A 59,871-nucleotide genomic window follows, 5' to 3' on the forward strand; every position below is an offset into this window, starting at 1 on the left:
TTTCAGTTTTATAGAGCAGTAATAACATCAAAAAAATCCATGTAAAAAAAAAGATTTTTTTTTTTTAATTAAATTCGAGATTTTTTGCGACTATGAACTGCGTGTCTATGAACTGCGTGACGTAAGACAACGACAAGACAACAAATTATGCTTCAAAAGACTTGAGTTTAAAACTGAAGTTTGCTAGTAGCACAGAGTCAATAAAACAAAAAAACTAAAGAAGAAGGAAGTTAGTAGAAATTAGTCATCAGCCATTGGCATAGACGTTTCAGTAAGCTCAAAACTTTACCGGTGCTTTCTCAAATCTTTCAAAACAGAGTAAGTTTGAAAATTGAGTAGGCTGTGAGTAAAGCAGAAAATGTGGCAACTTTTGTAAATAGTTTGCAATAATTTTGTGCAGATAACAATCAACTGCTAGCCTTTATGAAATATATTAATCGATATATTTTTCTAAAGGGAAAATCAATTATAATAGCGTGGTTTCAAATTGCGTGGTTTCAAAGTGTAATTATAATGAGAATTTGATTTACCACAAACCTTAGTATGGGTAACTTAGTTCGCAATAGACTAAACAGCAATAGCAGTCAGTTACCCGTAGCTAATTGATTTTCTCCAAAAGATATGAAAATATGTTTTTCTTTCACACGTTGGTTCTCAAATCTAACATTCATTATTTCAGACCTTTGATGAGAATTTTTAAAAATCAGATCTCAAAATTGGATCTGCAATAAAAAATTTCAGATTTGAAACCAGTAAAAGAAACAGTTAAAAAATAAACATTAAAAAATAACCATTAAAAAGTTCAGATTTGAAAAAAGATCTGAAATAACCCATTCTTCAAGTATCCACGCGTTATTTTAACTTTTCACAACCCATTTCAGATTTGAAATTAAGATCTGAGAAAGATTAGATGAGATATATGACTTAGATCATTTACTAGAAACTGGTATGCATTCTCTCTTGCGTTGTAGTGGAGAAGGGCAGATCTTTTTTACATTGATTGAATACGCTGTATGATCCTGATTTATGGACGTTTGAATCAGATTCATTAAATGATTGAATGAATCAGATCCATTAAACGATTGAAAGATTGAAACTTACTGACCTGTTTTGTTTCTTTACATATGTCTCCTGTGTCACTTCTAGTTTTCTAGATATATGTGTGGACAACAATACATAACTTTGGAATGTGTATGCTTTTTTGCCAGATGTTTCTTCGTAGCTTCGAAAATGAGTTGGATTTTTCCATTATTGTATTTTTTACTGCTGAAAACAGGTACCAAAAAAACTTCATAAAGTGGTACAGTGCTATATCAGAAGCAATATATCATGCTATATCATGATTTCGAAGACTTTTCTGTCAAGAGTTGAGCTTCAAAAACAATAAAAAACTTCCATTGTTGATGAAAAACAGCAAATTTTCAAATAAAACAAAATCTGAAAATTGATATATGCATACATATACGTAAATACATACATACATACATACATACATACATACAAACATACATACATACATTCAAACATGCATACATACATACATACATACATACATACATACATACATACATACATACATACGTACATACATACATACATACATACATACATACATATAAGCAAAATTTGTAGAGCTCCGGTTTTCATTTCCCCCAAGTTTTTTATTAAATTAAGAGAATGGTTGAAAGCAACAAAATTGAGTAAAATAGAAAGAAAAACTAAATCAAATGTGCAAATGATATTGTCTCTGTGGAAATTTGCATCTCAATAAAATGGAAACCCTGAATATTCCGATTGCATTTTAAGTTTTATAGAGCAGTAATAACATCAAAAAAATCCATGTAACAAAAAGAATTTTTTTTTTTAAATTAAATTCGAGATTTTTTGTAAAATTCGTCCCCCTATACGCCATATAAAGCACAAAATGATAGATTTTGCTCTTTATAATTAATCATTTAAATTAAATAAGCTTCTTTCAGCCAATTTTGAACTATTTCAACTAACTTGGAACGAAATATATCGCGCGTTAATTGTCCCAAATTGGCCAAAATGGCAATCCCCCATTAACCCCCATAAATTTACAAAAAAAAGAGGACAAGTGAAAATTGTTTTCAAATTTAAGCTCAAGACAACAAAATTTTTGAATGATAAAAAAATTAGTCTGAAGAAAAAAAACCACCCCGAGCACAAATATTCTGTTACTTTCGTTATGAAAGTCGGAACAATAAAAATTTATTATACTGGAGTTTTAGTGTTTCTATCTATAAAATTGAACAAAACTGCAAGTATCAGGGCGAATTACTCAATAATACGACTGCTTTTTGAGGTTTATGGAGCAGTAATAACCTTAAAAAAATTAAATGCAAAAAAAAACTTTTTTTCTAAAATTTGAAATTTTTTATGAAAATCATTACCCCACACGCCATATAAAGTAAAAAAAAACGACAAATTTCGCTCCTTGTAACAAATCACTTATGGCATATAAACTTCTTTCAACCAATTTGGAACGATTGGTATGACGGATTAAATCTCCGCTACACGTTAATAGCGCGAAATATATCGCGCGTTAATTGTCACAAAATTGGCCAAATTGGCAATCTTTAAACCCAAATAACTTTACGAAAAATAATCACAGGTGAAATATATTTTCAAATTTAAGCTCAGGACGGCAATACTTTTTGAATGACATGAAAAAGTTTTGCCAAAAGTGGCTAGTTAAAAAGTCGAAATCTGTCAGAAGAAAGTTAAAAAGCTAGTTAAAAAGTGAAAAACCCACCCCGAGCACAAATGTTTCGTTACTTTCGTATCGAAAGTCCAAACAAAAACAAGCGATTACAATTAATTTTGAATGGATTTTAATGTTTTAGTGAGTAGTAGCACTATAATCTATTTTTAATTGATCGTAATCAAATATTTTCACATCATAGACATTGGAAATAAAATTCAAAATTATTCAATTTTTATCTATGGAACGCCAGTGCCGGCGCAAACTCGAAAAAAGATGTTTTGAACAAAGGGTGGTATTTTTACTAACTGTTAATTTTACCAAATAGCCTGACACAATTTCATTGTGTAAAAATTAACCGCACTGATGAAAACGAATTTGGATCGCATTTAACCAAATCTAAATCAATTTTATATTAATCCAAGTTGATTTACTATGTACGAATAAGAAAACAAAATCGATTTTGAGTTGAGTCAAATTGTTCTGTCTTGAAAATGTGTTTTGATTGCTAGTAGTGAAGTCCTTCTGAATCTTATTGTTCCGACTTTCGATACGAAAGTAACGGAATATTTGTGCTCGGGGTGGGTTTGTTTTTTCTTCAGACAAATTTCGACTTTTTAACTAGCCATTTTTGACGGAATTTTTTTATATCATTCAAAAGGTATTGTTGTTTTGAGCTTAAATTTGAAAAGATATTTTACCTGTGATCATTTTTTGTAAAGTTATGAGGGTTTAAAGATTGCCATTTTGGCCATTTTGACCAATTTGGGACAATTAACTCGCGATATAATTCGCGCTAATAACACGTAAGCGGATATTTAATCTGTCTTAAAAATCGTTCCAAATTGGTTGAACGAAGCTTATTTGCCATAATTGATTTGTTACAAGGAACGAAATCTATCTTTTTGTACTTTATATGGCGTGTGGGGGGATGATTTTCATAAAAAAGTTTCAAATTTTAGAAAAAAATTTCTTATTATATTTTCTTTGATTTAGTTTTTGTAATATTTTTACTGCTGCTCCATAGACCTTAAAAGGCAGTCGGAACATTCAGGGCTTCACCCTAATACGAGCAGTCTTGTTAAAATTAATGATTTTTGAGGTTCCAAAAAGATGAACTTCGTTATTCTTAATTATTTCTTGATTATTGCTTATTCTCAAATATTTAAGGATAACTTAGTGGTCAAGAAATATCTCAGCCTAAATTTTACATTTTATTCATCTTAATTGAGAGTCCACCAAGTGAAATAGTATATGTACTAGTTCTGTGTACTATTTATTCAAATTATATTAAAATGGATAAAAAATCAATAGAAAATTTACTTTGAATAACATGGATTCAAGCGAACTTAAAATGACTTAAAGTGCTTCAAAAAAAGTCGCTTAAAATCAAAACTGCTCTATGTTGATCTGTTAGAATTATTTTAAATTGATTTTTTTCAGAGTACGATCAAATCAAATCAAATCAGTTCTTTTTCAGATTCATTTTAATTAATAGATTCATCATTTTTCAGATTCATAAAATTGACGAATCCATCTCTGTCAGTGCGTGTAAGATAATGTTTTTTCTCAGGCGCTTAAACCAATTCAAAATTTATGAAAAAATCCACAAAATGGAATCAGGGAAAAAAGTATCACTAAAAAAGATTGCAATTTTCCACTTTTACCTTTCTGAGAAGAAGCATTGGACCATAAAAACAAAAACAAGCTACAATTTCTGTCGAAAATCTTTTCGAAAATCTTTCGAGGAAAAAAGACCACTCCTACCATATGTATTTAAAACTCATCAAAAAATAGAACAATAATAAAAATTGAACTGCGCGACTATGAACTGCGTGTCTATGAACTGCGCGACGTAAGACAACGACAAGACAACAAATTTTTCTTCGAAAGACTTGAGTTTAAAACTGAAGTTTGTTAGTAGCACAGAGTCAATAAAACAAAAAAAATTAAAGAAGAAGGAAGTTAGTAGAAATTAGTCATCAGCCATTGGCATAGACGTTTCAGTAAGCTCAAAACTTTACCGGTGCTTTCTCAAATCTTTCAAAACAGAGTAAGTTAGAAAATTGAGTAGGCTGTGAGTAAAGCAGATAATGTGGCAACTTTTGTAAATAGTTTGCAATAATTTTGTTCAGATAACAATCAACTGCTAGCCTTTATGAAATATATTAATAGATATATTTTTCTATAAGAAAAATCAATAATAATAGCGTGGTTTCAAATTGCGTGGTTTCAAAGTGTAATTATAATGAGAATTTTTTTACCACAAACCTTAGTATGGGTAAGTTATTTCGCAATAGACTAAACAGCAATAGCAGTCAGTTACCCGTAGCTAGTTGATTTTCTCTAAAAGATATGAAAATATGTTTTTCTTTCACACGTTGGTTCTCAAATCTAACATTCATTATTTCAGACCTTTGATGAGAATTTTTAAAAATCAGATCTCAAAATTGGATCTGCAATAAAAAATTTCAGATTTGAATAACCATTAAAAAAATAATTAAAAATAACCATTAAAAAGTTCAGATTTGAAAAAAGATCTGAAATAACCCATTCTTCAAGTATCCACGCGTTATTTTAAATTTTCACAACCCATTTCAGATTTGAAATTAAGATCTGAGAAAAATTAGATGAGATATATACATGACTTAGATCATTTACTAGAAACTGGTATGCTTTCTCTCTTGCGTTGTAGTGGAGAAGGGCAGATCGTTTTTACATTGATTGAATACGCCGTAGAATCCTGATTTATGGACGTTTGAATCAGATCCATTAAATGATTGAATGAATCAGATCCATTAAACGATTGAAAGATTGAAACTTACTGACCTGTATTGTTTCTTTACATACAGGGGTGGATCTAGGATTTTCTCGAGGGGGGGGGGGGGGGCGGATTTTCAAAAATTTTCGAAAGTTTTGACCATTTTTTTTTTAGGTCGATCAGATTGATTTTCCGAGCTCTCCTAAAGCAGTAAAAAGACCCTGTTTTGGCCAAATTTTCCGTGCCGCAGGCAATTTTTTGAAAAAACAGGTCAAAAAAGCCGTTTTTTGGCACTTTTTGAAAAATTTTGACAAAAAACGCGTTTTTTTTGGCGCGCGCTCCCCCTCAAAATTAGTATATATTGGCGCCCAAGGCGCCTTTAGAAAAGTTTTAGGGTCGGTTGGTCAAAAATGGATTTCTTAAAAAGTACCAAAGGGGGGACCCTTTAGGTTGGCAGGGGTTCGAATCCCTGAAGAGGAGGGCGTCCGCCCCCCGCCCCCCTAAATCTGCCCCTGTTTACATATGCCTCCTGTGTCACTTCTAGTTTTCTATATATATGTGTGGACAACAATACAAAATTCTGGAATGTGTATGCTTTTTTGCCAGATGTTTCTTCGCAGCTTCGAAAATGAGTTGGATCTTTCCACTTTTGTATTTTTTACTGCTGAAAAACAGGTACCAAAAAAACTTCAGAAAGTGGAACAGTGCTATATCAGAAAGCAATATATCATGCTATATCATGATTTCGAAGACTTTTCTGTCAAGAGTTGAGCTTCAAAAACAATAAGAAACTTCCATTGTTGATGAAAATCAGTTAAAATGAATTTTTTTGCTTTTCGGAAGTAAAACCACCACAAAATTTAATGTGCTGGAAGATTTTATTTTAGTCCTTGTTTAAGCTAGCAAAATTAACTTAGCTCTTGTAATTGAAAGATTTTAATCAAAGGTTTCTTCCAATCTTGCTTCCTAAACCTCCATTTCATCAATAGCATCCGGCATTTTAGGTTTTCATCAGCTAATTGACAAGACACCAGATGTTCTTCTTTTGCTATTATCTTGTGATTTTTCCAGTTTTTTTGTTCCTACTACTGAAATTGGGGAGAACGTTTGTTTTCTCGTGAGGTTCAGCTTTGCTGTTTTTCCCCGCAAAATCAGGTGCCTTAAAAAATCAATGTAATAAGTCGATTAAAATATTGTATTAAGGCCCTTTCAGTCATAATTCAATAGAGATCAAAAAAATTTCAAAAAGAAATCTTCATGTCCAGAAAAATCATTTAGAACTTTGTATTTTTTCTGCCTAAAATCGAAAATTTGAAGCAAGGGAGCAGGCTTATATTCAAGCCGTGAAAACTTAGTTTAACTCCCAGAAGTGTTTTTTAATGCTTTTAGCGTCTTCTTGTGGGTAATAAAAAAAAATTCAAAGTTTCTGTAAGAATGTTGAAAGCTTTTGTTTTTAAAATATGCTGCTTGTGATTTTTAACTAGCAAATTTGGATCAGATTTTTACTGCAATCCAGCATTTTTTGACATCTTGAGCCTAAATGGAAAAAAAATATTGCAACTAACCATCTTTTTTTTTCAAATAATGGCAGTTATAAAAAAAAACAGTTACGCTTAATTGGAGGAACTGGCGCGCGATTGTCTCATCAAGTAAACGACTATTCAATCCGGTTCAGAAGTTGTTCCAATTTGATTTCAGGTAAGCTTCGGCGAAATTTTAACAAGTTGCAAGACGCTTACAAGAATGTTCGCAAAGCCTTAAATTTTCAATTTCCTTTTAACTGGTCTCAACTATTTTCTTGTAGTTGAAATATTGACAACCCGGGTTGATAACAAAAAATTTTTAGACAATTTTAAAAATTTGGAAAAGTCATCAGACGTACAAATTCTAAACGTACAAAACCTAAAAAAAACTTCTTTTTTATTGTATACGGTTTGAACGCTTCTCTTGCTCAAAAGCTCATGATTGAAAAACGTGACCTGTTTTTTTGGACAAGTTCGATTTGTTTTTGCCATACAGAACACAAACTTATAGAATTCTTGCTAACACAAAAGTACAGTCCCATTTGATTACCTTGTTTAAAAAACTTAGCATGAATCACATTTAAGTTAAAAACGCAAAATTTTGCACGCACAAACTGATGGAAAAAATTTTTTCAGAGCGTAGAAGCTTTTTTTCAAGACAAAAAAAATAAAAAATAATTTTTTTTCTTAGGAATTTCACCACGAACATTTTTTTGGAATGTTTACCAAAAAGTTATCTATAAGTTAAGAACAACAGGTTTGATTTTTTTGAGTTTTGTGTCCAACCTTAAGCAATTAAAACAAATAAGCAGGTTTGTAATTGGGCTATAAACGCCTAATCAAGCCATGAAAATTAAGATTTTCTCCACTAAATTTGTTTTCAAAGTTTTTCTCGCGTTTAAAAAATTTAAAAAAAAAACAAACATTTCAAAGTTTCAAAAGTTGCTCGTTATTTTTTGTCAAATAAACTTCCACTTTTAAACAAGTATTTTTTGAATTGTACTTTTTGGACCATTGGAAATTTGAAAATTATTGTCGACTTAAGATCAAGTTTAAAAAACCATTCCTGTTGTAGTACTTTTTGTAAAGTTATGGCGTTTTGAAATTTGCCATAGAGGCTTATTTGGAATCAACGGCGATCGACATGATTTTTTGTATTAAAGCGTAAGCGTTTACTTAAGCAGGCTCAGATTTTGCTCCAATTTGGTTGTTAGAAAACTTGTACGTGCTTTTTACACGTTGCTAGACGCTTACAAGATTGCTCATAAAATATGGGTTTTTCGAATGAGATTGCTCGCGAAGAATAAAGAATAATTAATAAATTACGCTTTTCAACAAAATACTACAAAATTTTTTAAAAGTTACAACTATTTACAAAAATGTGATTTTTCAGATTGCGCTTCAAAAATTCTGGAAAATGCATTTATCAAACATCTTCAAGAATTTTGTTCTTAGCGGCAGCAGCAGAAAAAAGGTTTTGCTGGATATATTTCGTACTTCTTTTTTACTTGGAATACCGATTCACCTGTTCTTTCATGACGCAATAAGGGCAAAAGCATGTCGCAGAGATAACTTGGCATTTGATAATTTTGCAAAATCCTGAGCACTAAAACTTTCAACCTTTTTTAAATTGGTCTGGAATAATTTTTGATAATTGAAATATTGACAACCCGCGGTGTTTAAGTGGTCTTTTAAGTGGTTTTTCTACATTTTTAAAAACAAAATATGGAAAAACGTTTAACAGACAATTTATACAATTTGAAACCTACAGAAATTACATGAAAACTCTATGGCCGTATGCTTCTTTTAATGAACATTGTACGATAAGAATTTTTCAATATATAAAACTTTTATGACTAGCGTTTTTCCTAAGATGAATTTCGAATTTCGTTTTTATTTTCCAAGTTTTTTTTTGTTGTCGGAGCTTTCTAAGCTACTTGCACAGCAACCGGCTATCGTTAATCTCACCCATAGCTGTCTCATCTATGCATCATTTCACATTAGTAAAAATGATCTATCATCAATATCATTTTCTTAATTGTTTCAAAATCTTATCAGCTAGAGAAGAAATAATTAAAATTATCAGCGGTTTGATTGATTGAAACAGTGCTCAATTAAGGGAAAGCTGAGAACAACAACTTCTAGACAAGCAGCAAATGCTGATTCTTTATCAAAACTGCACTGATTCGGAGTGGTCTGATAGGCCAAAAATATGAACAAAAAGTTGTACCAATTTGAATAACAATTAGTCGACTCTCGGCGGTTGATAAAGATGAAAAGTTAAGTGAATACTTTGCATTTCCTCAATTTTGCTTAGAAGAAATAGTCACCTCTATTGCTCAAACTTTCTGATAAACGTGAAAGGTTGTAACGCGAAAAGTTGTAAATCGTCTAATTATGTCTCGCGATTCTTTTTCGAGCGTAGCATATGGGAGTGGCGAGGAGCTTCTAGAATATCTTTTGGAATTGCAATCAAATCTTCAGGAAAATGATTTAACCGCTGACCAGAAACAAGTGATTGCTTCGATGCTTCTGACTACACAAGACGCATCAAAGGAAAACGAAATTATTGTGGTTATCGAGCTATTATTAGTAAGTAGATGGGTTGAGGTTTTGACCCCTTTATTTAAACAAGGTTTCCGGGTTGAGGTGTTCGAATTATATTTAGAACGAATTCTGTCGAACTCACGGATGTAGGTCGACGCAAAATCCGTGGTCGAAAACCCGTGAGCCATTTTGGTCGACCACAACAAACCTTATTTCCAGTTATAGTCGAACACAATAATCAACACATAATTGTCGAAAAATAGGGCAAACGCTATTTCGAGCCTTAGTCGAACACAAAATCAAATATAAAGTCGAACACAGAGAAAGCTCGAAGCATAGTCGAGCACAAAGTGTGGTCAAAACATGCTCAAATGCAAGATCAACAAAGTTTCTAAACTTAGACGAACTCAAGAAACGGACTAAAAACATGATCTCAGACAAAATTCCGAGAAGCGATCTTTCGCCATTAAAAGTAACTATATTATAAAAATAAAGTTTTGATGTACAAAAAATGAAATTCTGAAAATGTTATTCAACTTATTTTACTAGTTGTTGATGAAAAACATCAATGATGTTAAATTTTTGAGTTGCATAAATTATACAGATTCTGAAAAAAATATTTGGCCAAAACAAAACCAGCAGTTTGAGTCGAGTCGGTCGAAAAATAAAAAACATAAAACACTTGGGTCGAAAACGGTCGAAGACATTTTTTCTTTGGTCGAGTCGGTCGAGACCTAACTAGCTTGGTTAAAGCCGGTCAAAATATAACACGCTTCAATCGAAAACAGTCGAATACACTTTCTTTTGGTTGAAATATAGCCAGTTTGGTTCGAGTCGGTCGAAACATAGCGCGCTCGGGTTTCGAACGCAGTCTTTAAAAAATTTCATTCAGACTAGTCCGTCGAAAAATAGCCATTTTTATTCAAGTCGATTGAAACATAGCTATTTATTGTCAAGTCGGTCGAACACAACTGGAACACCTCAACTTGTCTAGAAGTATAGTCCAGTTACAAATTTCGGTAATAAAAAAGGCCGCAAAAATTACCTGTGTCAAAATGATAAAATTATAACAGATACACATTTAGGTAAACATAACTCTAGCAAATTCAAACTTATGTGGAATCATTTTTAAAATTTCTCAGCCCGCCCCCTATGACAGATAATGAAATGTAACTAACCCCAAATCGAAACAGAACTTAATCAACAAGTCTATGCTGATTTCCTTCTTACTCGCGTACTTTTGCAAAAATAAGATAACCATTATGTAAAATTAGGGGATTTCTTCTCTGGGTTCGTTCTCTCTTTTAACGACACCGCAAAGTTGTCCCTTGGGCAGTGAATTCAGCGGGGCGACTTTCTTCAATCCCTTTCTTCAATCACTACTTTCTGCAATCCCGAAAAGGGTTATTTTGGTGGCAACAATTCTGTATTGTATTATGTTGCTTGCCCCTATGTGTATTGCTCTTCGGCTGTATTGTCTCGTCTATTCGATACAATCACAAGGGTTTCCAATGATAAATTAATTTAGATTATTATATGTCCAATTACAGAAGGCTCTGAGTGGCCAAGATATAATCTAAATTCAAGTCAAAGGGAAGGGTCTATGATTTATTGGCCAAATAGACTAATTGCAATTAATTTCCAACTTACTCTGCTAACACTAACTATTCTTTCTCTCTCTAGAGAATCTCTGATGAGAACTAATTATTACTTCTATTCGAGAACCAACTATTCGATTCACTCGCAATAATTCTTCTCTCTAACTAACGGAGAACCAACTACTCTCAATAGTAGCTAACACTGTTCTGACTCTAAAAGGCTCTCCGGTACCCTCCAATTCCTTATCTTTCTTTACACTTAGTTTTAGTTAAATTACGCTATTCCCTATCAGTCCTGACATCCGCCTAAATCACCCGCCCGCACATGTTTTAAGATTATATCCCTCCTCCTGTCAACTCTGCCACGTGCCAACTTCGGTTTCTTTTATCAATCTTTTCACGCTTATGAGATACCCGGTATGCGGTAGCTGTCACAATTTGACCAGGCAACCAAATGTCAGAAGATTCTAATCAACCAATTCCTGAACTCTGTCAACTTCAGCTGTCGAGTTCAACTCAACCTCCAAACCATGCTATGTTTACTCAGTCTTTATTCCCAAGGTCTTTATTTTAATTATCGCGTTAACGTTCCGACCTCCCAAGGGTAGGGGGAGGCCCTTTTCATTGGTAGCTAACTAATTTCAGGCATCTAAATTTTCTATGTGTACTCTATTCCAATCCCGACCTTCTAGCTATCAGGGGAACGTAGTTCGTCTATTAGGGGTCAAATTAAACCAAAAAGTCACCTCCGGAGAGCCAAGTAGATTTCCCGTCCATTCATACTGTTTAGAAAACTTAACTCTCATGCTATGCCTCTATTACTACCAATTTCCTCTGGGACTACTTTTCTTTTACCCTCACTGATATTCTATTAATAGCACATTCGCCAAGCTAAATTGAACCCGATGTTTACCAAGTCCACTTTAAATTAAATCCTCTACTGCAAGGTTGCAATGTAAAAGCTATATCTCTATCAGCTTCTGCTCTAGTTCCCAATACATAAGTTTTCCCCCCAATTTTCAGCAAGGTGACCCATTCTCATTTCCAGCGGTTGGGCTGGAAAATACGCCACTTTCCGGTATTAACCTCGGGGTTTTCCATGCAATTTTGGGGTCAAAAAGCCCAAAGGTCAACTTAAGGTCACCCAGGGGTCATCCGGGGTCAAATTTCTATATTTGGGTTTAGAATCCCATGGGGGACTTAACTACCAAGTTTTATTCATATCCCATCAATACTTCACAACTTATCCCATTTCTAAGGTCCATTATCACTTTTTCCGGGAAAAGGCGATTAACACCGGGAGGATTCACCGGAGGGGTTTCACTCTCACTAGGGGTCTTTTTTCGGGGTCTGTATCTTATGTCCATTGCCGCAATAAAATCGGTATGCCCTTGCTCATTATTTTGCGTAAATTGTCTACTTCCGGTCTAAGGGGGTGTTTTCCAAGTGCTAATAGCTTCCGGTCCAACCGCCGGATTTGATTCAAATTATAATACAAGATGTATTTTGCCACTTTCTATCAACCCTCCAAGTTTCAGCTCCCTGCGACCATTGGAGGCCAAAAAACGACTTCCGGAAGTTAGGGGTGGGTTTATTTACTTAGGGCATAAAACCGGAAGTGGGGGTCTTAGGGGTCTGGGGTTCTAAATTTAAGCGTCCCTCAACTAGGCCTACAACATACTAGAATTTGAGCCCAATACCGCCGCTAGTTTCTGAGTTCTGATAGGGCCATTTACACTTCCGGGGACCGTTATCACTTGCCCCCCAAGGGTCTGAGGGGTCCCGTTTTTTGTATGCCCAGGTCAAATCATCTCTAGTATCGCTCCTCTGAATTTCATAACACAAGCTTTCTTAGTTCCGATTGGGGGGGGTTTCGCCGATTTTGTCAAGTTTTTTCCTGGAATAGGAATGACAATTTCTGCCAACTTGATCTATTTTAGGCGTGCCTAATTGTTTACCTATCTACTTATCTTATCGAATAATCACTCTAACTACACGTATTTGAATTTTGAGTTGCAATTTTGTGTGCAAACCGACATTACTTTAAGATGAAATAATCTGAATATTCCAAAATTGTAGCTTTTTTTGAGGCGGGATATAACGAGCGTAAAGCCATGCTCCGTGATTTGCCCCGAAAAGACCGTTATGCATTCCGCCGCATGGCCTTATCCTTTTCTCTTTCTAATCATACACTTTATCGTTTCGGGAAGGTAGCGTTACACGACGGAAACGCTGCCTCTACCCTACAAGATTTGCACGCAAATGAATTAGAGCACCAGGGTGGTTCGGTACGTCTCGAGTGAACCGCATCCTCGAGATTCTACTTAAAGTCAATAAGAGCCCACTGTCGAGCCGCCAGCGGTGCTTGCAACGGTTGCAAAGTTCTTCGTCCGATCATGATCGACGACGGACCGATGAGGCACCTTAGTTATAGCACCAGGGAAACGTTGTGCCGGAAGTTTAATCTCAGCATGGGCAAAAACCCGTTACCAACTGAGGACAGCCCCACCATAAACTTAACAACACACGAACCGATTGTGCCCTCCCGAATTCGAGTTGTTTTCTGGATTGTATTCACTATTTGCTGACAGGTAAACCTCATAAATCTACACGGTTGCAAGCCGAGTTAACCAAACAGCAACGGGAACAGTCATCTCGTTACAACTCATTTTATTTCCCCCCTTTCAATCCCGGGCAATCCCTTTTAAACCGGGGAATTGTTGAAACTGATTTACACGTACTTGCTCAGCTGCTTGGTGTTTATTTTTACGAATACCGCGCTGAACAAAACCCCCCAGATGGTTAAATATAGCAGGAAATCAACGCGGCCAGATTGGCTCCGAAGCCATTTATTTGTATTATTGTACTCAAACCGAGGGACCTCAGCAGGGTGAAGGACATTCGGCCTTTATCACAGGAATGAGGCCAAGAACTTCTTAGGTAAGCATAGAATTTCATATTCTACACATTACAACAAGACGAAAGTTGTCACTGTTGTTATGCAATTCTTGCGTAATTCTGATATAACTTACGTTATTCTGATGTAATTTCGGCTGCAAGATATGGTGGTTTGTAGATGCGGCAGTATGTTGAACATCCGCCCAATTTTTTCTCGTGTTTTTATCCTTTTGAATTTTTTTCAAGTAGAAATCAGGGGACGCTTTTCTTAGGATGTAGAGACAAAATCATGAAAAATTTTCAAACAATCACTTTCAACCAATCAACCAAAAAATTTATCTTCGCCGAAGAACGCTTTTTTTAAAAAAAAACGATAGCTAAACTGAGAAAATGCAATCATAATTCGATTTTCATTAAACCAGCCAAAGCATAAACCGGCAAGCTCGTAATACAAAATTTAAGCTCATTTTTTCAGAAAGTTTGCAACAGTGTGCAATGTTCGTGTTTTTTCTTTGAGAGCGGAAAAATTCCTTTTCTCATAAACTTATGAAAAAGGAACCAAAAGATTCCTTGGAAAGTTTGTCCTCAAAGAAAAGTTTGTGTGTGAAAACACAAGGGTGTGAAAACGTGTTTTACTTTAAGGCCTTTTCAAAGTTTCAAAGAATTTTTTGAACATTTTTATATCAACCTACGACATTCACAAGTTTAGACACTACATCCAAAACCACTTCGATCATTTTAAAATCTCGCTGCATACCTCCTGAGAAGGAAGCAAAGGATGAAAATTTCCAGATATTGGCTTATTTTTTGTACATCGTTACTCGTTACGCCCGAAACTCTTACAGCTGCTCTGGAATATTTAACATTAAGTAAGTACACCAAACCAATAGTATTCTCATGCTCCAGATCGGGGCTACGAGCTACAAAGTCGAGGGATTATGAACTCAGTTTTCTCTAACTTCGTTTGTTTTGTTTTAGGAAATAATTGGTGGGCAAGACAATTTTTGGTGGGACAATTAATTGCTGGGGCAAATTTTGCATAATAGTTTTTGCCATACCGCCAAATCCTCCTGCTTCTGAAAAACTTTAATCCATTCAGTAGTCAGCAACTTTGTTCCGACCACTGAACATGGGGAAGAACTTGATATTCGGGTGTTTTAGTTTTTTCTTTTCTTTTGCTTTTTCTTTTTATTTTCCACGCAAAAACAGGTATAATTACCCGACTGGGTTGAGCGATATATCATATTAAAGCCCTTTCAATCGTGATTCGAACGACTTTGAAAAAATTGAAAAAACTTTCTCCCAGTGTGGAGAAAAGCCGGTTTATATTTTTGATTTTTCGCCTTAACTCGAGCGAATAAATAAGCTTGCAATATCATATTTTAATTACTTAAATGCTTACAATAGCTGAATTTAAGCCATAACAACTTGGTTTTACTCGGTGGAAAATTTTATTTTTTTTTCAGTAGTATAGCGCTTTTTTGAAATCAAACACTTCAAAAATTCAAAAACTGCAAAAAAAAATTTCGGAACATTCAGTACTAATTGCACAGTAACTGGCTATCCTTGTTTTCATTGTACTCTTAATAATCAAATTTTTTGGCAATTTGGCTATCAAACACTCGTTAAATTTATCTAGAAATTATGTAAAAAATCAGCGATCTGTAAAAACTCTGTAATACGTTAAAGACTTAAACGTCTCTTTTTTAAACAGGTATTGCTGCACTAAGAAAGCATCTGAAACAAGGCGCATACATATTGATACGCCACCGATATTGCACGTAAAATATCAACGAGATACCCCCAACTGCAATTGATGCACTGAAAAATATCATTCAAATAACTGATTGCTTCGTTTTTAGGTTGTCCTCGCAGTGCTTGCCTTCTTTGCAAATCTGTATTTCACAGTTAGTTTCCTTCTCAGTTCCGAGCTTCGTGAGTTGCAATACTACCCAGTGATGATGATAACCCTTGTGGATACCCTGGTGACTGGACCAGGTATTCTCGGATACATCTTCAGTTACGAGGGATCAATTAAATTTTCAGGCGCTCTGAAACCTACTGAGGGCATATAAACCATTGAAAAACTTGTATCGGAAAAAGACCGAACGCTCTGTGACAAAACGAAAATGTCCAAAAAGAATGCTGCACGGTCCTAGGTCCGCGATTTATGTCGCGACCGAATTGATTCGCGAAATTGTTCATCGCGCGACCGAAAATCTTCACTTGCGCTTGAGATTTGAGTTGCGCAAAGTCACAACATAAGTCGCGAAAAACGCAACATATCATTTTTGAGTCGCGATGGTTGCAGCATATCTTCTTTGGGTCGTGAAAAGTTGGGGCATATCTTTTAAAGGTCGCGCAAAGTAGGAACAGTTTCACAAGGCTTTGTGACACAATTTTTGACATATTCATTACGAGGCCAATCTGTGCACTGGATAGGAGCACAATTTTGTGTCTGTATGTTCCTGGATTCCAGAGACAAATCTTAAAATATGTTATAAAGTGTAAGTGGATTCCACAAACAAAATTTCAGTGGATTCCGCATACAAATACCTGTAACTTAAATTTTGTCAGCACACTAGTTTTGTTGCGGATTCCGCAACAAGCAAATATAGCTAGTTGTTCTGGATTCCGCAACTGTAAGAAGATTTCGCAAAATGTAAACGGAATCCGCAAATGTAAGTGGATTCCGCAAATTGTGATTGGATTCCGATTTTTGTTCAATACTGAACTTGCATATGAACAATTAAAAGCTGAGCTGGAATTCCTATCTCTAGCAACGCGGAAATTAAAAGCAAAGAAATAACCACGGTCAGCGGAATCCTTGAACAAGTCTTAAAACATTGGTTACCTAAATCGGTGGATGTCATCTTTTAGTATTTTGGCCACACAACACCGAACAATTTCAATATTTGGAGTCATTGAGTTGGGAGTGTATGGAACACACAGCATATCGATAAATTAGGTCAGTATTTGGGATTGCGTCAATCCAAAATGCTGATTTTGGAAGCATATGCTGAATAAATGCAGTAATTGTAGTCATTGGGTTGAGAGTGTATGGAAACACAGTACACAGCAAATCGCCAAATTAGGTCAGTATTTGGGATTCCATCGATCCCAAATACTGGTCAGTATTTAGGATTGATGGAATCCCAAAAACTGGAGCAATGTGGAAAAAATATGGAATATATCCATTATTTAGAGTCATTAGGTTGAGAGTGATTAGAAACCCAACGCATAGCAAATCGTCAAATTAATTCAGTGTTTGGGGTTCCATCGATCCCAAATACTGGTCAGTATTTGGGATTGATGGAATCCCAAAAACTGGAATAATGTGGAATAAATATGGAATATATCCATTATTTGGAGTCATTAGGTTGAGAGTGATTAGAAACCCAACGCATAGCAAATCATCGAAATGGTTCAGTATTTGGGATTTCATCGATCCCAAACACTGGTCAGTAATTGGGATTCCATTACTCCCAACTGATCTATTCTATTAAATTTCTTTTCTTGTAAACTTCTATTCTAGTTAATTCAAATCATGTATTTAAAAGATATAACTTTAAAGGCTACTATACATATAAATAAATATAAAGGGAATCCGCAAACAAAATGCGGATTCCACTTACAATTTGCGGATTCAACTTACAAATTGCGGATTCCACTTACAGTTGCGGACAGCTCAATTTAACGATACAAATGTTTTAGCATTTGTTTGTGGATTCCACAAACTCTTCTGGATTCCGCAAATACAGTCGCAGATTCCGCAAATTTGCCTGTTTTTTGAGCGATTTTGAGCGGTACAATGATTTAGATATTTGTTTGTGGAATCCAAAACAGCATAGAAGATTAAATAAAAGTCGAAATGTTGCGGATTTTGCAGAATCTGATTTTGGCCTGCTGCAGATTCCGCATACAATGCAGAGAATGCACAATTTGGCCTCGTAATCTTGAGTTTTTAATAGTTTCTGGCGTTCTTGCTCGGAAAATCGTTTTGGTAGAACAAAAGTAATTATCTAAATTGTTCCTACCGTGTTTGAAATTTCGGAAAAATTTTATATAGACGTCGAGTTAAAATGTTTATTTAAAAATCCACACATAAACATGGGCGATTCATTGGGTTACAGAGGCAAATCTAGGGGGGGTGCGGAAGTAGACGCCCCCTCCCCTCTGGGATTCGACCCCCCCCCCCCTCACCAACCAAAGGGTCCCCTTTTATTATTACTTTATGACATCAATTTTGGACCAACCAACCCTGAATTTTTTTTATGGGCGCCTTAGGTGTCAATATAGTTTAATTTTGAAAGGGAGTTTGCGCCAAAAACGCGATTTTTTGTCAACATTTTCCAAAAGTGCTCAAAAACGGCGTTTTGACCTGCTTTTTTTAATTCGCCTGCGGCTCAAAAACTTTGGTCAAAATAGGGTTTTTATAAAGTTTTGGGAGCGCTCGGAAAATCAATTTGATCGACCTAAAAAAAAGGTCGAAAAAGTTTTCGAAATTTTTTTTGAAAAAACACCCTTTCTCGAGAAAATCCTAGATCCGCCCCTGTCTATACATAGATATTCAGTTTTTAAATTTTTTTTATTTGTATTTTCGCTTTGTGTTTTTTGGTTGATTAGTATAAGCTTTGTGTTTAATTGATCTAATGTTAGCTCCTTCGATTTCATCCTTCGAGTTTGAACACGTTCAAACCAAGTACTTTCACTCGCTTGAACAGTTGGAGACGATCGGCTCGCATATGGACGGAAAAGAACATTACTCACAATTACAAAATCCATTTTTTCTGGTGGAGATGCCTTCCTGATTTGTTAGTTCAAAGACTGAACGAATACGGAACTGGTATTTGCATTCTTGTTTTGGCCTACGAACGATACGTTAATGTCTGTCATCCTCATGAAGTATCGGAACTTCTGACAGACTCCAAGCGGATTAAAATCTATTTCGTGATGACCCTTACGATAATTTCATTCACGGTAGCTGATGCGTATAACAGATTTGTCACTGATGATTGGGTTTGCGACGAGGCGCCGACATTCGGATCCAAACGAGACTACCGCTTTCGCTTTATCATTTCACTCCTCTCTGGAACTATTTTCTCATACATACCAGCATTCATTTCCATCTTTCTCTACCTGAAAGTAGGAAAAATTCTAATTTCCTCAAAAACGCGAGTTCAACGCAATATGAACCTAGTCCTGGCATTTTCTGTGAATTGCTTTGTGTGGGTTGTAAGTCTATGTATTAAGATGTGTCAGGATGTTTCCGAACTCTATTTGGAGTTATATGTACCACTCTGGGACAGATATAAGTATCCTACCGACAATAACATCTTCGCCGCTACTCTTCTCAGTTTTGCGCCCTGTTTCACGTCAATTTTGAGTCCCTTTGTTTTGATCATCGTTCAGAAAAATTATCGCAAACCGATGATCAAAATTTTTAAAATACTGAAGCTTTGCAAATAAAAAACAGGAACAGGAAAGAACCATTGTCACACTTTCTGAGTGAGCAGAGGACCTCAGAAGATTAAATTTTACCCTTTCTTTTCCATCACTCTCCCTTATATTTGAGTTAGTTTGCAATGACTGTTGTTCTGCATATAAATAATTAAAATTTGAAACTAATTATTAATGATGTGCGATGTATAACAAAAAGCGATCAAGCTATTTAACTTGAACCTACCACCTATTGTAATATATCACCGAGCTTTTTATATGGATGTGTTTTAGTTTTTTTCCACGAAAAGTCAGGTAACACAAACAATCATTGGAATTGGTCGAGTGTAGTGATATAATATATTAAAATTGTTTCAGTCGTGATTCGAGATAGCGCTTATTTGGCAAAACTTTATTCTTAATAAAATTTAAAATTAGAATGCAAAAACATGGAAACTTTTTTCTGTTCTTGTTGAAGAATATGGTCGGAACCAGGGGCGGATCAAGATTTTTTTCCAGGGTGGAGGGGGGAGGGCGGATTTTCAAAAATATTTCAAAAAGTTTGTCGACCTTTTTTTAGGTCGACAAAAATGATTTTTCGAGCTCTCCCAAAACACTAAAAAGTCCCTATTTTGGCCAAAATTTCTGCGCCGCAAGCGAAATTTTGAAAAAATAGGCCAAAAAATCGCAATTTTCGGCGCGCGCTCCCCTCTCAAAATTAGTGCATATTCGCGCCAAAGTCGCCTCTAGAAAAATTTTAGCATCAGTCGGCCAAAAATGGATATCTCAAAATAGTACAAAGGGGGGACCCTTTGGGTCGGCAGGGGGTCCAATCCCTGAGAGGGGGGGGGGGGGTTTGGGGCGTCCGCTTTGTCCCCTCATCTAAATCCTCCTCTGGTCGGAACATTCTGTGCTACTTGAACAACAACTAGCTATCCTTGTTATAAATTGAGAAACCATTTGTAATAATTAACCCGCTCTAGAGTTTCGTGGGAAATTTTCGTTTTTAAAAGTTTTTTTGAGCAAAAAATGCAAGCAAAATAATCGTATTTTATGACCCCTTCAACCATGAGAATGGACTCTCCTGGAATTTTAATCGATTAATTTCAATATTCAAAAATCCGTTATAATCCATTATAAACAATAACAGTCCATTTTGATTTCTATGCAATTGATTTTTTTTCATAAAATCAATAAAAATTGACTATTTTGGGTGTAGAACCCGAACGAACATGTTTATCCCCGTGTACACACCCTCCCAACGATCGACATCTATCTTGTTGTTCTTTCACACCCCTTGAACACATACCCCCTTCCACCCACGTACTCCTTTACTCTTCACCCCCCTCACGCTTATCCCATCCCCCACCTTACTTCCCTCTCCCGCCCCATCGGTTTACTACCCCACATGGCGGTGGGAGGAGGCGTTGATGGCGTGGGCGAGGTGTAAGTAGGGGCGGTGGGTTGGTTTAAAGGAAGGCAAAGGAAAAGTGGAAAACAAAATAACAATTTTCTTAGCCAAAGTAAGTTTCACTTTTGCAATTTTGTAATAAGGCGTGCGTTCAGCGAAAAGGAACTGCCAAGTTTCTGAAACACTGCGCTGTATTTGAAAATTTCAGAAAATTTTTATCAAACTATTACAATTCATTATAATCGATATAATGGATTTTTTGTTAAGACAAAAAAAAGAATATAATCCATTTTTAACTAAGTAGTCCTCCGGGGTCAGGGTCCCAGACTCATGTCCAGAATTTGGCGACCAAATTTTGGTGTGTCCAGACTTTCGCGGCCCACAGCGCGACTCATGTCCAGACTTTCGAGGCCCACGGCGCGACTCATGTCCAGACTTTCCAAACTTTCGACTCAAACTCTCGGCGTCACTATGCAGTTTGGGTCTAAATCCGGAAGCAGCGCGACCCTCAAAGTCTGGACATGAGTCTGGGACCTCGACCCGGGCTCTAAGGCACTATAATCGATCGTAATGGCAACGTTTTTGGATCTACTTAACAATTACCCTCCCCCTTTCAAGAAAGGTTGGGAGCAATTGTTAAGCAGATTAAGTTGTCGAATTTTCGGCCAATCAAATTGCAGCAAAATTCGAAAATTAAATGCAATGCTCTAGTGCTAACTTACTGCTTTTATTTAAAGGGGTATCAATTCTTTAGTAGATACCAAAGGGAGGGCGATTGATAAGTAGATCCACGGTTTTGATTATGGAAAATATTTTAATCTGTTATTATGATGATCATTATATGTTGCATTATATTTGATTATAACTTTACTTTGAGACCACACAATCGAATATAATCTTTTATAGTCTATTATTTCAAAACAGTTCAAGTCAACTATAATCCATTTTTCAAAGATGATAGATAACTTATTCGCGAACTGTTTTTCATGGAAGCTTAAATTTATGATAATTTTTTTTAGATTCTTGAAGACCCTCACAGCATTAATGGATTTCGAAGAGATTATAATCGATCTTTACCGAAAGTTAAAATATTAGTTTTTGTATAACTCACACTTAAAAAAACTCAATAAGAGCAGCACACACTGAGGTTCATGTTCCATCGATGATCAATTAAAATTGTTTTTGCTACTCAAAAACATTGTCATTGCAAAATTTTGAATTTTCATATTTTGAATTGATTATAAAACATAAAAATCTATTATTTCTAATAATTCGAAAACAATTATGATCCGTTTGAAAGATGATAAAAAATTATTTTGGAACGGTTTGTCATAGAAAACAAAATGTATGATATCTTTTATCTTTGTTTCTGAGTATTTATCTCTATTTGATTATTTTAAAATTAACCTTAACTATTTATGTCTTATTAGGTTGAGTTTCAGCTTTCAGTTTATAGAAGACAATTTTGACGTTAGTCCAAATCTCTGCTTACATTTTACTTTAGGATCTTTTGCAGGCCTTCTCGTGGCGGTCTTCTATAGAATCATTAAGTATGCACATTAAAAATACATAACCACTGGCTTATTTATGCTATTTGCAACTGTTTTACAATTTTGCAAGCGAAAATCCTACAAAAATTTGAAATTAAATAGTTTGATATTCCAGGTAAGTGCCGGTTGTATGTCATTCAAAGCTTCGACAAAACTTTGATATATTTGTAGATTATGTCGCTGATAACTTTACGACCAAGTGTAGACGGATCTTTTGCTACCATGCCACTTAGAAGTGACACACGCAAGAAGTCCATTTTGTTTGCATTATTCCTAAATGATGAAAACAGCCAGCAAAACTTCGAGCTAAGTCATCTAAAATGCATAGCTTCAAACCGGTCCCTTTTTTGTTTGTTATTTTTCAGGAAAAAGTCTTTAATTGCTATAATGACTACAAAAGTCGAACAATAACTACCAAAAAGCAATGAATATGTATGAATGCGCTTTTCTTGTTATTAAGCTTTTTAAGGCTTTTTCCTGAAAAAAAAATCCCAAGCTCCGACTAATTTTTCGACCATGCAGTCAGTGACTTATTTTTCGATCATGCAGCGACTTATTTTTCGACCATGGCGACCGATATACGCTAGTTCCAGATTTTTTAAAGAAATTGACAATGTGAACACTAAATTTTTGAAAACGAGTTGTGAAATTGTAATAGTTATGTTTCTTGATAGTTTTTCCAACTTTTAAGTTTTTCCTAGAAAATATGATTTCAAATGAGGTGTCGATTTTCATCCCGGGGCAGCGAAACAAGAATGATTTTCTTGTGGGAATTCGACAGATGGAATTCAACTGACGGGTATTCGAAAGATGTATTGTTAAGTTCTAACCTCCCAAGGCTTTCAGAATTCGTTTGAGAAAATCAAATTGTGTAGGACAGTTTTAAAGCCATTGATTGGTTGAGACCTTTTGCGCATTTGGGCTATCGCGCATGAGAAAAACCTGCTCCTAACTACCCTATTTTGCCAAAGTTTTCTCCAGGATATTTTCGATAGGATGTTTCACCTGGTCCCAATATTTGCAATTGAAAATCTAGCATCATTTTCATCGTGCTGTTGCTCAAAATGGGTGCGGCAGAAGAAAAAAAACATGATCAGTCACTTAAGCATAGCTCATATGATCATTTTATTTTTGCTCAAAGATTGATTCAAAATGCAAGCTTCAAGTTTTGGTTCCGTAGATTGAGAGTTTGGCGGTTCGATACTCAAATTAAACATATAAATAATACTTGCGGCTGGTTGGTCAAAGAAGCAGGGGACTTGATACAGGCAATGCAGCGGTTCATTAATCTGAGTTTCTGATTTTTTATTTTAATTGAACGTGCAAAAGCTGCCAGCAATTGTTTATAAATAAATGAAGTTTTGTTTTGGTCGTTTGTTAGTTTTCTCATGCAAATCAAATTTGTTGAAAAATTGTGCACTTGGTCGGTCAAAAGGGGTGGTAAAATTTGATTCAATCAAAACTCAGGTAATTACGTTTTTTTATTATTCTGATTGAACATGCAAAAGCTTTTGAATATGCAAAAATTGCAGCAATTGGTTTTAAATATAGTAAAACATGGACAGTTTTTTAGGCGACTGCTCGACCAGCATAAGACTCGGCTAGCATCATAAAAAAATTGGAATCATCAAAATGTATCATATAAACTAGCATGAAATTGATGCCCTTATTCTCAGAAATAAATAATAAGGGTCTTTTCAGTTTTTTTACCCCAACCCTGCAAAGGATGAAAAAATGAAAATGAAAATTTTTATAACACAAAATTGGAACAATATTACTAGGAGTTGCAAGATTTTAGTGTGAGGCCGGCCAAAACAAAGAGTTTCAACTTAATTTAGCATCAAGCTGAGTCTTTTCTTTACCTATATTTTGCCGTTTCCCTCCATATAAATTTCATAAATTTGAGAACAATTGCGTTTTTACTTGTTTGATTCGCGTTTTTTGCATGATTATAAATTGATTCAATGCTCGCAGTATCCTTCCTGCTTTTCTAAGCAAAATGAATACATTTTTTTAAAAGATCATTTTCATTTGTCATCCTTGAGAAGAAAATCACTATCGAATAGTAGAATTTTTTATGCTTCTTTGAACTTTTATGCTAGCCGAGCTTTATGATAGTTGACACAGTGCCAGTCTTCTAGTAATCAGTGATTGACTCAATGAAAACTTTATAGTCTTCGAAGCTGACTTTGCCGTCCCCGTCGGTGTCTGCTATACGCACCATCTCAATTGCGTCTGCCTCACTTATATTCTCACCCAGAGACGCAAGCAGCTTCTGAAAAGAGTTGGATAAATGTTTTAAGAACTAATTCCAGATGAAAAACACTTTGGTTCCTTTTCTCCATGGGACTGAACCCACGCTTTGCTCCGCTGCTCTTTCTTTCAATATCAGTGGTATAGTGTAAAACTAATCAATGTTAAGATCTGACTTTCAAAAAAAGCTGAAATCTTTGTGCTTTGAAATTTTTGTTTTCAAATTAAAAATTTTTGACCAATATTTTCCTGGGTCGAGGTCGGAGACTTATGTTGCGACCATTGCGACGCAAAATGGGTATATTGCGACTTTGTACAACCAAAGTAATTTGCGCGACTTTGCGCGACCCAAATCAGATATGTTGGAGCTTTGCGCAACATAAAAAAGGTATGTTACCATTTTGCGCAACCAAAAAGTTTGCGCGATTTTACTCGACCAAAAAAAAAAACATTTTGACCACGTTTGACCAAAGAAATACACATTTCGATTCGATTGAGTTCGATTGCCGAGAACAATTTTAACCGAGAAAAAAGATTTCGACTGTGTTTGGAACAAGATGTTTCTCAACCGAGAAGCTGTTCGACCGGAAAAATCATTTCGAGTGTAGTCGCGCAGTGGGTCGCGATAGTCAAGACATACCGAAAATGGGTCTCGAAAGTCTGGAAATACCAAACGTGGTCTCAAAAGTCTGGACATAAAGTCGCGAAAGTCTGGAAATTGAGCGTCCAGACTTTCGCGACACATGTTCGGAGTTTCGCGACCAAAGTTTGGTATGTCCAGTTTTTCGTGACCAAATTTTGGTATCTTGACTATTGCGTCCCACTGCGCATCTCATGTCCATACTTGCTAGATTCAAACTCTCGGTGCGTCAAGGCAATTTCGGTTTGAAATAAGATGCGGCGCGACCGATAACGTAACTATGATATGAGCTTGTAAATTTTCTGATTTATGTTTGACTTGAATGGTTTCTAGGTGGTAAGTTTGAATAAGTTTTTGTGGTAATAACTTTGTTGTTGCGCCCAAAAATTTGCTTATGTTTTACTTTGGGATCATGTGTAGCCTTCTCGTGTAGCCTTCTCGTGGTCTTGTGTATCATCAGCAAACATATTGATCTAGATTACTGCATATTTAAAATGCACTTATACTGGACTATTTTGCAATTTGCATCCAACCCATGTTGCGACTTTGAGTGACCCATGTTGCGACTTTGCGCGACATATGTTGAGACTTTTCGCGACCTAGGGTGCAACTTTGCGCGACCCATGTTCCGACTTTGCCCGACCCATGTTGCGACTTTGCGCGACATATGTTGGGACTTTTTGCGACCCAGGGTGTAACTTTGCGCGACCCATGTTGCGACTTTGCGCGACCAATGTTGCAACTTTGCGCGACCTTGTTGCGACATTGCGCGACCCACGTTGTGACTTTGTGCGACTCAAGCCTCCTGCCGGAGTATGGAATGTCGGTAGCAGAAAAACCTTTTCAGCGACCCAATTTGGTCGCAACATGAATTGCAGACCTCGGCCCGGGTTGTACAGTCTGAAAGATATTGACGCTCGCCTTGTGATCAAAATCAAAATACACTGCTTGTATCAGGGTGAAGAATTAAATTGTTTTACAGCCCTTCAACATTTTAATTTATTGTTACTGCTTTTTTTATGGATAATAGTCGATTATATTGAGTTTTAATTGTCAGTATCCATAAAATTCAGAAAAAATCTATTGTCATTGATTTAAAACAGGTTATAAATTTGATTTTTGTCAAATCAAAAAGATTAATTTTGATAGATTATAATCAATTAAAATGGCTTATAATCTTTTCTTTGGAAATCTCAAACACAGTGCAGTATATTCAAAATTTATCAGTTTTTTTTGGCTCAATACTTCAGATAAAACAAAATTCCCATATATTTGGAAGTTTTTCATTTTTTTTGCTGAGCTTCATTTGCTCTGCAAATTCCATTTTATGTCTATTGTCGACCCTGCAGCAAATGAAACCCCCTACTATTACAACCCCTCACCTATACTCCCCCTTCCCTTTACCCAACCCTTCCATATTTACTGGTAAGGGGCGATGGTGGTGGGTTCTGAGGGAAGTGCAAACGCTGAGAAAGGGGGGCGTTGGGGTGAATGGGCACTGCAGGGGTGGGGGTGGTGAACACGTAGACGGATAGGGAGATGGGCCAAATGTAAATGTGCACTTGCGCATTTTATGGAAAAACTGATTAGGTTTAGAATCCGAGAAGGCCGTGAATATAGCAGAAGTTCATCACAGCTTTGCAAATATCTTTGGAAAAACTATAATCAGTTATAATGGATTTAAAATGAATTATAACCCATTTGTATGGACTATATTGGATTGTATGTGTACAGAAATCCTCGATTATAATGAGAATATAATCCATTTTATAGTCCAAAGTTGCAACAAATTTGGATTATAAGGAAAACATTTTAGACAATTCTTTTTAGTTATTATTTTGTTATCAATGAATTTACGGTGTGGAACATTAAGGGGGTTTATAGATTGATAATTTAGCTAATTTGCGCAAAATATTGCTTAGCTTTTCTTTCAATTTTTCAAAATGCTTAAGCACGAAGAAAAGATTTTGGCTCAGAAATTGATCAAAATGAAGTGAAGCTTGAATCAAGGCTTGATTCAAATATTGTTCGGATTTTCGAAAAAGTGAGGATTTTTTTGTATAATCGGGGTTTTTTTTTCATTCAGAACAATTTTCAAAAGACCATTTATTCTCGGGGTTTCGATGTCTGTATCTTCGCGGGGCCCCTGCGGGTGCGCATACCAATATACCAAGCTAACACGAGTCAACCAAAACTGCACGGATGCTGAAAATATAAAGCGAACATTTTACGCCTGGAAAATTACCCCACATTACAAAATCAGTTTCAAGCTACGTTGAGGTAATAAACTAATTGGTTTTAATCATTCCCTAAGCGGTTCAACCTAAAGTTCATAGTTTGTGAACATTTCATAGGTCAACAATTTTAGCGACCAATTAAAGAGCAGTTCAAGGGAAATTTCAGGACTTAGCCCTGATACAAGCAGTTTTGTTTCTTGTTGTCTTACTTGACAGAAAATTCATCTTTTTATACTGGAAATTTCGTTTTTTAGAAGTTTTAAAAATTTTTGAAAAAAAAAATACTTTAAAACACTATCTTTTGATTTATCCAAAAGCCATTCAATTTTTGTTAATATCAATCGGAGTTTTCGCTATAATCAGTGGATTATAATCCAAGTTTAACTGATTGTTTTGTTATAAAAGTGCTCGATTATAGGGACAAAATATTCAATTTCATGATTTAAGATTGCTACGTTTTTGGATTTTAACGTCAACGTTTTAGACAGCTTTTTTCTGTTATTATCGTTTTTATGAAACTCAAGTGCGGGAAATTAAGGAGGCTTGTAAATTGATAATTTGGCTAGCTTAAGTTAAATATGGCATAGATACGTCGAAAAAGTTTTGGCTCATAAATCGATCAAAAAAGATGTGACGCTTGAATCAAGGATTGGTTTAAATTTTGTTCCTATTTTTTTCATTGAGACCAATTTTCAAAAGACCATTTATTCCCGGGCATCGTTTAAATTTTAAAAACCTCGGATGGTCTTTTAATTTTCAGTTATAATTCAATTTTTTTAAGATTTTTTTTCCTATTCTCGCCAAATATGTGCTAGCTTGCCAAGTTGAAAACATTAAGCTAACAGTAAATTTTTGTGAGCTTTCGTATGTACGTGGGCTTCAAAACCTCAAGTGGTTTTTCCTCAATGCAACTTTCTGGTGCGAAGTTTTTCTTATAACTAAATTAATTTGATAAAAAAATGCGATATTTTATGTTGCCAAATGGCATTGAAATTGATATTTTAAGTTGCCATATATTGCATTGAAAATTCTACTTTTTTGGAAACCATACAAGAGTCGCGAACAAAACAAATCTCGGCTTGGCTGCGTGCTTTTGGGCGCAATAAGGCATCAGCCGCACGATCTTCGGTCTGGAAAAGCAAATTTATTGTTAAAAGGGTTGCAAATGACGTAAACTGTTTGCCAATGCATTTCAATTCAATATGTGTGCAAAAATTTTAGGCTAAAATATAGTTTACGGTTACGACGAGCTATCCACAAGGAAAAGGACCAATATATGAGCAGGTTCAGCTCATCGCGGAGAACCGCTGTTGTACACCTGTTTATTATATACATGCAGTTTTTTTGGTTATCTTTCTGGGCTGGGCACCCTTGAGCAACGAGCACGGATCATGATAGAACTCGAACATCTGACCTTTCGATTTAACGGCGGAGACGTAACAAATTCACCACCGTTCCCCTATGTAATTGTTGTGGCTAATGCTTATTTCCAAATCACAATTTCCATGTCTGTGCAAAGCCAAAGATTGTCCTGGTTAAGACATTTATGAGGACTACATTCAATTCTTTTAAACTTGCTATCACCATATTTTAGAGGGTCCTATAATTGACCAGTTAAAAGCAAGATAAAATACAGGGGTAAAATCCAAAAATAGTTTGTATTACCTTGACATCGTCTGCTTCTATGAATTCGCTCCGGTTTTTATCAAAGCTGTGAAAGGCAACCTGAAACAACAAAAATTTTTCCAAATGAAATCAAAGTGCACATACGCTTCCTTTGAAATAGAGTAATTTTCTTCATCAAACCGAGAAACATAGGCAAACCCTGATTAGAAAATTATCGACGTTTTTGAGCTTTTTTGGAAAGGTCAGATGGCTTCGCAAAATACCTAATAGCACATCAAATTCAACTACAAGTTACTGGTGGTCTCGAAAAATAAATTGACTATCTTTGATCCTATCTCTAATGAATTTAGACGGTCCTGACTTACCCTGAGTTCCTCCTCCTCGAAGTTTTGGTACTTGCGTTTCTTCATGATGTCCAGGAACTCCTCGAAACTGATGTCGCCTGATCCATCCGTGTCCACCTCATCTATAATTTCAGCCAATTCCCTCCGACTGATATTCTGCACAAAGATAAATTCACAATTCAAAAGAGCTCTTAATCAGCTTGTGAAACTACCTCTCAAAAAACACTTTTGATCCCATTGACCGTCTTGTAATCATCAGATCTACTATAGATTTTTTTACTAAATGCGTAAAATTTTGCTAAAGTCTGTACTAAAACTTTTATAGAGTTTTTGCTAAATGCTAGATAGTGTGAAGTGTTTTCCGACGAGTTATGATGTCTGCTTGGGAACCCGAGATTTTACTGTGTTTTATAAATGAATCAGTAATCGTCGGAACGAGATTAACAGCAAACAGCAGTTAAGTTTGAACTCACTGGATCTGCGATTCGGAGACACCTCTGCAGCTCATCTGCATCGACAGTCATACTTTCATCATCATCCGCAGACGTGAATATCTCGTAGAACTCGTTGATCTCCACCACCGAGAACTCATCGCAAACAAAGTTCAGAGGGTCAAACTTTTTGTTAGTTGTCATATTTATGATTTTTTATGATATGCTTTTGCAGATTTGCTCAATTTTTGTTACTTAAAGTCAATGGCTTTTAAGTCAACGTTGTAACGAAGTTTAAATAAACTTTCGAATGAGACACCAGCTGTGCTGACTTCACACTCGAATGTTTATTTTAGCTTCGCTAGAACGCTGACTTATAAGCCATTGTTCTTAAGTATCAAAAATGCATGAGTAAATAAGTGCTATGAGAACATTTTTAAGAATGGAAATGCAAATTGATAGAAGCTTTGACACCTACAACGTTAAAAGCATACGGAGCAGCACGGAGCACGGAGACGAAAAACCGAACAGAGCATTTTAATTGTCAGAAGATGGAAATACAGGATAAAAGAAAACAGCTCAAAATTTTAGTCAATTTGTAGGCAAAATAATTTTTCTAGCTTTAAAAATTGGGGCTGTAATTGTTTAAAGAGATGCGCTATGCTTTTTTGAACTGCTTGGATTGAAAGATACTTTTTACCTGCATATTCTTGCTTCAATATACGATAACTTCTCCTCTTTTTCCAAAATTAAAATTGCAAGACTGCTCTTATCAGGACAAAACCCTTCATGTTACGTCTTACCTTTAACCGGCTTCAAATATTTTTTGGTAAATGAAATATTGACAAAGTATGAATTTGAGGCTGATAAAATCAAAGTTCAAGTGTCCGGGAATCGATCCCCCAAATGAGAGAATATTCTTTTGGAAACTGGTCTGAATAAAAAGAGCTATGCGTTTATGTTCCTCATTTTCTTCAAAAATCGGAACAATAAATAAAAATTCCAAGTACAAATCATTAAGTTCCACGAAGTGAACTTTTTGCAAGAGAATTTAAACTTAACTCTCGGGCTTTCCTTGCAAAGGAAGGGAGCGGTGGGGAAGTAGTTACGTCTCCGGCTCTCTATCGAAAATTCGGATGCTCCATGCTCGTCGTTGCTTGAGGGTGATTGGCTAGAAAAACTTTCGGACACTCGCCCGGGTTGACAAATAAGGTTTATCATACATTTTCATACTACGAAAACAATCTGAATCATATAGTTTTATACTATTTCATAGGAGAAAAAACATAGTATGAAAAAAGTAGAAAAAAAGCATTTTTCTCATGCAATGAAGTTTTATAATAAGCATTTTTTTCTTCATTTTTTTGCCATACTTTTAAATGGAAATTCTATGAAAATAGCGTACTTAAACCTTTTATAGCAGGTAGTTGTATGATAAGCATTTTTTTATACTAAGAAGTTGTTTGCAAGCATTTTTCTATTTAAAAAACATTAAAAAAATGTAGTGACTTTTGTTCTGAAATTTTGTAGTTTATCCAAAACGCACAATCTAAGGGTTTTTATGAAGTTTCCTGAATGTAAGCGGCAGTTATCACGCAGATAAACTGCTTGTGGTGATTCATTTCACACATAGTTAAAACGTATCTATTTGTATATAGCTAGAAAGTTTCTACAGGAGCGAGTTTGCACTTAAAAAAACGAAAAATAAATTTTTCCTCAATTTTTTTTATTGAAAAATTGGATATATAATTTTTTTTGTATGAAAATTGTACGAAAAAAAAAATTTTGATCAAGAAAAAATTTTGTTGCCAAAAGTGCTGTCATGTAGCAAAAACTGCCACAATTATGCTTTATTTGAGTTTTAAAGCAATATACGAGAATTTTTGAAGAAAAAGATTTCCAATGAAAAAATGCTTTTCATACACTGATTATTTTCATAGACTCCATATATGAAATTGTATGAGAGGCATGTTTCTGGTATGGACGTCAACCTGGGTGGTCGTTCTGACACACAAGATTCCTTGCAAGAATTCCACATGAGATTCCACACGAGATTCCTCACGAGATTCCTCACGAGATTCCTCGCAATTATTTTGCTAAAACTGTGAAATTTAACAATGAATATCACAAGATTTGACTTACTACTGATGCCTAATTTTTTATACACCTAGGATTTTACAACAAAAAAGCATATTTGAACGATTTGCTTAGTAGGTTATTTTTTCCCCAAACCGTGTGTTTTGCACTGGTAATAAACTGGTTATTTTTCCAATAACCTTGCTAAATTTCATATTGAGCTTAAGCCAGAGGTAGCTTCCTCATAGAGTATTTTCAGATGAGGTACACCGTCTGTTTGTCACGCTAACTTATTGCAACTTCTTAGTCTAATACCAATCCTAATCTTACTCTTATATCTCCTAGTCTCAATAGATCTATTGTATACTGATATTTGCGGGTTAGGTTCAGGGAACTTGTCCAAAGGAGAACAACTGTCTTCTACGATTTATTCAAATTGTTCTGGTGCTGAAACTACAAGTAGTTTCAGCCTTACAAATAATTGTTGGTTAGTTAGTAATTTTTTATACGGATAGTTTTATCAATAATATAATTGGTTAGAAATACTAGTTTAGAACTGGTTCCAATAGGCCGAAAAGTTTAGTCAAACAAATTTCAGACCTTTTCAAATTTTTTTTTGAAAACCATTGAAGCTCATCAAAACCTGCTGGAAAAAAGCCAAAAACTACTTCTAATTAATGGAAAAAGGCGAAACTTACAATTTTAAAAATGGATATATTTGAACAAAATCGTTTGCTCAAATACATAAAAATCAGTAAGTCGTAATTTAACAAGTTAGAGTTTAAATGTACTAGTTTTTTTTGGCGCACGTGAACACTTTTTGGACCAACTCTTTTTGTCGACAAAGTCGTGAAATCTGTTTTACAATGCGTTAGCGAGACATTTAAAAACATTTTTAAAAATTTCAAAACCGTATTTTATATCTTTTTTTGTTCAAAAAACGGATTGAATAGATCTGAACTTATCCTGATACAAACAATAAAAACACAGGTTTCATTTGTTTTGCATTAAACGAGAGGTAGTGCATCTTTGACAAAAAGGTAACGCGTCGTAAGTAAATGTGTAATGGAGAAATACGAATCAGCCACAACAGAGAAGTGTAGAAAAATACTCTGTTTTGAAACATCAAAATATGTGATGCTTAACTACACTATTATTAAAAACAAACATTTTTTTTATTTTGGCTAATAATCAGTGATATTGCCTAGCCTTTGGTTTTTTTAGTTTAACTACAGCTAAGGTTTTTTTAGGGTGTTTGTTGCAAGCCTGCATCATGATGAAAGTCCTTGGTGGTTAGTAATGTATATGCCATAGTTGAGCTCGAAATGGCAGTAAGCTTTTCACAAAAATTCATTAAAAGACCACAGATAAAGAACTCAATTACCAGTTTTTCACCTCCTAGTCTTGGTTAGTTTTAAAAAAATACATGGGGAAAAATCGATTATCAAAATTGTGATTATCATAAAATTCGATTATTTGATAAATTTTTTGTATGATCAGCAACAATTTGTTAAAATCTTCTGCAAACAAAATTAAGAATTCTGTAACAAATTTAAATACCAGTTGACAAGTTTTCTGCAGCGCATAAACTGAAATAAAAAATTTAAACGAAGAATTCAAATCATAATAAAATGATTTTTATACAAAATGAGATAGAGATTGCATGAAGCAAACAAGTTCAAAAAGAACTCCAAGAGAACTCAACTCTCTTATATAACCTCTCAAAAGCACTTCAAAAGAAAAAAGAAACTTTTCAAAATGCTTTTTGAGTTAAGTTTGAGGTGTAACTCATAGAGTAATTTCGGATAGGGTACACCGTCTGCTCGTCACGCTATCTTATTTTCGGCTGGATAGATGCAACTTCTTAAACTAATACCGATCCTAATCTTACTCTTATATCTTCTAGTCTCAGGGTGTTTAACTAGTCTCTGCTAGGCTCACTAGATCTAGAGTATACTGGCTTATTGCGATTGCTAAAGTTCTCTTGGAGAGGTAACTAATTTCTAAGTTAAATTCAAATTTCTCTGGTGCTGAAATTACAAGTAATTTCAGCACTTACAAATAAGTCGGTTGTTAGTTAGATGGATCGTGATTGGTTAATATTAAATATTTTATAGAGATAAAATATCCGATTTATAATCAATATTAAATATAGTTCATATCTGGTTCCGCCCATCCGGGGTTTACAGAGTTTTTAATCTTAGATCTTCTATCTGTAATGAAGGATGGATGTTGGTCGTTGTTTATTTGGCGAGCATCAATTCGTGTTTTGTTCTTGGAGAAGAAAGCTCCAGGAAGTTGGAGTCGTCGATTTGAAGTTGTTAGTTTTCGTTTGGCAAAGACTATGACTGCCAACGAAATCAATCTGATTTCAAGATGGTTTGCTATGATCGTCTGTTCTTGATTGGTTGTGGAAAACTGTATTTCAATCTAGTTTGGGAATGGCGTGAAGATCGTGTTTGGAGGGGATGCTGGAAAATAAATTGACTATCTTTGATCCTATCTCTTATGAATTTAGACGGTCCTGACTTACCCTGAGTTCCTCCTCCTCGAAGTTTTGGTACTTGCGTTTTTTCATGATGTCCAGGAACTCCTCGAAACTGATGTCGCCTGATCCATCCGTGTCCACCTCATCTATAATTTCAGCCAATTCCCTCCGACTGATATTCTGCACAAAGATAAATTCACAATTTAAGAGAGCTCTTAATCAGCTTGTGAAACTACCTCTCAAAAAAACACTTTTGTTCCCATTGACCGTCTTGTAATCATCAGATCTACTATAGATTTTTTTACTAAATGCGCAAAATTTTGCTAAAGTCTGTACTAAAACTTTTATAGAGTTTTTGCTTAATGCTAGATAATGTGAAGTGCTTTCCGACGAGTTATGATGTCTGCTTGGGAGCCCGATATTTTACTAATGAATCAGTAATCGTCGGAACGAGATTAATAGCAAACAGCAGTTAAGTTTGAACTCACTGGATCTGCGATTCGGAGACACCTCTGCAGCTCATCTGCATCGACAGTCATACTTTCATCATCATCCGCAGACGTGAATATCTCGTAGAACTCGTTGATCTCCACCACCGAGAACTCATCGCAAACAAAGTTCAGAGGGTCAAACTTTTTGTTAGTTGTCATACTTATGATTTTTTATGATATGTTTTTGCAGATTTGCTCAATTTTTGTTACTCGAAGCCAATGGCTTTTAAGTCAGCGTTGTAACGAAGTTTGAATAAACTTTCGAATGAGACACCAGCTGTGCTGACTTCACACTCGAATGTTTATTTTAGCTTCGTTAGAACGCTGACTTATAAGCCATTGTTCTTAAGTATCAAAAATGCATGAGTAAATAAGTGCTATGAAAACATTTTTAAGAATGGAAATGCAAATTGATAGAAGCTTAATTGACACCTACAACGTTAAAAGCATACACGGAGCAGCACGGAGCACGGAGACGAAAAAGCGAACAGAACATTTTAATCGTCAGAAGATGGAAATACACGATAAAAGAAAAACAGCTCAAAATTTTAGTCAATTTGTAGGCAAAACAATTTTTCTAGCCTTAAAAATTGGGGCTGTAATTGTTTAAAGAGATGCGCTATGCTTTTTTGAACTGCTTGGATTGAAAGGTACTTTTTACCTGCATATTCTTGCTTCAATATACGATAACTTCTCCTCTTTTTCCAAAATTAAAATTGCAAGACTGCTCTTATCAGGACAAAACCCTTCATGTTATGTCTTACCTTTAACCGGCTTCAAATATTTTTTGGTAAATGAGATATTGACAAAATATGAACTTGAGGTGAATGAGAGAATATTCTTTTGGAAACTGGTCTGATTAAAAAGAGCCATGCGTTTATGTTCTTCCTCATTTTCTTCAAAAATCGGAACAATAAATAAAAATTCCAAGTACAAATCATTAAGTTCCACGAAGTGAACTTTTTGCAAGAGAATTTAAACCTAACTATCGGGCTTTCCTTGCAAAGGAAGGGAGCGGTGGGGAATTAGTTACGTCTCCGGCTCTCTATTGAAAATTCGGATGCTCCATGCTTGTCGTTGCTTGAGGGTGATTGGCTAGAAAAACTTTCGGACACTCGCCCGGGTTGACAAATAAGGTTTATCATACATTTTCATACTACGAAAACAATCTGAATCATATAGTTTTATACTATTTCATAGGAGAAAAAACATAGTATGAAAAAAGTAGAAAAAAAGCATTTTTCTCATGCAATGAAGTTTTATAATAAGCATTTTTTTTCTTCATTTTTTTGCCATACTTTTAAATGGAAGTTCTATGAAAATAGCGTACTTAAACATTTTATAGCAGGAAGTTGTATGATAAGCATTTTTTTATACTAAGAAGTTGCTTGCAAGCATTTTTCTATTTGAAAAACATTAAAAAAATGTAGTGACTTTTGTTCTGAAATTTTGTAGTTTATCCAAAACGCACAATCTAAGGGTTTTTATGAAGTTTCCTGAATGTAAGCGGCAGTTATCACGCAGATAACCTGCTTGTGGTGATTCATTTCACACATAGTTAAAACGTATCTATTTGTATATAGCTAGAAAGTTTCTACAGGAGCGAGTTTGCACTTAAAAAAACGAAAAATAAATTTTTCCTCAATTTTTTTTATTGAAAAATTGGATAAATAATTTTTTTTGTATGAAAATTGTACGAAAAAAAAAATTTTGATCAAGAAAAAATTTTGTTGCCAAAAGTGCTGTCATGTAGCAAAAACTGCCACAATTATGCTTTATTTGAGTTTTAAAGCAATATACGAGAATTTTTGAAGAAAAAGATTTCCAATGAAAAAATGCTTTTCATACACTGATTATTTTCATAGACTCCATATATGAAATTGTATGAGAGGCATGTTTCTGGTATGGACGTCAACCTGGGTGGTCGTTCTGACACACAAGATTCCTTGCAAGAATTCCACATGAGATTCCACACGAGATTCCTCACGAGATTCCTCACGAGATTCCTCGCAATTATTTTGCTAAAACTGTGAAATTTAACAATGAATATCACAAGATTTGACTTACTACTGATGCCTAATTTTTTATACATCTAGGATTTTACAACAAAAAAGCATATTTGAACGATTTGCTTAGTAGGTTATTTTTTCCCCAAACCGTGTGTTTTGCACTGGTAATAAACTGGTTATTTTTCCAATAACCTTGCTAAATTTCATATTGAGCTTAAGCCAGAGGTAGCTTCCTCATAGAGTATTTTCAGATGAGGTACACCGTCTGTTTGTCACGCTAACTTATTGCAACTTCTTAGTCTAATACCAATCCTAATCTTACTCTTATATCTCCTAGTCTCAATAGATCTATTGTATACTGATATTTGCGGTTTAGGTTCAGAGAACTTGACCAAAGGAGAACAACTGTCTTCTACGATTTATTCAAATTGTTCTGGTGCTGAAACTACAAGTAGTTTCAGCCTTACAAATAATTGTTGGTTAGTTAGTAATTTTTTATACGGATAGTTTTATCAATAATATAATTGGTTAGAAATACTAGTTTAGAACTGGTTCCAATAGGCCGAAAAGTTTAGTCAAACAAATTTCAGACCTTTTCAAATTTTTTTTTTGAAAACCATTGAAGCTCATCAAAACCTGCTGAAAAAAAAGCCAAAAATTACTTCTAATTAATGGAAAAAGGCGAAACTTACAATTTTAAAAATGGATATATTTGAACAAAATCGTTTGCTCAAATACATAAAAATCAGTAAGTCGTAATTTAACAAGTTAGAGTTTAAATGTACTAGTTTTTTTTGGCGCACGTGAACACTTTTTGGACCAACTCTTTTTGTCGACAAAGTCGTGAAATCTGTTTTACAATGCGTTAGCGAGACATTTAAAAACATTTTTAAAAATTTCAAAACCGTATTTTATATCTTTTTTTGTTCAAAAAACGGATTGAATAGATCTGAATTTATCCTGATACAAACAATAAAAACACAGGTTTCATTTGTTTTGCATTAAACGAGAGGTAGTGCATCTTTGACAAAAAGGTAACGCGTCGTAAGTAAATGTGTAATGGAGAAATACGAATCAGCCACAACAGAGAAGTGTAGAAAAATACTCTGTTTTGAAACATCAAAATATGTGATGCTTAACTACACTATTATTAAAAACAAACATTTTTTTTATTTTGGCTAATAATCAGTGATATTGCCTAGCCTTTGGTTTTTTTAGTTTAACTACAGCTAAGGTTTTTTTAGGGTGTTTGTTGCAAGCCTGCATCATGATGAAAGTCCTTGGTGGTTAGTAATGTATATGCCATAGTTGAGCTCGAAATGGCAGTAAGCTTTTCACAAAAATTCATTAAAAGACCACAGATAAAGAACTCAATAACCAGTTTTTCACCTCCTAGTCTTGGTTAGTTTTAAAAAAATACATGGGGAAAAATCGATTATCAAAATTGTGATTATCATAAAATTCGATTATTTGATAAATTTTTTGTATGATCAGCAACAATTTGTTAAAAACTTCTGCAAACAAAATTAAGAATTCTGTAACAAATTTAAATACCAGTTGACAAGTTTTCTGCAGCGCATAAACTGAAATAAAAAATTTAAACGAAGAATTCAAATCATAATAAAATGATTTTTATACAAAATGAGATAGAGATTGCATGAAGCAAACAAGTTCAAAAAGAACTCTAAGAGAACTCAACTCTCTTATATAACCTCTCAAAAGCACTTCAAAAGAAAAAAGAAACTTTTCAAAATGCTTTTTGAGTTAAGTTTGAGGTGTAACTCATAGAGTAATTTCGGATAGGGTACACCGTCTGCTCGTCACGCTATCTTATTTTCGGCTGGATAGATGCAACTTCTTAAACTAATACCAATCCTAATCTTACTCTTATATCTTCTAGTCTCAGGGTGTTTAACTAGTCTCTGCTAGGCTCACTAGATCTAGAGTATACTGGCTTATTGCGATTGCCAAAGTTCTCTTGGAGAGGTAACTAATTTTTAAGTTAAATTCAAATCTCTCTGGTGCCGAAATTACAAGTAATTGCAGCACTTACAAATAAGTCGGTTGTTAGTTAGATAGATCGGGATTGGTTAATATTAAATATTTTATAGAGATAAAATATCCGATTTATAATCAATATTACATATAGTTCATTTCTGGTTCCGCCCATCCGGGGTTTACAGAGTTTTTAATCTTAGATCTTCTATCTGTAATGAAGGATGGATGTTGGTCGTTGTTTATTTGGCGAGCATCAATTCGTGTTTTGTTCTTGGAGAAGAAAGCTCCAGGAAGTTGGAGTCGTCGATATGAAGTTGTTAGTTTTCGTTTGGCAAAGACTATGACTGCCAACGAAGTCAATCTGATTTCAAGATGGTTTGCTATGATCGTCTGTTCTTGATTGGTTGTGGAAAACTGTATTTCGATCTAGTTTGGGAATGGCGTGAAGATCGTGTTTGGAGGGGATGCCTTGTAACTCGGATCTGTACGTATACTTGAACATCGAGGTGGTCATTGGTATGATTCAATGAAGTCCTTTTTCTGCGAAGTCAAGTCGTACTTTAAATCCTTTATGAGTCGTGATTGTGAGCGGCATGTCAGTTGTGTTTAGCCATTCTGTAGGTTGAGTGTGATGGGTTCGTCTAGTCTTTGGATGCTCGTTTTTGTAGTTGTTCGTGATCTATGTACTGCATATTATAATTTATATTTTATAAAGTTTTGTTAATTCTGTTTTTAGTTATGATTTTGGTTAATTGTTTTCGCAAAAGCGTTTTAGTTTTAGTTCAGTTATTTTTGGGAGTTACTCACACTTGAGTACCTCTTGTCAAAAATCGTGATGTGGTCACAAAGCGTGGATGTAGCACGGTGGGTTAGGCTGGCTATAGAGCATGCTCAGGACGTCCTCTCTGGTGGGTTAGGCCAGGGGTGGGAGTATGATTTTGTGCTGGTTTTTTAAGGGGTCCTGTTTTGTGTTAACTTTTTTGTTATATTATGTTTTGTTTTCCTTTTGTTTCGTTGGTTGTGTTCTTTCTCAAAAATCAAATTGTTTTTGGTTTGGGTTTGTCTTGCGACTTTTTGGTGTTTTAATGTTTCTTTTCTAGACTTGGTAATATTCTTCAAAAGAATAAATTATCCAGTTTTAAGCTGGTTTAATCCGGTTTGGGTTTTCTTTTCTTAGTCATGCTGTTAGTTTATGGTTTTATGGTGTTTAGTAAGCTGCGTTGGTTAGTTTGGTTATTGTATAATTCTATTCCAACCGGATTAAAGGAAAATTGGAAACTTGTTATTGCTTGTTTGAGTTGTTGTTAGTGGAAACTTAAAACTTGAATTCATTATTTTAAACAACTCTTTGTGGGTGAGCTGTGCGATTGTGGATAGAATTTCTGTGCGTTTGAGCAGAAATCATAGAAAAGGTTAGCAGTGCATGTCATTTGTATGAATTTACTGCTGTTAGGACTAAATTTTACTGCTTTTGGGATTGAAACGTATAAATAGATTTTCATCGTATTTAAATTTACTACATTTGGGGAAATAATTTAGAAATGAATTTACTACTTTGAATTAACTTTTACTGCATCATTTAGTGCTGTTGGTTTAATAGAGTTTAATATGGAAGACATAGTTTATATTTTTATTTGACTTTTCTTGTTTTGAAGGTGATCGTGGTGTGAAGACTAAAGAAAATGCAAATTACTGAATAAAATGGTTAGTTCTATTTTGAATTATTTAGTTTGAAAATTATTAAATTCATAGTTACCTTTAGGCGTCGGGGAAAAAGCCGTGAGGGAAAACATCGTGAATAGCGTCTGATGTAGTTAGTAATTTCGCTAGTATGCGTATTATATTTTTAGTTTGCAGCAGTGGCCAAAGCAATTGTAGTGCTTTTATTGTTTTTAATTCTTCGGTGCCGACTGCAAATTCATGAGGTGTGATCTGGATTAGTTTGTAAATTTTATGATTGTATTTATTGTTGTGGATGAATTCTAAAATGGGTACTTATATAGGTTGAATATATTCATGCGGAATGATCAGGGGCCGGGATTTTTCGTCGCTGAAGGTCTTCGTGAGGGGACAAAGTAGATACATTTGAGTGACTGGATCATAATTCCGGAGGATGCCTTGGAAGTTAGTGTTTTTAATGCAATACGTGAAGTTTAGAAAAAACGGTGAGCTGTATATGGAATCAATGAATTGAAGTCTGTGGTGAGGTTGTCGAGATGGTGTGTATAAATGAAAATGTTTTGGATAAAGCGATAATAAGTATAAGTGTGTGTTTACTTAGTTCTCAACATGATGTCGTGTGAGCAGTACAAATCACGCTCTTTTGGTGTCAGGAAGTGAAAGGTTAGTAAAAATGTTTGAAATTTTTCGTGAAATGGTTCATACGCTTGAATGCCCGATAGTGATTCTGAAATAACGTGATCATGCTTTTTATCAAGTATGTTAAGTAAGAATATGTATGATGTTTTAATAAAAAACTTTTCTGTGGTTTGTGGATTAGCGAATTTATCGTCGTCAAGAAATTGATCTTGATTAGATCTGATGATATTATGATCATAATATTCAATTGAGTAGTCGTTTGCGCGGGGTGCAGTGAATATTTTTAGTAATTTTTTATATCCTACGTATGTAAATTGTCGGGAGTGAGTGCTGTGGATAATCTGAACATTTCGTGCTTATTTCGTTCAATATCGATAGTGGTGTTATAGAGTGGTAGCGCAATGGGGTTAGTGAAATTATAATATGCTCTCCAATGAAGTGTGGGTATTAATACATGTTCATCTACAAAGTGACGTGGTTCAGAGTTAGGGTCGTATTGATTTAGTGTATATTGGGGAAATAAAGGTAGGGTTGTTTGAAGAAAATTCGTAGTATTGGTGTGGTCTGGATGGTTGATATATTCTCGGGCGGTTCCGGGTTTGGATGGGAATGGGTGATTTGGGAATTGACGTTTAAAAGTTATATAAGCACGGTTAGTACTGGTGGATGTTTCTGTCGATGTGGATGAATGAGCTAATGATGGAGTATAATCTGAAATTGGTGTGGTGTTGGTGGATTTGATGATGCTAATGTTGATGATAATTGGTGGATAGTTAGGGTGTGGGGAGATAGCAATTGTTGTTGGAGTGTTATAAAACTATCTAGTTCTTCGGAAACTTGAGTATTATCTGGGGAGTTATTGGTGGAGCGTTCATTATTGAATGGGGAGTAGATTGGGGTTACTTGAGAAGGAGTGTAGGGAGATGTATGTTGGCTATGGGTTTGAATAGGTCGGAAAGGGGGTTTTGAGAAGGTTGTTGAGCTGGTCGAGGTATGAGTAGAAGGGGATGGTTCGGAATCTGCGAACTCATCGGGAGTTTCGATATCAGAAATATTGAATTGTGAAATTGTTGTATAATTTATGATATCTGAGTTAGTGTCAGAATTCATGCCTGATGATGTATTAGCTTGTGGTGAATCAGGTGGCGGAAAAGCAAAAAGTGGGATAATAGGTGGAGTGATCCAACTTATCTGCACATCGTTGGCTAAAAAAATGATTATTTTGAGACTGAAAAGTGGTGGTAAGGGGCTGTTCAATGGTTTGTTCGTATATATCGTCAATTGGAGGGTGTTGTGTCACTATATCTTGGATGTAGCTTTGTATGATGCTGGGTCTTAAGTTTGGGGGGTTTGTGATTGCTAAGTTTCAAAAATTTCGTGAGACTAAAGATAAGGATGATCATGATGTATATTTGGCAAATGGGGTGCCGTAGGTAAGGCATTTGTATTAATATTTGAGTCATCGTATGTGTTGGGACTTGTTGATAGTTTTGTATTATATTCTTTAATTTGTGCATCTAGGAGGATTTTATTTATTGATGATGAAAATATTCCACAAAATCCTGCAAATAATATGCGTGCTACGCTGGTTTGTCGGTTTACTTGTGTATGTATTGCGCATGTGTTATAGATTCCTTTTAGTAATGAGAAAATAAATCCAACAAAGATAATTATTGCGTATAAGATAGTCAATTTTTTTAAGATGTAATATGGCCATCCTAGAAAGGCTAAAGCTTCGTTCTTGAGATTTACAAAATTAAAAATATTGATTGGTGATATATCTTGTGGTCGATATTTTTCTGTTTTTTTTCATCTTTAATGTCTTGAAAATATCCGCTGTAATCCTGTGCGTAAATATCTGAAAATCTTGCTGTTTCTGCAAGTTTTCGTAAGTTTTGGCCTATTGATCGTCGTTGTATCGTGTCCATTTTTGTAAGTAGTTCTTGAAATTGTTCTGTAGATATGTGCTGTTGTATATCTGATTTTGAATATATACCTATCGATTGTAAATTAATATTTGGATTGTGGGCTATAGCTCGAATGCTTTCAGGTGAAAACTTTTTTAATGGTGGCATTAATGTTGGGTATGGTGTTAATAGATAGTATTTATCTTCATCGGGATTTAATTTTACATGTTGTGGCTGTTTTCTGATCCACATGGTACTGCTGTGTCCCAAAAATATGTTCGTCTTGAGAGCGTATCGACAAAATATACTTTATTTTTGTAGAACTTGGGGATTCTTTTGTAACATCTTTTATCTTCAAAAACGTATAAAGATGATAATTTTTGGTACAAGTGTAATACCATAAAATATTTCCTTCATAATCAATAAAATTTGATCTATTTCCGAATAACAAATATCCTGCATATGGTATTTTGAAAACTGCTAGTGCTAGTGACTGTAGAATTTGTGTTATTTCAAGTTCACATAATTGATGTAGTGTTTCTAATTCTGAGTGTGACATTTCTTGAAAAATTCTGCTTATTGTGTAAACTAGTTTCATTTCTAAATGTATATCATAGTGAATTTCGCCAAAATATGTGCGGTTCATAAGCGATAGTTCTTGTAACCGTGTACTATCGGCGTCTTGTGGTTTCAATTTTCCACCTATTCTCCCTATGTTTTTCTGAAATTTTACTGAAACATAAAGGTTTCCGTCGATAAGTGAATGAGATGTGGCCATAGGGTCTACAATTAGATGTCCTGTATTCATGTCGAAACCATGTTCGTATTCGACAAGGATTTCTGAGTACTGTTTTTTGTAAATTGGTTCTTTATATTTACATGCTAGTTCTATTTCTGGGTATAATTGCAATCGTGTTCATTTATTTTCTATATTGTGGAGGTTTCTAAATTTGTTGTTATAATTTCTAATTTGATCAGGATTGACTTTTTCAAACGGGATTGATTCAATAAAATATTTTCGGTGAAATTTAATCATTCTAGCGTGTATTCTTGCGACTTGGAAAACTGTGCAGGTTTCTTCAGGAAACCATACAATGGTTGCTTGTGTGCGTGTTGTAGGATCGCAATATCCTTGGTCAAATTTGCAAGGAAGTCGAATGCCTTGGTAAAGAATTGTGTCGTCTTTTAAATCTCGTGTTAGTTGTACTTTTTCAAGTTGTATTTTCCAGTCAAAAAACCTTATTTCTTGATATCCTTTATTTTTTGTATCTGCTTTGCAATTTGAGGGATCATTGATACCTATATGTGGTATGCAGTGTTTATCATGTAGATCGTATGTCAATCTTCCGTGTGTACCATGAAAGGGGAAATTTCTGTCTAGTCTAATGTGACCTTGATGTTTTTCAAGTTCTGCTTAATGTGCTAAGTCTGGGAAAACTTGAAAATTTACAAGGTTTCTATTCGTTCCTTCGTTTTGTGTTAAGTTTAGTCGCCTAAGTTCATTCATACAGTCTTGAGGGCTAAGATGTAGTAATCTTTCTATATTACTCTGATAGAAAGATTGGTGGTCTAGTCGGTTTTTATTTCCGTTTGAGACTTGCGAGCACTGTACTTTCTTTTCGGAAAATTTTGCTGTAAACTTGTATCCTGTTAATGTTTTTGATCGGGCTTTTGAGTATAGTGTGGCTATTATATTTGTTGTTTCTATGGCTTGTGGTTCGGATTCGCAATGTGTGACTTGATTTATAGCGTATTTCTGTAGTGTTTTTTGTTCGTTTTCTTCACAATCATAGTGTGTTACTAACAAATCCTGAGGTCCTGTGCGAGGGGATGGATTTGTATTTTGATCGGAAAAAGTTAGAAAAGTAGGTGTTGAAATGTGAATACTTTTAAAAATTACATGTGTATGATAATCCTGAGTATGGGTTATAAAAGGTAATATATCCAATTGTGTTTTTGGTATATCTATTGTATTTATATATAACTTCAGTTGTTATAAATGGGGGAGGTAGTGATTGAGCTGTTATATTTGGTGGGCTCAAGAGAAAAGGATGTTGAACAATATTGTTAAGTCTAAGTGTGATTTCAAATTTTAATTGGAGACTATTTTGTTGAAGTATCTGAATGTTGTGTTCTTGAATATCTTTGTGAATATCTTGTCTTTACTGTAATCTATTTAGTGCCCAATTGTGGAGTCGACTATTTTCTTGATGTTGTCCAAATACTGTGGGAGGGGGAGGTGCTACGAAAGTATTCCATTCCAATCGTTGGGGGTGTTTGTTGATGATTCTTCTTGGTATCTAGCGTCGAGGTTAGTGGGAAAATTTAGAGGGAAGAGTGTTGGTGATATTTGACTTAAAGAGGGTGTTGATGGGAGTGAAAGTGTTTCTGGCAATGATGATAGCGTTGTATCAGAAGAAATATCTATTGGTTCATTTACTATATTCGGTTCACCTTGAGTATATGAGTGTGTTGTCCAATATGGTGGTCGTTCTGTGGTGTCTGGGGGATTAAAAGGGTTTTTTGTCGGATTTGTTTTGATGTTGGGGTTGAACCTAGGTAGTCTGAGGTAATATTTGAGGTGCTATGTTGTGAAAAAAGTGTGGGAGTTTCTGGTAATGTACTGCTTGAAAGTTCTGAGGTAGTTGGTGTTGGTGATTGGGGTATATTAAAATGAACTCTGGGGGTTTGAAAGTTTCTATTTCTTCGCGGATGTATAATTTGTCTGTGTATTTCAGATGTATTTTGGTTTTGGCTAATGTGTCTGACTCGATTAAGATCTTGTTGCAAGGTGGGATATAAGTTATATGTTGGTTCACTTAAGGATGCTTGGCGATTAACTGGTTCTAGTGGTTCACATAATTTTGCGTATCGTTCTTCAAAAGTGTATGGGTTGTCTTGCAAAGAAATGCGTGTTGATGGTTGGGGATTGTTTGTAGTTGTAGGTGTTATTGGACTTTCTTGGGATGTAGTTGGTGGGGGCTGGTTTGGTGGTGGTTGATTAGCAATTTTGGAAAGGTATCTGAATTTGAATTTTCATTGGAAAAAAAAAGTATCAAGAAAATAGTTGCTAGGGCAAAGGTGACTATTGCCTTTTTTGTACATTTGCACATTGTCATGATGAGGGAGATTAAAAATTTGAGGAAATTTATGAAAAAAATATATCTGTTCGACTGAAAATAGTTCGTATCATTTAGATAGATTATACGTATTCGTACCTGTAGATGTGGTCAAGGATTTGGGAGAATTGGAGATATATTTCAAATAGGGAATAGAAAATTTAAAAAAAATTGCAAAAATTAAATAAATGATTATTAGAGATTCAAAAGTTTCAATGAAAAAGTATATCAAAATTTAAATAGATTGAAAAATTTTGTGGAGAGATTTAGAAGTTTTTGTTTTACGTGATCAATTGTTATGGAAAGAAGCATTTAATTGATTCGTTCGTCGAATGTTTTTTAAAGTTTTGAGGCGAAATTCAAGTGTGGTCGGATTATTTATTGATTTTTTGATAAGTGGGTTGAGTTTTGTCAAAAATTGTTGAGGGTTATTTTTTTGGTGTTCGGGAGGTCTTCATAGTATTGTTTTCACTTGTTGGATAAATGGAGGTATCTTTGGAATATTTGTACTTTAGGCCAAATGATCATGGGTCTTCTTTACTTTAGGCTAATTTGCCATTTTTGGTTGGGGGTTTTTTGAGGTCTGAATTTGAAAAATATTGTTGATTTTTGCATAATCTGATAGGGGAGGGTTATAATATTGAAGTAGTGTTTATTTTAGTTGTCAAGTTTTAGCAAGTTGCTTATTTTTGACCTGGAGGTTCTAAAGTTATAGTTATAGATATGCCTGGAGATTAATTTCTATCGGCTAAATAAGTTTGTGTTAGAGATATAAAGGTGACAATTTGAACAATTTCTATTGGCTAAATTTGAACTAAAATTGATCGAGGTTATTTTCAGCATGTTTTTATAGAAATGTAAAAGTTTAAAGTGATTAAAAAGAATGTTTTCGGTAATCTAAACTAAAGTTGTTTCTGAAATTCAACTTTCTTTAATATTTTAGACTGTGGGATGAATGTCTTATAGTTTTTCCGTGGTTGACTTCTAAGAAGTGATAATTTTCTATGTTCGGATTTTGGTTGTTGATCCTGTGGTAAAATTTTTTCTGTTAATTTTTTTTATTTTTTCTTTCTTTTTGAGGTATTTTTGGTTCTGGTGTGTTTGATCTTTGAGGGTCTACTTTTTGCTGTTGAATTGTTTTTGTATTTTTTGTGGTATTAACGTTTTGATTTTGTTCTATTTGTGGGTTATTTTGAACGATGTGTAAACCTGTGAAAGAATATAATTGAGTTAATTTGCGGAGTAAGTATTCTTTTGGGTAATAAGGTAATAAGTTGTTACGGCGTTGAACGATTTCTTTTTTATTTAAGTCAGTAAGTTTGTATGTTACTCCAGTTGTTTTATTATTTATTTGGTAGGGTCCTTTTTGAAGTGGCTGTAATTTTTTGGAGATTCCTTTTTGTGGAATAAAATTAATTATTAAAACAAATGTTCCATTTTTTAAGTCTGTGGCTGGCATGAAGCGTGAATTAATTTGATCGTTAATGTTTTGCCTTAGTTACAATTTCTTTGTTACTTTTTGATAGATATCAATGGGTTTTTTATCTCTATTTAATATCCATTCGGTATGTGTGCCGGAGGCTAATTTAAGAATTTGTGGGTGATGAAAATGATCTTCATCATGTGTGTGTAAGGGTAGGTTATAACAAATTGAATCTTTGTTTGGTTGACAATAACCTTGTGCATTTTATGAGCATTTGCTGTAAACATGATTGGTTTTCGTGGTTTTTGATTAATAACCTTTTTGTATGGTGACATTCCTAAAGTTGTTGTGATTTGTGAATTATATGATAAGAGAAATAATTTTACATCTGCTGACCATTCTGTGTATCGTGTATCATTTCCATTAATGATACATCTGAGATATTCTTGTAGTGAACGGTTCGTACCTTCGACTAAACCGTTTGTCCAAGGTGCATGAGATGTACGTGGTTTATGTTTGATGTTGTATAAGTGGCATAGTGTGATGATTTCATTATTTATAAATTCTGTACCATTGTCTGTAACTAGGATTTCGGGTAATCCGAATTTTGCTATCCAATGTTCGTAAAGTGTTGTGTAAGCATAATAAGCATTACAATGTGGTACTGGGTTGAGTGCTACATAATGTGTGAATGCATCAACAATGACCATAATGTAGGAGTTTCCTTCAGAGGATGGTGAAATTGGTCCTTTTGTGTCGAATGAAATGCGATGGTTGAAATATAAACTTTGTCCTTTAAAATCTTGTTTCTGTGCTATTTGTTTTTGATTTGGATACGGTTTGTTCAATTGACAAATTATACAATCATTGCATAATACTTTTATCCAAATTGGTGCATTTGGGAAATAAAAATTGTGTGTAAAGTTCGAGTATGTTTTCCTAATATTGTTGTGTCAGCTTTTGTTGGTTTTGTTTTATACTTGTGCCATGAATTGAGTTGTCGAATTACGGGATCAAAGTTTTGATATTTTTGTAATAAATGTAGTCTAATTTTTTCTGTTGGTGGTAGAAAAATATTTTCAACTTCTAATTTTGATAAATGAATTGTGTCGAGTGGGTCATGAAGATCAAAAACTTGATTTATTGTGTATTTTAAATCATTTATTGGGGGTCCTGATAAAATTATTTTGTCAGTTAAATTTTCTTTTTCTATCAATGGAAAGGTTTCTTTTTTGTGTGGTTGTTGTTTGATTGTTTTTTGTTGAGTATTATTTTTTTATCCAATGTGAATATGGAATTGGTTTGAATGTGGATGTTCCTAATAGATCTACTTCATAGTGGTTATTTTGACAATCTAAATAGAGTGGGAAATGTTGTAAGTTATTTATTTGTGAATGATCTATATCAGTTTTTTCTGCATATTGTCATTCTAATCCTGGTGACGTTTCATTTTTTGCAAGGTAGATTTTAATATTTTGTGGTATTTCAACTTTAGTTTTTCGTGTAAGTAGTTCAAGTGGTGTATTTCTACTTAATATATCTGGTAGTGCAAAACTTTTTCCTGCTGTCCAAACTATATGTAAACTTGGGAATTTCAAGAAAATTAATTGAAATCTGTAAACTCTATGGTTTGGGTTTGATTTCTGTGTGAAAAGAAATCTTATAGGTTTGTGATCTGTAAATAGAAATGTTGGATGTTTTGATCCAAGTATTAGAAATTCATATTTGGTAAGTGTGTATATTATAGCTGTGCATTCTCTCATGAGAGTAGAGAGTCGTAGTTCAGTTTGTGTAAATAAGCGAGAATTTGCTGATATAAGACTCATTTTAATTGTTCCACTGTGTGATTGTAGCAATGCTGCGCCGATGCCAAAATTTGAAGCATCGCACATTGCGTAAAATGGTTGATTTGGATCTGGATTGTATATGATATTTGTTCTGTTAACAATTTTTTTAATATCTTTGAATCTTGTTTGATGTTCGGTAGTCCATTCGAAGTTATTTTGCTGTCTAAGGATGTTATAAAAAGGTGTTAAGTATAATTGCATTTTGTATACATATTTACTTAGGAAATTTAAAATTCCAAGAAATTCTTGGATTTTCTTTTGTTTTGTGGGTGGTTGAAGTTTTTGAATTGCGTATATTTGTGATTTAAATAGAGTTATAGTGTTTTTTTCGATATTGTGGCCAAGAAATTTTACGCGAGTTAGGAAAAAATGTGATATGTCTGGGGTTGCTTTCATGTTTTCATTTTTGAGTATTTGATGATATTGTTCTAAAATTATAAATATTACGTCTTTCGTTTGTGACTGCATGAAAACATCGTCTAAGTATGTGATTGCATGTTTTTTGAGTATAAGTGGTCCAAAAACTTTACTCATAAAAGCTTAAAAAGCTGCTGGTCCTATGGAAATTCCATAGAATAATCTATTGAATTCGTATTGTTGATTTCCAATAACGAATTATGTTAATCGTCGTGATTGTTCATCTAATGGCATTTGATTGTATGCACTATTCATATCTGCGGTTGTGAAATACATATCATTTATTTTTGTTAGAATTACTTGAATAGGTTCAATGGGCCAATTACATTTAGATTCGTCAATTATTGAATTGAGGTATCTAGCATCTGGAACGATTTTTAGTGATTCTCCTTTAGCTAAAATGATAACTGGGTTGATAAAGGTTTTACCTTTTGGTTGTTCTTCTTTGCTTACTGGTGATATAATTTCATATTGTTCTAAAATGTCAAGTAATCTGTTTACTTTATCTTGTAAATGTATCGGTACTTTACTTGCTCTTTGTTTTTTGGAAAATGCGTCAGGTTTTAAAGGTAAATGTAGTGGTGAATTATTTTTTCTAACATCGAATTTTGATGATGCATAAACTGATGGAAATTTAAATATTAGTTCAGCTAATTTGTTGATTTTTTTTTGTGTTATTTGAGAATGTTGAAAATTAAACACTGTTAGAAACTTTTGTTGTTCTTCCGTATAATGTGATATTTTAAACGTTGGTTCAAAATATGGTGTTTTTGTGAAGAAGTCAGTGTTTTTTTTCGTTGCTTTTTATGTTGTTTATTGATAGTTCTTCGTCAAGAATTGTGGATTGGAATATATCTAATAGTTGTAATATGTTATTGACTCGATATGCTACTTCGTTTGTGGGTGATGTTGTGGCATTTGTTTCACAGTATTCTAAGAGTCCTAAGGGTAGTGTTATCTGGTATGGTGAATTGTTATATACGTGTAATGAAATAATATCTGATTTTGAATGTTTCATCTATTTTATTGATGAAATTGTGATTCGAAAAAATTTATGGATGGGTTTAAACTCAAGGTCTGACATAAAGAGATGTTGTTTGTTTTTGTCTTTATCGTATTGGTGGACTTGTTTGATTGAAAAGTTATATACATTTCCTGATAGTGGTTTCAGGTATTTTCGTTCCTGATTGTACATAAGATAAAATTTGGAGAAAAATGGTGGTTGTTTGTTTAATCTTTGAAAGAATGTTAAGGATGTGTTTTTTGTTCTTGTGTATTTATCTTTTATATGAAGTTTGCTATTCAAAATGTTCATTGTGGGAATATACTTGGTTATAAATGGTATGCCAATGATATTGTGTTATATGTCTGTAATGTGAAATATTTGTTTCAATGGCTTATTTAGTATTTTATTTTTTCCATTGTTCTAGTGGGAACAAGGGCAAGTTGGTTTTTTCCATAGTTTACTAATGTTGAGCCTTGTGCTGTTGCTAATTTACTGGCTGTCTTTATAGTTGTTAGGATTGGATGTAACGTTTTGATTTCATTCCAAGTAGTATGTTAATAATATTTGATTCTGCTCCTGAGTCAATTAAAAAATCTATTTCAAGATCGGGTGGTTGAAATTCTTTACTTTTTGGGCTTTCTAAGAGAAATGGGATTGTCCAATTTTTTTCTCTTGGCTGTTCTTTTTGTATATTTTGGTAAATGTGATTTGTACTTGAGCGTTGTTTTTCGTTATTGACTACTGTGTTTATTTCATTTACATTTTGTTCAACTGGTACATTGTTTCTTATGGGTCTAGTTTAGTAGTCTTGAAGAAGTTCCGATTGATTTTCGTAAATGTGTGAACTGAAGGGTTGTTCGTATACAATGGGTTCGTAGTCGTTTTCGACTGTGATCATGTTAACTGAAATAGTGTTATTTGTATCACTTTCGCTGTCTGTTGATTCACAATTAATGTGGTTTAATTGTAGTTCGGTACTTTCTGTGTTGTCAATGCCAGGGGATCTGAAGTTGTTTCTTCAGTTGCTTGTACCTGATTAATTTGTCGCTGATGTTTCGGGTGTTACTTCTATATTGGTGTTGAGAATCAGGGTATTAATTGTTGTTTCTATAAAGGGATTGTGAAAAATTTCTTCGATTGTTATAATTGGGATTCCTATTTTGTGAGTTGTTTCGTGACCTATTATAGTAGGTGTGATTGTTTCCTTGATAATTAGATCTGTTTTACGAATTGTTTCTTGATCTATTGTGTTGGTAACGTTGATTTCTTTTATTTGAATAACTTCTATTTGATTATTTGAATAACTTCTATTTCTATTATTTGAGTAGTTTCTATTTCTATTGTATGATGAATTACGTGATCTATCGTTTGAATAGTGTCCTAGAATTTGAATGGGAACTGGTATCAAAAAATTCTGTTCTGTTTGAATTTGATCGTGAATAGTTGTTTCTATTCAGGTTTTTTTGGCTATTTGATCGACTATATCTATTTTGTGATAAATTTCGTGTAATTCCTCGTTCGGGTGATCTACCTCTATAACTAGAGTTATAGGGTGACTAGTTTCTTGAGTAATTTGAATTATTCGGGAGTGGTTTACCAGAGCTATTATTTCTATGTATATTTTTGTTTGGTAAATTTTGATCCTTTTTCATGTATTGATAGAATAGTTTATTTGGTTCTTTGTACTTTTGCGGTTTATTTTGGTTATCTTGTTGTTTTTGTCTACATTCGGCAATGCTATATCCGTATCTTCGGCAATAATTACACCATTTTTTGAACGATGGTTTACCTTTGAAATTGGTATTTTTCTCATAAATGTTCTAAATTTCAGTGATTTTTTCAGTTAGGTCTACGTCTGAATCTTGTATGTTGTTTATATGTGTGGTATTTTTTTCAATTCTGTTAACGTATTTTAGTTTAAGATTTTTTGTTTTTTCGAATTTCATTGTAATTTCTGCTTGTTCTAATTTGTCAACTAGTTTCCTAAAATCCAAATCTGGTTCTCGAATTGATGAGGGATGTGATGCTCTCTTTTTAATAGCTATTTTTCTTAATTGGGGTGGTAGAGTCATCATTAAAATTTCTGCCATTTTCGTGTTTTTATAATCATGAGTGTTCAGTGAATATGCCTCTCGAACTAGAGTTTCAAGTCTAACTGCCAATTGTTTAATTGCTTAGTTTGGTAGTCTACGAATTTCGTTACATAAAACTCTTTGACGTTGTTTGTTTCTTTCAGAATCAAACATTTTTGAAAGTTCTTGTGTAAATCTTTTCCAATCTGTTTTTACGTCTATTGGTAAAACCGTTTCTGAGCTGCGCCATCAAGTGTTGTTTGGATTAACGCTGTGCGTCGATGTATCCAATTTTGATGGAGTGGTGTATTAATTGGTTCAGGTCCGATGTTTAAATTTAAATTTGCTGTGACTGCATTTAGATAGTTTTCTACAGAATATTCAAAGTCTGTGCCTGTGAATACCATTAGTGGTTTATTTGATGTTATTGATGATCCACCCATGAGGTATGGATTCATAGTCATCTGTAATGATTATGCGGCATTTGGCATTTGTGAAAATTTTTTCAGTTGATTTTTTGTTATTTCGTGTTACTGCAAATAATATGGTAGTGGTATTTCAACTTGCATTTGTGTTGGTTGATAATAGTCAGTGTTTACTGGGTTTTGTGAGGAACAATTATTATTTTGAGGTGCGTGATTTGGTCTAGGTTGTCGCATATGTTCTTTTCGTGTATATGGTTCAAAAATATCTGGTTGATTTACGTGATAAAAGTGGAGTCTTTGGTTTTGAAAATTTTGTTGATGGTTTTGGTCGTGAAAATCGTTATTATCTGATGAAAGATAATTAGGTGTATAGTAAGGTGTTTTTTGTTCATTTTGGTATGGCTTTTTACTGATTTTATTCTGTTGAAAAAATGGGTAGTTTTCACTTGCGTCTGTTGGATTTCGTGGGTTATCATTAAAATTTACGAAATTTGATGTTTGTTTTTGGAAATTTTGTCGTTGTGAAAATGAACGATTATGCGGGTTTGTAAGATGTTTGTGATCTATTTACGTAGTTATAATTTTTTTCTGCAAAATTATTTCTGGTGAATATTCTTTGTTTTTGTGGTAGTTTCGTCATTGGTCTAAATGTTTGGTAATCCATTGGTGAATATTTTGGAGCAACCGAGGGTTTAACCGTAGATTACATTTTTACTTGAGGTAACATTGAAGTCTTTGTTTTTGGCGCTGTAAGGTTTGGATGTATTGGTGAAATACTTTGCTGTGTAGTTGTTACAATTGTTTCAACTATTTCTTCATTTATAAAATGTGATGGTGTTTGATTATCTTGTTGTGTAAGATTTCTAGTTCCATTTAAGTTTTCTTGTTGTACAAGAGTTGAATTTAAACTAATATTTTGTCTTCTAACAGGTAAAAATGAATTATAGTTTAAAGGTGTTGCATCTATTGTAAGTGGAAATACCTTTACATAGTCTTTGTGAATAGAATTTGTACTGATTGCTTGACTTGAGATGTCTATTGGTATGTTCAAAAATAATGGATGAGACCATTCAGGGTCCCAAATATATTCTGATTGTTCTGCAGTGACATTGTCGTCATTGGTACTTTGAGGTCTGAAATTTTTTCTTGCTTGTGCAATTAAATCAATATTATGTGCAAAATAATCAATTATGAACCATGCTAAGATTTTTTTGTAAATCATGTTTGGCATTTGGTGATTTTTCACTTTTTGAAAAATTTTCACGAATTGTGTTTAAAAATGCTGAGAATGCGGCAATTTCGTTTCTGACATTTGTGTGTCTTGATGTTTGAACCGGTGATGTGCTTTCAGTACCTATATTCTGTAGTATAGATACAAAACTATATATTAGTGAAAAAACATCGTTGGTGAATATTGAGTTTGCTCTTTGTGAATTTTGGTGTTGTATATTTTTAATGTATTCTGTGAATACCTTTGAAAATTTTATGTCGACATCGTCTGTTTGAATAACATGTTTGCTATGATATCTACTTTCTGTGCTGAGTTCTATGGTGTAGATTCCATATGGCTGTGTTAGGTTACATATTCCTTTTAAATAATGATCAATATTTTGTCTTTTGATTTATACTTCTGGGAATTCTGCTTTGCATGGGCTACTTCCTTGTTCGAATACATTTGCAATTAAATTAGTACAAAACTGTCTTTGTTCTCTGTCTTCAGTGAGTGAATTTATAATAAAAGGGAAAATAGAGTTTTCGTCTGGACTTTCATCACTTGGACTTTGGCTCATTTTTCGTTTTATAACTGTCAGTGCGTAATGTTCGATGTGTCTGATTGTTTGATTCCAATTGTATAGACGTACTGGTTTATTTTCGTATATCTTTTTTATTCTTCTTTCTCCTTGTATTGATGAATGTGATGTGGCTTCTGAATCGGAAAAATATAATTGGTCGTGAACTGGGTTATTTTTATTTATTGTGTCTTTGAGTTTGCAAAGTGCATCTAAATTAGTGACTTCTGATTCAGAGACTGCGTTTCTACGCTTTGAAAATCTTTTTCGTGTAATTTGTCTTTAATTACTCAAAATTTTTTTTTATTGTTTGACGTTTTGTGCGAATATATCCGATTGTTTGTTTGTGCGGTGTAAATACAAGATCATATGCTTCGTTATTTATTTCACAATTGTGAAGTACGATTGTTTGTTTTTTTCCTAAATTGTTCATGAAATAAGGTTTAGGATGAAGGGTGCAAGATTGTTATTAGTGATTTTAAAATCCTAGACTGTTAGTCCTTACGATTTTTTGGTTAGCCTAACTTGGGTCTTTTATGTATGGTTGGAGAGAAAAGTATATATCGATTCCGAAGAATGATTGTTACTTTCTCGTGGCTATTCTAAGTTAAGGTGTTAACTTACTTAACCTTACTTAGGGGTAGTGATTGTGTTCAAGGGTTGGAGAATAGTAAATCGATCCACAAGGTTCAGGTATCATAAGAACACAGGTAGTTCGTTAGATACTATTTTATTACTTACTAAGATTTAAGATTTAGCCTGGGTCAGGTAAGAGGGGGGATTAAGTGAAGGATGAATAACCAAAGTTCTTCACTGTTTGGCTTAATTTGACTGGTTAGTGTGATTGAAAAATTTCTATTAGTCCTGGGTCTTTGAAAAGGTTGGGTAAAGAATCGACGTTTGAGGTCGTTAGACACTTTATTTATTGGGTGTGGAGAACAAAATTGTTCTATTTGATCCAAGGATAGGCCTTGATGATCAGGATATAGTTTTTTAAGGGTATAGAATGGATTTCATTTAATTATTTAATGGATATCCAAGGAAAGACTTGATGATCTAGTTTAAGATTGAACAAGTTGAAATGAAATAGAGGTAAAAATTTGGATAAGCCGTTAAAGATAATTTAAATTTATCTGATAGAAAAATTTAGTGTTTTATGATATTAGTGGTTTAATGATTGCTGTTATGTTTAGGTTATGAAACTGGGGTTCCCAGGATAATATATATGTACTAACAATTTATGATCATGTTAACTAATTTTTATTTTTTATTTTTAATAAATATATTTTTCAGATATCTTTTTAAATTTTACTGCAGTTTTAGAGGAAACAATTTGAGGTGTTTTTAAGAATCGTTATTGTACAATAGTAAATGGGATTAAGCGCCTGAAATAATCATTGAAGATTTTTCTTCAAAGTTTCTATGTTTGCAGATGAAAATCTAAAATCTTTGCTAGTAAAATTCTAAATATAAAACTTTGGTCTGGCTTTTGCCGTACGACCATGAAACTTAATGGTAGTCGTAGATCGTCTCTTGTCCGAGACCTTCTGCCAATGCCTGGTAGTTCTAGTATTGTGCGGAATAGCGGTTCTGATCTATTGAGTCGTAGAGACATTTCAATTAGATTATTATCATGTAACATTTTTGAAAATGTTTTTGTCTAATTCTAATCTATCTGTTAGTTCTAAGCTAATTTGTTTTTTAAAGTCTTGTTCGAGACTTATGGTCGCACCAGATGAGTTAAGTTTGAGGTGTAACTCATAGAGTAATTTCGGATAGGGTACACCGTCTGCTCGTCACGCTATCTTATTTTCGGCCGGATAGATTCCTGCAACTTCTTATTCTAATACCGATCCTAATCTTACTCTTATATCTTCTAGTCTCAGGGTGTTTAAAAAGTCTCTGCTAGGCTCAATAGATCTAGAGTATACTGGCTTATTGCGATTGCTAAAGTTCTCTTGGAGAGGTAACTAATTTCTAAGTTAAATTCAGATCTCTCTGGTGCTGAAATTACAAGTAATTTCAGCACTTACAAATAAGTGGGTTGTTAGTTAGATGGATCGTGATTGGTTAATATTAAATATTTCATAGAGATCAAATATCCAATTTTTAACCAATAATAAATATAGTTTTTATCTGGTTCCATTTTGATTTACATTACCTTGACATAACAATTAAAATCATATTCTAAGAATTTTGGAATAAAATTTTCAGACTAGGCAGCAAACTGAATAAAAAAACTGCATAGAAAAAATTGGTTGCAGTGCAAAAAGTACTGAAGGCTTAAGCTCCTGTCAAATCAGCAAAAGTTTACCAAAACAGCTTGAATTTTTTTTTTCGCGTTTTCTGCATTGTTGTTTTCTTGGTACTTGTAAAAGCTTTATTAGAAATTGTTTTCGACAATATATTTGTGCAAAAAAATTATTGAACAAAATCTGTAGAAAAAAAAGCTAAGAAACTTGGAGCTATATGGGTTTGGGTTTTGCCTATATTGCAATTAGATTTTTTTATTTTGAAAACAATTTTTAGTTTGAAATTCCCATTTGTCGAGCTATTTTTTGCCTGAAAAGTATGACCCATGACTTAATTTTGGCGACTAACTAATTCATGGAAAATTTTAAAATTAGTTTGCTGTGCTTGAATGATGCAATGCACAGTAGTTTGTGCTGATAATAGTACTCGTTATAGCTTAACAAAGAAAAAAAAGCAGGCAATTTTTCCTATTTCTTAGTTTTGACAAAAAACAAGACAAATATTTTGCATGCAGAATAAACTTTGGACGCGGAATAAGCTTGCCTCTCAATCTATAAGATGGATGTTTGAGGCCAACAATAGACCAAAGTTGTTGCGGGTGAGGCAATCTAACCTGGACCCTAAAAGTGACCAAAAAAGTTGCAAGTAGCTCTTAAACAGGGGCACTCGATTCACCGTAATCAACTGGACAGCTCGTATATTGGTATTTTCCAGTGGGGATAAGTCGTCTTATGCGATGTTTTGATCAGAAAAATAAAAACTAAGATTAAAGCTACTAACTTTTACCTACAAAGCAAATTAAGAAAACCAAAAACAATAAGACGCATAAATAGCTTTCCACGTAATTTCCACTCTGAGTTTCAACGGCAAACTTAGGCAAAAAGCCACCAGGAAAAATGCTGTACTCTGATTAGCTTAAGAAATTATATTTCGAACCAAATGATCGCTCTTATCGTCTCCGTAATTTAGGCAGGAGCGGAAAGCTTGGATATTTTCCCAATCCACGATCATACGGGCTGTTCAGTTTTTGACGGAAAACCCCTGTTGAGCCTCTTGTTAAGAATGTCATTCAATTTGTATATTTCTTTGTCTGGATTCTATTCAGTTACCTCATCTTCAAGCAACGAGCACGAATCATGGTGAGTTTTGAACGTATGACCTTTCGATCGAAAGACGGAGACTTTCACACCGTTGCTCCTGCAAGATATTTTCTTGATTTTTCATGATTCAAATGATAGTGAAACGTCCTGTTTTTCCTGTTGTGCTGGCGGATATAAACTAGTGTGCATGAACTCACCGTCCAACTTACAAATTTTTAGTAGATGCACATTTTTGCTAAATGGACGGTTTTTTCTGTTTCAAAAATTTTAACCAGGTCTTGTTTGATTACATGATTGAAATATTGCTGCATCTGTTAATGCATTCCGTGTTTTAAGGCCCTCCAAGCAAAAAGTCAGTTTTTTGCTGCCCGAAAAATTTTCGGTGAGAATTTAAATGTGTGCACTGTTGTTTACTTCAAATAACCCCAGCAACGCTTTAATTTTTCGATTTATTTAAATTAATTTTTTATCTGCCATGGGAGGCGGGGGTTCTAAAGGGAATCGAGAAGAGTCGGTCACTTTTTCACCTCCAGACAACAACTACGATCCACAGCAGAGTGGAGACGAGGATTCTAAGAAACGACAACTTTGGAAACCTAGACCAAAGGACTGGCTGCTAACTAGTGGAAAGATATACATTGCCAAACATGAATTCAAGGTGAGCGCGTTGTACCAACTTATCATTAAACAAAACTAAGACTAAACTTCTTGTTACAAACATTGTTGTTTTCATGACCGTTGTTTTCACGCACCATTGTTGTTTTCACGCACCAACATGACCGGAAGCACCTGTTAACTTCTAATTGCAATAACCTCCCGGGTTCTTCTTAATCGCAAAACATTCAAATGAATATTGATAAAAGATTCAGAACACTTGCGTTTTCTGGGTTAAATTCCATGAATCAATTAAAGAATTTACAGACGCATAACGTATTTAAAATAACCGAGCTCAACAACAGTCAAACAAATCTTTTTGCGTGACCTTGACGCAAACTAAATTTTAGGGTGTGAATAAACACAATGCGGATGGGATGCGACTGGATCTTCCTTTTAAGGAGAATGAGCAGGTGCTGGTGAGGCAGAAGGTGCAGGGGAAGGGTGGGTGGTGGCTGGCCCAGATTAAGAAGAAGAGTGGCTACGTGCCCTCT

General features: G+C 34.3%; 1 protein-coding gene across 2 annotated transcripts; it reads right to left on the bottom strand.

The window, feature by feature from the left end:
• Window positions 1–24,509: 24,509 nt before the first annotated feature.
• Window positions 24,510–35,263, bottom strand: LOC134856689 (neo-calmodulin-like). 2 transcript variants are annotated; one of them, XM_063872960.1, is made up of 4 exons: window positions 35,036–35,263; window positions 34,593–34,727; window positions 29,248–29,307; window positions 24,510–24,727 (listed from the first exon to the last, which is right to left on the bottom strand). In XM_063872960.1, exons 1-4 carry the CDS (start codon window positions 35,195–35,197, stop codon window positions 24,590–24,592), a joined length of 495 nt encoding a protein of 164 aa, XP_063729030.1. In that variant the 5' UTR covers window positions 35,198–35,263; the 3' UTR covers window positions 24,510–24,589. The 2 variants fall into 2 exon arrangements, with proteins under 2 accessions (XP_063729030.1, XP_063729029.1); XM_063872959.1 differs by lacking the exons at window positions 34,593–34,727; window positions 35,036–35,263 and adding exons at window positions 29,574–29,708; window positions 30,026–30,312 and having other exon boundaries at window positions 24,512–24,727.
• Between the last annotated feature and the right edge of the window lie 24,608 nt (window positions 35,264–59,871).

The sequence above is a fragment of the Symsagittifera roscoffensis genome, chromosome 1 (genome assembly GCF_963678635.1).
Source record: "Symsagittifera roscoffensis chromosome 1, txSymRosc1.1, whole genome shotgun sequence".
In the NCBI taxonomy this organism is placed as follows: Eukaryota; Metazoa; Xenacoelomorpha; order Acoela; family Convolutidae; genus Symsagittifera; species Symsagittifera roscoffensis.

Excerpts from the sequence above, each read along its gene's own strand:
- LOC134856689 (XM_063872960.1), bottom strand. The coding sequence starts at position 35,197 with ATGACAACTAACAAAAAGTTTGACCCTCTGAACTTTGTTTGCGATGAG. Across the intron at positions 34,728-35,035 it reads GTCTCCGAATCGCAGATCCA|AATATCAGTCGGAGGGAATT; the intron begins GTGAGTTCAAAC and ends ATCTTTGTGCAG. Across the intron at positions 29,308-34,592 it reads TCGAGGAGGAGGAACTCAGG|GTTGCCTTTCACAGCTTTGA; the intron begins GTAAGTCAGGAC and ends TTGTTGTTTCAG.